Below are 72089 nucleotides of genomic sequence, written 5' to 3'. Positions count from 1 at the left end.
GAATCCATGCTTCTTATCTGCCATTTTTGTGAGATGGTCTGCCAACCATAAACTGCTGCCGTTTCCACACAGTGGTGCTGAAGCCTTGTCATCCACTGTCACAACATCTGCTGGAGAGGTACCTAGGATGGCAGCCTTACTCAGGGGACAAAAGGAGTTGTGGGCAGAATGGGTTTCCTGGCTGCCTGCTGGTTTTATAGGTTATCCTAAGAAAAAAACAAAAAAAAACCAAACAAAAAAAACCCCCAACCAAACAAAAAGAAACCACAACCCACCCCACCCCCCAAAAAAAACCCCAGAGATAGACATGCAAGTCATCTTTTATTGTAGAAGGAATGATCACTATGTAAATGGATTTTTTTTTCTAACCTGTTTTTGTGCAGTTCGCTTGGATGTGCAGTGTCTGTAAATGTCCATGAAGAAATCCAGGTAAAACCTCTTTGATTAACCAAGCTGCTTTCTGAAGCATTATTTTTTGTCACTTTAAGGGGAAAATTAGTAATATTTCTGATGATAAACACTGACATCAGCTGAACTCCTAGAAGTGCAGAGTCCTTCAACATTTCTGTCATGGGAGGATTTTGATTATTGCCTAACATTTTGCTGAACTCTGAACTGAAGCACAGCTAAATCTATATTTTCTATAAATGTTTCTTCAGCAAGATGAAAAGAAATATTGAGTGACCAAATATGACAAGGCTTGATTGAGAAAGACCCCTTAATGGGCATGTGGAAGTCCAAGGAATAAAAGTAGCCTGCAATTAGCATGTTTTTATGTGGTTCACTGTAACATGTGCGTGCCAGTCCTCTCTTTATTTAAAAGCTCTTGGAGCTGAAAATTTTGAAGCTGTCTCTTCAGCTTTATGTTTGCTTGTATGTATTCTAGTTTTCATCTGAGAGTTGTTTCCAAGGCAAGGTGCCCTTCGGTTTAAAATACAGAAGCATGATGAACATATTAAACAGAGAAATGAGTAAGACAGCGACTGTAACTATTACAGCTAATGCTACATCACCCAGCCTCACATAAAAAGAGTTGAATCTACACAATTATTTGCAATGAATGTGTTCTAGAAGACCAATCAGCATTTTGAGTGAAAGAGAACCTGGGGGAAAAATTGCTCATCTCAGATAAAATAATGAAGGCAGTAATCAGTGGGATAAGGCAAAATGGATGGCAAGACCCGCTTGTTAAATATTAGCTCTTCAGACTCATACAACAATAGAAAAGAACTGCATCTTAAATGAGATACTGTTATGTCACCTGTCATGGTTGTTTAATCATGTCTGGACAACATTATTTCTTCCCACTTATCTCCTAGTGCCAATATTTTATCCCCAGTACTGTATGTAAGCGTTCAGGCAGCTGTCTACATATAGCAGTTTTGGAGAAGGCTGGGTTAGGAATGAGAAAGTCTGAAACCTGGGTTCCTTGTACTTAATAACCCATGTGACATTTCTACATCCAGCTCTCGCACCACAGAATGGCCAATGAAAAATTTCACCATAATTAGATCCTGTTGATGAAATGCCTCAGACAAAAGGTCTTTATGCATGGGGATTAAATGGGCTTGCCTCAGATATTTGTATGCCACTTATTTAATGAGACATTGATTGATAACTTACCAATCTCTGCATTGCTTTCTGTAGTGCAAATACACCAGTATGTTCAGTTATATAAATAGATAAAAGACAAATAGAAGAGGCAGTGATCAATCCAAGCAGACGTGTGTTTTAATGAAGAATTACAAATAGGTGAGTGATTCCAGACAATACACGGAAGGCAAAGGTTTAGATCAAACTATCTGAATAAATGGTAACTTGAAAGAGTTCAAAGCAAAGCACAGGGATGTCCCAGGAGGGCTTATATGTTTTACCTGCCGATTCATACAATTGCCTGTTAGGATCAAATCAAATATTTCACTTGTAGAGTCCATGCAGTGATAGAGCACAGACAGACAGTTTTTGATGTGTCAGCATGTCGGTGGTGAGACACTAGACACACGATGTTGCACTCGTGATGAGCTTTGCTTCGTGTGCTTTGCTTCTTGCGCAGCAGTGAAATAGTAGCAGAACTGCTTGGCTCTATTACCTGGCTATACAATTACAGCTTCGAACCAACCCAATCCATGAGCAAGATGAGAGCAAAAGCCAAGATACTAATTGCAATGATACCTCAACTGCATGTAACACTTTTCTTCCCCAAAGCACTTAATAAAGCAAGAGCAGGGACTGTTTCATGCACCGCTTAAAGGAACATGACTGCTTAACAGCACATGGCAACTCTGCCCGAGAGCTTTGGATCAGAAAAGAAGACGACTCGCTCACCTAATTGAAAGTGTAAGGCAGTCAAATAGGCAGTAATCTTTCAATATGCAATGCAAAGAGGATTTCTATCCTTACTCTTTCATGAAAAGTGCAGTTTAATGCTTTGTGAACTCCAGTTACTGTGACTTGAGTTTTACATCTTTGCTGATGGCAATCCCAGGAAGTCAAACCTGTTAACTCCATGATGGAGAGAATGCCTAATTATATTTTGGAGGAAAAAAGTCCAATGGTTACTGAATTAGCTATGTCACTTCTTCTAGCAATTCAGAAGTCTTACAGACCCCTGAGTTTTTAGTTATGAGAAGTGACATAACAGCTTCAACTGAGGCGGCTGCTCCTTATAATCAGATGGAATCTAATTGCTAATCTAAAATGTCCAGCTATGTTTACTGCTTCTTTTAATAAAAATATGAATTTCATATATATTACATCTAGATATGCTCACAAGCTGCCGGAATACACAAACCCAGACATTTTTCATTTGCACCAAATGCTATGTTATGTTGTGTCACTTTAACTCTACAGTTAAGCTCTTCCAGTTTCCTAGAATGAAAATTCATCATAAGCTGCATGCCATCATTCCAATGCTTTGCTTCCTGTCCTTTAACATAACTCTTACTCTAGTAATCTGCATTTTGAAAAGGTGTGCTTTGGTCACATGCAGACTGCAAATTCAGAATTTGTTCAGAGAACTTAAATACTTGGGAGGGTGGATGTGACTTTTGGGTTGAGCCTTTTACAGAAGCTGGAAAAAAACTTAGGCACAAGCCAGATTGTTAGGAGATAAATGAAAGCATGAGTTTGTGTAACTGAGGCGTTTGAGTATTTTCCTGGACTTTGTCCTGTACAATTAAACAAGGTATTTAAGTACATGCCTAAATTAAAATCTCTCTAGCTTAGCCTTATTTCCTCCCACAGAGTTTATTTCTACAATCTTGCCTGTGCACACTTCCCTTCGTTCTCTTCCTCACCATTTCTTTTCCTTTTAGGAGCCCTGTTTCAAAAAGGAGTTGCAGTGTGTTCACCTAACCTGTAGTTCAGTTCCTGAAGCACACCAGAAGATTTTACATTCCTTTCAGAAAGTAAAGTCTGATTAAGTGCTGTGACATCACTCTAGCATTAATGTTCAGTCCCAAACCATATCTTTGGTGGTTTAGGTCTTGTGTGTGCATGTTTTCTTTCAGCAGCTAATGACAAGACTTGGAATATCTGAAACATCTTCCTTTCTCCACCCCAGCCACATCCCAAATAAATACCTCACCTATAAGTGCTTACTCTGCATCTGACCCAGTTCTGCTACATCCATACCCAAAACTGATACCTCTTATATGCTGCTTTTGATATGGTTATCCAGGTACTGCTAGACTTAACAAGATTTGACTCACTCCAAATTCTCCCATACTCCGTTTTTTCGTGAAGTTCAACTGTTTCTTGGGCAGCTTCCCCTTAATCACCTGTGCAATACAGTCATCCTCCATGGAGCCGTCTGTAACTTTTGTCAGCTTCTCACATTGCTGTTTGTGATATCCAGAAACTTCTCATGTCATGTCCAGCAGTTTTCCACATCCTATTCAGCTAGCTAAATCTGAGCTCGGTCAGCACCTGATCATCTGCTGCCTGCCCTAACACTTTCCTTGCAGGAACTACAGCAGTCAAAGGTCTGCTTCTGAATTCCTCTGTCACTGTGCACAGGGCTGGGCAAAACTGTCTTTGCATACAGCTGTCTAATTCTTTCTACATGAAGCTTTGTCACAGTGATGTTTCTTTTAAAAAAATAACTTGTCTTGGTACATAAACCATTCTGATCTGTTAACAAAAAACCAAGCTCACTTGCAATACTTTCCCTACTCTATGGACAACATGATTTAAAATCTGACAAACCAGAATGCCTTTCAGTTCGTGTTCCCTGTTCCACAGTGGTTTTCAGTTATTTTCACTTCAGGATGCTGTATGGCTTTTGTCTTCAAGTCTCATGTTGGTAGGGTGAGGAAAAGCAGAGGGATTCAAATTGGTTTCATCATCATTTCAGTTTTCTCTAATTCATGTGCCAGGTTTACTCACAATGGAGATGCACAGAAGCAACAGCTTTTTAGCCACCAAAATCCTGCTTGTACATAATATCACATACAACATTTAAGGTTTTGCTGTTAAATTACCAGGTTGTTGCAGAAAAATGCAGACTATGCTGTCAGTACTGGGTATGTTCTGCCTTACGCTGACTCACCGCTTGCTCCAAGCTAGACCAAGCACTGCCACCAGATGCCTTCACCGCAGCCTTGTGTGAAATGGCACTTCAATCAAAAAAAGCTTTCTTTTCACACCATTCTTGGTCTTTTCCCATCTTTCCACCTACAAAACCTCCTCCCCAAATCCGGGCATAGCACAACCAGCTGAAGGCAAGTGGCATGGCACAGTTCAGTGGAGGACTCAACTCTCTCCCAGAAAGGATGACAACATCCAAAAGCCAGTACTGTCTCTGGTCCATGCCCTAACCATGCCCAGGACTGGTAGGTACAGACCAAATCCATGACAGGCAGATCACTAATGACTAACTAAGGATAAGAATTGGGTGCTCTGGTGTAGCTATAGAAATTAGGGACCAAGAAATCATTCTTCACTTTTTCAACTCTTTTCTTTGATAATATATCAGATCTGAATATGTCATATTCTTATCGTTCAGTGCAGAGATTAGTTGGTTCTTTTCTCTATGAAGCAGGTCCGTGGTAGTATGGGGTGGCAATATTAACAGAAGACCTAGAGAGAAGCAAGTAGATTGCACCATGTCAATAGTGAAGATATGGAAAACACTGTCAAAGGAAAATGATTCAGCTTAGTAAATACATTGTTTGTAAGTGGTCATCACAGCTAGACAATCACTTAGTAAACGGGGAAAAATAGGGACAAAGGCTGGGGGGGGGGGTGTTTGGGAGGAACGACAGGGAAAATGAGATGGGAATAAGTGACAGTTTGTCAATTCTGCATACAAATGCTCAGGTAGTGAGCTGCTTCCATCACCTACCACAAGCTATCACAGAGCATTTGATATTCTGCTCCACATATTTTTTTGTCAGCAGCTGGCCAGTCACCATGAAAATTTCTCAATTTTATACCAAGCATTTTTATCAGTTCAATATTACAGTACATTCCTTCTGAGCTTAACAGCATCAGCAAAATAAAGAATGCAAATATGTTCGTGATCTAGCAACAGCAACAGTCAGATAGGTCCCTGTCTCTTTCCATTTAAACTGAATATTTATGTGTTGAATTTTAAATATCATTTTCCTATCTCTTTTCAATAAATTAAATTCTTTTTCTCACCCAACATGTCTTGAGCTATGACCACACAATGTTGGTGATGTAGGGACTGTCTTATTGCCAGCCACAGATATTTTATTTAAGAATGGCCTAATCATGTCACACAAATTTCAGCTGGTCGAAGGAGTCACCGTTTTGTCAAGACATAATAATGTTGACACTAATCTGCTTGCCAGGTGACCTCTGTTTATCGTTGTGTACCAGTTAAGACCTAAGCTGAAAGTATGTCTGGGTAAAAGCTTAAAAAATACAACCCAGAACCTGCAGTACACTAGAATAGGCAATAAGATTTAGGTGAAAATGTAATTATTTTAACATTGCCTTGGTGTAATCGCAGAAAGCAAGGTCTACAAATAATATGATCCAGATTCTTGCTGATATCCCATCCATTCTACCAATCTTACATCCACAAGGATTTCCTGGAGATTTGAATCCAGACCTTCAGGAAACATGAGCACTGAAGTGGTGTGTAAGCCCCCAGCAAGTACAGGTCCAGTTCATATGCATGATGGCTGGAGGATCTACTTGAAACACTTTCCCTCTTTTCTATTTGTGTGTTCCTGCTCTGTCATTTGTATGTTGCTCATTATAGTACTGGTATTAAGATCAGAATGACCATAGCTTCTCCTGTCACTGTTTTCTTCTCATTTAATTTCAAGTAATTAAAATAAAGCAGGAAGGCTCAGGGGAAAAAAAACCACCACTATTCAAAAACTGTACCTACCCTAGAAGACTCTTGCTCTTCTGTACCTAGGAAACTGGAAGAAGGCAGCAAAGTTATCCAGGAGGGCATTGTCAATAAAGCCGTCTATTGATGTAGTCGTGGGAGCTGGAAGGAGAAGACAAGGCAATGTGTCTTAGCAGATGGTGCAGGCACGTCTTCAACGTCTGGCAGAAGAAATAGAGTCCACTGAACAATAACGGAACATGGCTGAAATGTAAAGGTTACAATGGTGACTCTTAGCACACGGAGGGCATGTTTCCCTTGCAATCAAAGGTGTGATTAAGGCATTAATAACAGTAATAACCATTGTCCTATTTCTGAGGGTTCCACAAAGGGTGATGCAGGAAAATTCACTCATCTTTTCTTCCTCTGCCAAAAAATTTTCAGGGCTCGGGGCATCAAAAGGGATGGGAAGTTATTGAGTGAAGTCATCTCTGGCAAGGGTGAAAGCATGCTGGCAGACTTGTAGGAGGAGACTGAGCTTCCTTAGGTAACAAGTCAATGGTCAAGCCACTGATGCCTGGTTTTTACTCCTGTGATACCTGAGGTACCTGCAAGATGGAGCCAATGCCAAAATGCTTATTGATGCAACCACTTGTCTCCACCGGCAAGCGTAACCTTGTCGTCCCAAGAAAACAGATGGTCATGGTCTCAGCTGATGTAAATTGACATAAATACACTCTATTACAGAAATGTATATCAGCCATGATGTTGCTTAAGGGTTCCCATACGTTTGACTGTACAATTGTAGTCTGTTACGATGCAGGTTGCAAATGAATCTGTGGCTCCTTCAGATTAATCCATAAGAAGGGTTATTTGGTAGGCATTTGTGGAGTGGTACTTAGGTGTGATCCTGGAAACTGAGGCAAAGCTGAGCACTGGCTTTGGTGGACATTCCTGCCAGAATGGAGGGCAAAGCAACTGTCTTTTTAAGTTGATTTTAAACCAACATTTTGAAATGTTCAGGTTTTTGAATCGCAGGCACAATAATAAATGTGTGGTTTGAAGAACTTTAAAGAGATTATTTCCATGGAACCTAGTAAAATCCTACATAGTTTACAAAACAAAACCCAGGTTAGTTGGAGGCAGGAAAATGCATTCTGGTTACATTTCCAAGAGATTAAGTTTAGCAGGATTAAAATTACTACACTGGAATCATTCAAATGGATTTTTTTGGCTTTGCAGCAAAGTTGCCTTATCTTTATTTAACTCTACTGTTTTATCAGCTGTGTCCTGTTTTCTGCTTCATTGACAACTCTGTTCACACCTAACCAGATAACATTAAATTCTGGATTGGAGGTTCATCCAACAAAAGCTTACATGTGGGAGACTCTGTTTGCTTTGCATCATTAAGATTTTTTTCAGCATTCACATGCCATTTTACAGTTAGAAGAGATTTTATAGTTTTACTTTTCTTTTTTAAAAATCTCCCTCAGTACTGTCAGCTATGCACAGCATCTGGCAAAGTGTTTTTTGAAATTGTGACATTCAGGCCACTGGCTTTATTACATGTTCCACCAAAAAGATGCATGTCTACAATGAGTAGAAGAGGTTTCAAAAGGGCAGTAAGTCACTTTTAGAAATCAAAGATTTTATAGATGCCACAAAAGTAGAATTTAGCCTAACCTTGCATGTTTATAGACTTCTAAATGGGAAATAAATTTTTCCAGATACTTGTCCCATAAAATGCCTCTCCATGGAATGTCACCGAATCGCACACACTGAATAATTTCTCTAATTAGTCAAATGAGAAGAAGTTTATTCCTAAAAATAAGTGTTTTCTTTTCCAGCTATACAAAGGAAACCACAAATGTTTGCATGTGGAAATTAGAAATCCACTTTTTCGCTGAGGGTATTCTTTAAATTTCACCACAGCCTTTCATATGGTAAAAATCTAAAACTGCTTGATTCCCTCATGCTTTGCAGCTTTTCCAAGCCCAGTATTACCATGAGTGCAGGACCGTAAAATATGGTTACAAAGTGCATGTTCCATATCTAGCACACATGGTTTGAGGAAATTTGGAGCAAGAGAAACACATAGTGGCTTGATCTAAAACCTATGAAATCGATGGGAAAAAATTCATTAGCTAGGGAGCTCTTGGGCAGATGATAGGATCTCACTCTGTTTTCCCTGAGACAGCCCTGATTAGAAAGTCTCTCTCCCTCTCTCTTCCACCCTCATATCTCATTGCCAGTAGTCTGCCAAGATTGTTCTCCATTAACTTTGACTGTCTCAACATAAACCATCCACCCCAACTTGGCCACCTAGCAGTTTCTTCTCTATAGAAAAGGAGGAGTCTATTCTGAAAGAGATAGCTGAGATAATCATGAAAAGAACCTTTCTGGATGTATATCCCTCTTCTGGTAAGTTCTTTAGACTAGACACTGAACTTTCCAACAGCTATTTAGGTAAGAGGAGTTCACCCAGGCCAGACTATTGCCTATGGGAATGAAAATTGATTATTTTATCCATTCAGAGGAAAGCAAAAAAATAGAATCAAAATGTAACAAAACTTGGATGGAAAAAGATGTGGCTACCCCCCTGAGAAAGGCGAATCTCCCGCAGTAAGACACCCTTGCATCTCCCAAGATTCCTTAAAGACAGGTTCAAAGAGTTGTGTAGTCAGCAGGAGCTGTCAGGTGAGCTCTGCTGCTCAGCTCTGGATGGAGGACCCTGGTGATGGATGCCTGCCTTCTCTTAAGTGCAGAGCTGTGGGTTACCTTAAGTAAATATATTTGAAATAGGACTCAAACAGTACGTTTGGAAATTGTTTTCCTTCCCCTAGACTACTTCTAAAAGCCCAAGGATTGAGGTTTGATATAATAAAACATAAACCTATGTAATTAACTCAAAATTGCTACATAATTAACTCAAAATTTAATGAGCAATAAAAGTACAATTATGCTCTTGTAATGCATTAAGCTTATACTCCTGCTTAATCCATTTAAAGAGGCTCTCTAGGTGTTCGCTGGGCAAATAACAAAATAAAGCAAGTCAGAAATTACGCTTATTAAGTGTAAACGTGTACCTTTAGCAACTGATACCTAACTTCACAGGACAAACTTGCCAAACTTAATTAAACTAATAAATGCAATCATGCCCTTAATATCTCCTTAATTACAAGGCTAAATTATCTTTTACATAGCCTGCTGTCAGCTGGGTGGCTGCCTGTTGCCTCACCAAAACAGCAGCAGTAAGCACCAAGCTTGCAGCTGTGCTGGGCTCCTGGTGCAGCTGGAATTCTCTGCACTGTGACACATGGTCCAGTGTCACAAACCGAAACTTCACACACAATTCCTACTTTCTTAATCAGCTACCAGTCTTATAACAGTAGCATGCAGGGTTTTTGTTCAAATGTGACTATGTAATGGAAGAGAAAATAAATAATAGTTTCATCTCAATACTATAGGCTAAATATAAAACACACTTGATGGGAATTTACTAGTGGTGTTCACTTTCCAACTAACCAGATCAGAGTCCTTTATTTTAATGATTACTGTGCTTCCCCATTCCAGCTATTTCAGTCTTTTTTATCCAAATCAAATGTTGAAGTCTAAATGAAGAGGTTCAACCTTCTCTAAAATATCTCAATAAAGCATTTTAATATTTCCAAAATGAAGTTTTTAAGATATTTTTTTTTTTTTTGTCCAGAATTTTGCACTTTCCATTCCTTAATTTAGGACAAATGTCAAAATATCGCAGCTTTGCCTGTAAAAGCAATTCCAAATTATGACTAGTCATATAAATTAGACCAGCCCTCAACACCATTTTGAATGAACAATAGGTAAGTGGCACTAAGAATTTGAAGTGCACTTTTAAGAAAAACTCTGCAATATTTTGCTCTTGTTATCACTGTGACTCATAGTATTATGAGGACAGCTCTGAACTTTTAAAACGCACGCAGAAAAAAATTTGTGCTTAAAAAAAAAAAAAACAACACATTTTTTCAGTATATTTTACAAGTGCTTGGGAACAACCAAAAGCCCTTCATGCTCATATTTTAATACGACTACTGAAAATGGTATGTTGTAATTTTCACTGTTTTTCCAGGAATCTTTAGAAATTCCTTTCCTACTAAGAAGGCTGTTTTATCTTACATTAAAGGCAAAAGAATCAAAACACAAAACAGAGAAGGTCACCTATTTATTGAACTAGAGTACGTCAGAGATTTGCAGAATAATTAACAGAGGCCAAAAGGATTAGTAACAAATGCAAGCTTCTTTCAGGAGACTCTTTTAGAAATGCTTTATTCATTAAAGAAAACAGGAAAGTTTCCAAAGTGTCTTGTGAGTGATATTATGCAGCAGCGTTTAGGGATTTTTTTTTTAAAACCCAGAAATTCATACAGTGTGCTTTCATGCAGCTTAATGTTGCATTTGGATTCTTAAAGATTTCCTGTTAAAACAGAATCCTTGAAAAAACCTGCCACATAAAATCATTAAATTTATCAAGTCTGATCACAAGTTACACTGTGGGAATTTTATATTGCTGCAACAGTATATAAGGGACCTACCAGCAGAGGTAAATTATGTTTGTACTTGTTCCAAGTGTTATAAATGAGAACATTGTGTGTAGATTTTTAGAAATTCTGAAGTCAGGTTGAGTGTTAATACTAGTGGTGTTGTATTCAAAACACGCTGCAGTGCCACTGTGTTAGGTCAATGCATCTTCACTGCTACTCAGCTACTACACCATTGAAACACGCAAGATTTAGACAGGTTGTAATTCTGACCAGAATTTGTCCCCCAGAAGGAGAAAAATCACCAATCGAAATGAAATCCTGACCATTTAAATGATGTTCACCCCTGAAAACTCTGCTTGAGATGGGGAGAGCTTTGGCTTGGGGATCCCATTATGCTTGAAGGAAAATACATGGTGCTTAGCTTCTCTGCTACCTTTGCTCAGATATTAAATCCTCCCCGTATTTAAATCCCTTCTCTGTTATTCTGCGCAGTGCCCTTCAGCTGAGGTCCTTGTCATACATTTTTGTTCTACCTTTGGGTGTTGGCATGCTGTGGTCTGCAAGCAAACATACACGTACGCCGACAGACACAGCCCTATTTCACCTACACCTCAGCTGGACTCGGCGAGATTTCACTAGGAGGCAAAGCTGGCCAAGGATCAAGATCAGGCACAGCCTTTTGCGTCTCTTCCAGGTTCCTCCTGAACCCTGTGCTATGGATGAGGGCGCCCAGCAGGGAAGGCTGAGGATAGCATCATGAGTGGTGCTGGGACGCTTCCCCAAACCCCCTCCACAGCACCAGTCAGACCCCAGGGAAACACAGTCATTGCTTTCTGTTCCCAGAGCTCGTACTGTCCTGGCCCAGCCACTTCTTCACTCGAGCTTTCTCAGCCTAGGGGTATTTGTTTTAGAGATTTTGATATAAACTTTGATATAAAAGTTTCAAAGTGAGGTTTGGAGTGAAGAGGATTCCTAGGTCCTTGTAAAACTGCCCCAGAGTGTACCCTCAGACATCCCTTGTCCCAAGCGCTTAAGGTCCCTCTGCTCCTCCTTGGCTTTCTCAGACACCTTGGAGTTATTACGGTCACACAGAAATATGTGCTCCTGAACCAGTGTATGAAAAAGAAATAAAATTTCACATTGGCAAGCATAGCATTTGCAAAGTGACCTGACTTGTGAATTACAGAGAGGCTGTAGAGGTATCTCTGTCCTATTCCCTACTTTCCTTCACAATTTATTCATTATGCTTTCTCTCTATGTAAAGCTGCACAAAAGCTTTGTGAACCCCAGAAACTGGCTTGTGCTGCGTTAGCTTTCCATAGCAGGGCCACAAGATCTCAGGATCCACCAAGTGCTTTTGAGAGATTTATGGAAGGTAGCTAAGTAGAGCAGACTTAAATTTACTTTGCAGAAATCTGTGTATCCATTGAACAATTATTAAGACTTCCACAAACTGAAGCAAAGCTGATGTTCTCTAGTGTGCTAGCTATGGATATTACTTGTGATTTGGGAGTAGAAGGATGTTCAGGAGATGACTGGGGTCACAGAATGCATGAGTTTAATTCTAACCTCATCTGCAAGTAAGGCAAAATAGTGCCTCAGTTTACCATTCAAAAAAATTAAAATTGTACATCTCATACCCAAAATGACATTTAGGAGATGATTTCACCAACGTTGTGAAATGATCATATGGTAGTTTAATGAAAATCCCAGAATATTAACATATCCCCAAGCTATGATCAAAACTAATATATATATATTTATAATTAAGAGAATTTACCCTACTTGGAAATGATTGGTGATTTCATTTTTTACACGTGACCCATATATTCAAGACAGAGGAATCCTCTATTGAAACAGAAATACATCAGGTGAAATTTTAATCAAGCTGTCAGGCTTCCTTCTAATTTTCAGGCAGTCTACACAGAGGAGAGAAAGGGAGAGGAAACATTAAAACTGATTCTCATAAAGAGATGGAGAGACAGAGAGCAACAAGCTGTGCTGATATATTAATTATCTATTTATAACATGTAATCTTTTCAACTTCTGTCATGTTAAAATCAACAAAGAATTTAGCTGAAGACAGCCATAAAATGAACTGATTACAGCTTGCATACAAGAGCGATGAAAGACCAAATACACACAGCTATGCAAATGTGAAATATAACATGACAGAAAGCACAGCCACGGTGATAACAGCAGGTAATTGCTGGGCTCCATAGCGCTCCCGCCACACCAGCTTGTGATATTTCCTTTGTTCTGTAACTGGCACATTTTTGGCACATGGGAGGGAGGGGGAGGAAGCAAGCTGAGGCTGAGCTCCTCATGAAAGCTGCTGCAAACGCGCAGAGTGGCAGAGTGATGGGAGGGCAGGGTTACACAGAACGGACCCTTCAAGATACCACCGCGTCCAGCAGCTGGGAGGAATCCTGTCCAATAACCGTATGGAGGCAAAGGTTAACGGCTGACATTTGCCCTTTTAATTCCATCACAAACTCTCCATGAACGAAACATGTTGAAAGCCCGATCCAGCCCACTGGAGTTAATGGCAAGTTCCCTTACCCCCATGAAATGGCTCGGGGTCAGGACCGAGTCTGAAAGCTCACTGGGTAGCAAATAAAACAGAGAATTTAATGCATATATTTGCATGCATAGCAATTTAATGGTGCTTCTCACAGAACTGGAAACAAGTTTGAGCTGTGAAGTGAAAAGTCAGGTTTTGTGGAGTCGGCATGCTATACCTGCGAGCAATACTGTTAATCACGGCTGTGTCATGATAAGCACAGCGTGAAGCACATCTCTAGCTGTCCTCCTTCTCTTTTTAAAACCACTTTTTCTTAAAAGTAGCCATTGCATTGAGGTAAGACACTTAACAGTTTTCTAGAGCTCATGCCTACTATTTTGGGATGCATTTCTGTAAGCATTTTGGGTAGTTTTGTGCAGGCTTGTCTTTGGGGATCCAGGCAGACATAAGCCCAGATGGCATCAGATATACTCTACTAGCATGGACTCAGAACCAACCTGATGCAAGCGATAAATTATTTGTACCAGAGCTGGATGAGGAAGACTGGGTGGACTGAGCTTATCTACTTCAATATCCACTTGTGCAAAACTCCACATGAATGCTATTCCCATTTTCAGAAGTGACTTTGACAGCTGCATGTCTGCAGTTTCACAAAAGTCTGTAGTACACCTAGGCCAGCAGTGCAAGTCACTTTGGAAAACAAAGTGCCTGAATCCACAAGACAAGCTTCAAAATATTACCTCTTTTACACACCCCCACACCCACCCTGTTTTATGCTTTTTCTCAAGCACTACAACTAGACCTGCAAAGCACTTTTCTATTATTTCATTCAACAGGAGCCAGAAACTGGATGTCCTGTTCAAGACTGGGGTCTTGTCAGTGATGTGTCGCCTTCCCTCACCATCCCCTTACCTGCTTCATGCCATAGGATCTGGTTCCAGACCCACACTTCCCATTTTCATGCAGTTCCTTTCCCAAGAGGTTTCCTTTTCCTTCGGGGTGACTTTGCTGCAGGCATGAGTGACTCCCAAACAGGACAATATGGGCTGGAGCCCAGGGCAGAGCCCAGAAGAGTCCATCTTTGTCATTTCTAAAGGGAAAACATTTAATGTTCTGCTGTGTAAACAGTATGAGGAGTTGCAACTCATTCCTGTTTGCACGAGACATAACTTCTTTGATTAGTTACCAGATCCTCTCACCCTTCTGTTCTCAGTATTAAGCAACTACACAACATGAGAAATCACAGGAGTATAATGAAACTGTTTTGATACCACAACACAGTTGATCCCAAACTTAGCCCTGTTTAAATAAAATTTGCTACTGCAACAGTAACCTCATTGTGTAGAGCTAGACTAGGCATACATGATCACTGATTTGCCACTTTGATAAATAAATATTAAAAGTTTGTCAGGGCCTCTTAGAAACATAGAATCGTTTAGGTTGGAAAAGACCTTTAAGATTATCGAGTCCAACCGTTAACCCAGCACTGCCAACGCCACCACTAAACCATGTCCTTAAGAGCCACATCTATGCATCTTATAAACACCTCCAGGGATGGTGACTCAGCCACTTCCCTGGGCAGCCTGTTCCAGTGCTTGACAGCTCCTTCAGTGAAGACATTTCTCCTAATCCCCAAACTAATCCCCCCCTGGTGCAACTTGAGGCTGTTTCCTCTTGTCCTGTTGCCTGTTACTTGGGAGAAGAGACCAACACCTAAATGATTCTATGATTCTACAACACCCACCTGCCATAGATCTGACATTGAAAAAGAACACTTTAATTTTACAAAACAATACTGCACGTAATAGAGTATCAGGTTGCAAATCATAGGCTCATGACTGTGTTTCCAGCTCCTCAAAGTTCACGGTTCTTCAGTGTCTGAGTCTTGATTTGTTTATTCTGAGATGTCTATTATACAGTGCAGACATGAGACTGTTTCGTACTTTGTTCTGTATTCACATTTTGGTGCATAATTTTAAGATTTCAGGTTTAGCTCAAGGATTTCTTGTCTTTTGCCTCCTCCATTTGCCAGTGGCTCCAGTGTAGCCAGGCACTCCTGTATACGCCAAGCTTTTAGAACATCAGCAAACCCACTGCAGTAAATAAGCTTAGCCTCATGCCTAAACCTCAGTTCACCCAAAGCAATTAGTCCTGGATTTAACTCTGTGTAGCTGAAAAAAACTGATTAACTTCAGTAGAACTCAGTCCTCCTCCAGCCCAAAGTTGAGCATGTACCCCATGCTTTGGCAGATGGGAAGTTTTAGAGGTTTGCTCACTATGGGGAGGTTGTTCATTTGAGGGGTGCATGGCACTCTTGCAGATCTGGGGAACAAAATTTCCAAAATAAAAATGTAAATTATCCATGTTTTGATATGCAGAAAGCTCTGGGATTTCTTTGAAAAGTAGCTTTGAGACAGAAAGTTCTGTAAGACAAGGTTAGAGGTTCTGTTTCTTTGGGACCAACCTGAATAAAAGCAGGAGTGGTGTGTTTCTGCTGCTACACCTTGCACACCACCTTGCACATCACCTGTCCATGCCTGATCTTTCACTTGATCAGACGCTGTCACACTGACATCAAGAGTTTCCAAAAAAGCCAAACCCCAACTGTCTTTGATTTCAATAGGAGATATATTCTTAAGGTTTCATCATAAGGGATGAAAATAGCCTTTGCATGGAAATCAGATCTGTCACTTAAATAGCTGGCATTTTTCAGAAACAGAAGGCACATAACTTCAAGTCTGTTAGAGAAGGGATTTATGCTGAAGTCTTTGCATATCCCAGGTAAATGCAGTAACCTCTGTACTACAGACAGGTGATGGATAATGCAAGGACTGGTTCTAGGTGATCCTTCTTCATGCCAAACTACATTTCCGGATCTTAAAATTCTCTTTGTGTACATTTTACTTAGGGTGATATATTTTTGAAATTTTTGTTGGTGGAAAAACAGTTTGTTTGTTTGTTTGTTTGTTTTAAAAAAAAGTCACAATGTTCCCAGCAAATTTTAGTGAGATCTGAGGGTTCTGGATCTTAAGAATTCATGTACTTATCTTTTTGCAAATGTTGAAAGCATTCCAATGTACTGTCTGGATTTAGTAATATGTAAATATGTATGTAGCACCTTGTTTGTTTCTTTGGTTTCTTTTTTCTAAATAAATGCCAGCATCCATACTCCTGACAGTGGAAAGGCAGCCCAGGGAATTTTGTGTTCCTTTGCCATAACCAGAACAAAGAAAACAGCTCCTAGTTTCCTCTATTTCAGGAAAAAAAGATCTCTTCCCTGTAAAGATTATTTCTTTTCCACCCAAAACCTATGTTTTCCCAGCATTTCTACTCCAGACAGATTGAAACAGGTCTCTTGTTGCCGACAGAGGCATCTGCTAGAGGATTACACTTGGGGTCCAAACTCAGCTGTTCTGAAACGAAAGATTATTACATCAACCCAGTGGACAACCTGTAATTGCCTTGCTTTATTTCAGCTGGAAATTTTTATGTCACAATGCTATTTTCCTATTTGTCTACTACAAATAAACCTTCGTTACACAAACATCAAATTAAGCTAATGTGAAAGAAACTAATCAATAGCTTTCTGCTTAGCTTGCTTTGGTTCAAACTCTATTCTCCTAAACCTTTTCAGACAGCACAAGTCACAGTGTCTGTTGAGAGCAGCCTTTTAGCAAACTTGGCTGATCTGACCATTTAATTTCAAAGCAGACACCTGCAAGCTAGCTCCCACCATGCAGACAGGGGCCAGTATGACGTGACAGTTAATCTTGCATTAACAGATGTCCACTGATGGCACTACCCCGAGGAAGGAGCCTGGAATAGTGCACATCACCACTATCAGTATGGCTCTAAATGTCTGGGGCCACAGTTCCTAAAGGGCTGTTACCTTCTGCCTACTTCAAAATGCACATGCCTTCCTGCATGCTTCACAAGCTGTTCTTTAACTTTCTTCCTTAAGAGAGGATTTTTCCAGTGCATAGTTTGCAGATGCTTTTCCCTTTCCAAACTTCTTCAGCATGTAGGTTTTTGGTTTTTTCTCGATATTGACATTTCCATGCTTTCAGGGCTGGTAATAGAAGATCTGCAATGTCGGAATCAGATGAATTGCCAGTCTTATCAGCACCCTGTCTCCTGAAGGAATGAGGTGCACTAGGCAGAAACTCAATAATCTCAGGGAAGAAGGGCTAGGTGTTCTTTAAGGGGGAAAGGAGGAGAGCAGTAAATCCTAATCGCCTCCTGATAGTGACTGACAAACTTGTTTCACATGGATTATATTGATTTTTGTCTAATGTAACTTTTTTATTTTTTATAAACATTTATCTTTTCCGTTTTTTTTTTTTTTTTAATTTGACTTTTAACATAAATGCAACACAGAGAAGGGGCACAAACAGCTGTGTCCTTGCAGAGCTGAAAGCTATTTAAACTGAGCTGGCTGATTTTGCACTGTTAACAAGGCTCAGCTGTGAAGGCAGTATAAAGTAAACAGCAAGCAATAACATCTTGTATCACTAGCCAGCATGGAGGTGTTTCCACTATGGTGAACCAAGCATCTACCATGTGAACCTTTTACATTCTTCCACTTCATCCTGAAGTGAGTATTCTAATCCCAAATGCTTTTCCCAGCCTTTAGTGCACCTCAATTTTCAGGTTTCTTTAAAAGCTGTTTCTCTAAAGACTTTCTGCTTCTTATTTTGCTATAAAAAAATGAAAATAAGTATAGACTTCTGAGGAGTGAGTAAACTGTTATTACACAGAAGTGGAAAACAGGTAGGTTGTTGTTATAACTGCTTCTAGACAGCAGATTGACTAAGTATGCAATGAGAAATTATATGAAAGATAACAAGACTGATTGCAAGTGACTTCAAAGGTGACATGTGAAGAAGAGACACAGTTCATCAACCTAGAAGATAACCGAATCATACCTTCATTTTCAAGTGCCTATCAGTCTATTAAATCACCACAGGAAGGACAGAGATTGCAAAGTTACCATGAAGCTTCCAGTATTTTTGACCTTTTTTCCTTTTTAATTTAATTGCATATTAAGAAATTAGCATTTCATGGGATTTTAGTATATATGACTTCTTCTGTGTGAACACATAGGGTCGTAGGTTGAAAACTAGAAAAGTGCCTGAAATAATGCCTAGGAAAGTTAGACACATCTAGAAAAACCAAAACATACAGAAAAGTGCCTGAAACATAGAATTTGGGTTCTGACACCAAACTCGAGTTCTAGGGGAAAAAAATACCTGCTCCAAGTAGTCAGAGACCCCACAGGGTTACGTGAATAGTATAGCCTTCAGAAAGCAGATGGGGCCCACCTTCTGCCTCATTTGCCTTCATATAGGTGTGCTGAGAGGGAGTATATAATCTCTTTTGATTACTAGACTAATGGGTAAGGCACTCATCCAGGAAATGAGAGATGAGCGTGTTTAAACCCTCCCAGCAATTCTTCCCAGAAAGATGCTACTAGCACCAGACTAGTCATGGGCAAGGGTATGATTTTGAGACAAACGAGAAATAGCCTGATTTTGTACTTCAGTGTTTAGGAAAAGAGAAAAGAAATGGGTTTCTGCCTCACGTTTTGGTATCCCTTTCCCAGCTGAGCAATTTAACCATGAGCAGATTCCTCCTCCTTTGTTCCGAAAGCCAGGAAAGGCTTTCCCAGATAAAAGCAAGCAGTCAATGGGATCGGTGCCATGCTCCCAAGTCATGAACACAGGAGGATGATCTGGAGCATACTGAAGTCAGCCTGTACCCTGGGGGATCCGCTCAGGTAGTTCTGCCCCAGCTCCCCAGGCTCACGGAGTAACTGTCACACATTGCCCTGGCTTCAGCTGAGAAACCGAGATAACCCAGATGTGAAGGTACCCTGCAGGCACTGTTCCTCTTCATTTTGTTATTCCTTATATTTTTAAGTGTATATCATTAAACAGTGAGTCTCCAGAGAGCTGTAGTGAGTCTTTTTCTTTTTTTTTTTTTTCTTTAAATCATATTATCTCTTAACTGCTGTATCATGAGGTTATGCAGCACCACAAAATAGAGAGCTAGTTTGTGGGGTAGACGTTTTTTAAGAAAGAAAAATGATTAAGAAGGAAGTAGAGCTGTAATCATTTGCAGTCTACCTAACTAATGATGGTGTTGTCCTTTCCCAAGGGCCCTTGTCACCTGTTCTAATTCACCAACTCCAACACTTTGTGTGCAGCCGTGAGCAACCAAAATCAATGGGAAATGGAAATGTTCTGCCAAGGGCAAATTGAACCCACCTAGGCTGTCAGTGACTCCTTTGCCCTTATTAATGCTCTGGGGATCTTCTTGGGTGCACAATGGCAAATCAAACAAAACCAGGGCAATACAGAGTGGTGCGATGCCTGGCTCCGATGTACCTAGTCTCTGGAGCAGAGCCCTGGAGACAGACACTCTGCAACCCATCAGGGGAGCTATGGGCCTGGGCGTAGGATCTAAAACAACCAACATGTGGACTGCAGAGCTGTCTTGCCAGTCAACAGGCAAACATTGAAGGCGAGGGTGTACCTTATACCCTACTTGGAAATAACCAGCTAACCTCCCTCTTTACACCCTATTACAAATTTTCATTTGAAGCTGCTTTGACTTTTCATTGCAGTCCTTTGATGTGATGACATGCATGGAGGGTTTTTATGAGGATCCACAACAGGAACAGGCATCCATCACCTTTTACTTTATTCAGGTAAGACTCAAAGTAATATATGGTTATTTAGGAAGGTAGACCTTGGGTCTTCTCTTTATTGTGCCACATGGTATCTCCATATTCATATTTTGGAAAATTTAAAGCTTACTAATTTGCCTTTCAGATTTTTCCTTATTAAAAATTAATATGTTTTAAAAATCAGCTCTTTTACACTTCTCTAATTAAATTTCCACAGGATATTTTTTGGTGGGAGAATTCAATTAGGTTTTAATTTTAGTAATCAAAAAAGCACTGGTGCTTTGAGTATTTGATTTTTAATTTAAAAATTTGACATGGCATTCCAATTAAAATGTTCAACAGTTGCATTGTAGCATAAAAAGTCTATTACATCTGGTAATCAGGAGAATCCAATGACCATAAAAAATGCAAACAGTATTTCAAGAACCCTCAGGTAATAACCATATTTAGCAAACACTAAACGCTTCAATTACAGCTGCCTCTAGCAGCCTTGATCACTCAGAGCCCACGGCAGCAAGTGGAAGCAACTCTTTACCTATCACACCTGTAGATAAGGTTGTGCCTTGAAAATGTCATCTAAACTCAGGTTCCAGAAATATAACCAAGCCTGCCAGAGGCAGCATTGAAAAGGAAGTGTTGACTCTGCTTCCCTGCTCATGCACACTTGTTTCTCTTGCCTTTTAAGTTAACTCGCATAGAAGCTTCTTCATGAACAATAGATGCTGCAGGTTGAAAAGAAAATTTCATGTATTACTGTGGTCTCTTACTGTCTTTTGCTGCTCACCTACAGATTTGAGTGAGCAAGGAAGTATCTCAGAAAGGCCCTGAGCATCCCTTTTGGGAGGAGAAGATACCCTGCTTCCATTTTGCAGAATTGAGCATCTGACCCCATTCCCCACCAAAAAACCCCACCCTTCTCATTCTAATAACAAGACACTTTTTGAGAATTAAATCCCCTACATATAAAAATTTTAATGCCATTTATGATCCTACATCAAGAGATACACAATCTTTCACACAACTGAAAAGCAGGAGCTTGGATGCATCGAATCCATGGAACGAAGAAGAAAAGTTAATCATGTGTAGTCAAAGAAAATTAGGGATACAAAAATGTTGTTTCAGTTCTCAGCAGGTAGATCATATATATAAAACACAGACCAGGACCTTACCAGTGTCCAGCACAAGCTGGGCTTGTACTAATTGGATATAAAGCAACCCAAGGACTATTTTAATCCCTAAGTGCTTAGTCATTGTCATAATGGATCACAACTGGCTCCAACAAGTCTACTGACCTGCCTCTGACAATGACAAATGTCACTGAAAGATTCCAGTATTGTCATTGCTCCCAACAAATTGTATGACATTTCAGAAGAATTGTACCTGTCTCAGCTTTCATATGTCCTCCATTGCTAAATAACTTAATATACTTGTGTTAAATTTTTCCATTTTCCTTTAAATGTTAACTTCACCATGTACTGCTCATCAATCACATGATTATTACATCTCATTTTTGGAGCTCCTTTGCTTGACATGACATTGCATGGTACAGACAGCAAGGCACAAGGTCAGGTGCACCTGCGTACTTAAAAGTATGTTATGTTGCAGTGGGGAAAAAACAGGTGAAAAAAATTGTCAAGATAGTCTCTTTTTTTGTGTGTGTATAAAGAATAGTATCATGCACTGAGAGAGTAAGTGCTTCAAACCATTACGACAAGTGACTTCAGAATCCAACCTTGTACCAGACCAACTAAGAAAGGGAGTTAGATTGGCCTATTGTTGGTTAATAGAGAAAATTCAAAAGATAAAAAAACAAAATGGAGAGGAATTAAGATGAAGACAAGAGGAAAAATGAACACAAACCCCAGTGGCACATTTTGGCAGTTCTCTGCCAAAGGGTGAATACCACAGGGGCAATCTTGGAGAAACGTAGAGAGAAGCGATGCTAGCAAGAAGGCAAATTTTACTTTTGTCAGATCTAAAAGCTATTTTAAATGAAGAGGGGAAAAAAGCTTTGTGAAAGCCAATAAGCACAAGGACAGCTAAAATATGAGACAAGTAAGACAGCAAAACAGAACAAATGAAATTTTAATTAAAATAAATATGACATGAAACTAAACAGGTTCTGATGAAGTAGTTGGCCAAGGACGAGCAGGCTCAATGCCTGCCCAAGAGTGATCAAAGATCAGGAGAGTTTCTCTGAAGTCAGCACAGTTACACCACACCGTGCTGCTGCTCCGGAGGGATGGGAAGACAAGACAAACATGCTGCAAAGCCAAGGTGTGAGGAGAGCACAGGAGCCCTTAGCTCAGGTACCTGCAGCCCAGGTGACACAGAGCATCATTTCAGCACACATACTAGCAACTAACTACAGGTCACCAGCAAACACACCCAGGTGTAGATTCACTAGAGATGCCAGTGTGAAGGGAATGAGAGCTGAAAAGAAATGTCTGGGCTTAAAACCTGCCTTGAGATGGCTCCCGTAGGGCTGCTGGGGCGCTGCACACCTTGGTGTCTCCCCACCACTTGAACAGTGGCTTTGTTACGCTAGCGCCTGGTTCTGCTCATTACGATGACTTGCCTAATGGCAGCTGTTGCAGGGATGAAAGGCTGAGGTCCATCTAGCCCCTGCTCTTGGCACCTGAGAAAACTAGACCAAAATTAGCCATCTGCAGCACGCTGGAGGAGCAGCTCCACTGCTCCACGCTCACACAGTCGCTGTAGAAGGCAGAGAAAAAGAGCAGCTGGCATTTTAAGGAATGAATATTAAAAGGGATAAGCTTAAAAGTCTAACTCAAAATTTAATAACAAACAAGAAAAAAGCCACCAAGCAGATTAAACAAAAGTTGAAAACAGGCTTAAAAATAAAGGAGCAAGTAAAGGAATCATTTACAAACCAAATGAAGAGGGGAATAGATAAGATAAACTGTGAATATTAATGAGCAATCAGAAGATGGGGGAAAAAAAGAAGATAAAATAGGTCTATTTCACCACAGGCAAAATAATGTACAATGTTTCAATCTCCCCAGTTAAATTACAGAATAAAAAGGAACCTTAATAAAATATCAGCGTGTAAATCTCTCTCAAACCACCCACATGCTGACTGCAGCTGGTAACAAATAGGTACAATAACAGGTAGAAGGCAAAATGCCACTGCCACAAATGCAGTCAGGTTGATTTTTCTTCTGTGGACAGTAAAGAAGGTATTTTAATAAGCATAAAACAGGAAAATTAGAGCAGCTGACCTGTCCAGCAGAACAATTTTAAAGAAAGTGAGAATATGTTGTCAGCTGAACCCTGTCTGAGGAGCTGAACACGTAGGAAAGCTGCTAAATAGTCTTGCTGAAGTGTTTTGATATTTCCAGTCAGGAAGATCTGATTTCTCAGATGTTGGTGCATTTAGGGTCCAGCCTAAAAAGTCAGTTTTCTTTATAAATATATGGCAGGGAGTCTATAAGACAGAAGGTGACTTTAGGAGATTAAAAAATCCCCCACAGTTTTGCCCCTTGGATTATTTTGTTCAGGTTGGGTTGCAGTATTTAAGTGTGTCTTGGGGACTGTGGGGCTCCAGAGAGTTGCTCCTTTTTGAAACAATGGTCGCTTTCATTTGTTGTGGGTCTGGAGCAAACCTTCAGCTTCACACCCGAGCTCCTCATGAGGCATTCTGAGTTATGCTTGCTATATCCTCAGGGCACCATATACACTAATAAGACTGAGCAAGGGAAGAACCTATGTGGAAATCCTTTGATGTCTTGTGCTGAGGCTCCATGTACAATCTGATATGCTAATCATGGCATTAGTCATTATAAAGCGAGGGAAAAAAGATTTGTTTCTACTATAACAAACGTTTAGTTTCCTAGAAGTGATTGCACAATCCAGGCTCTTTTCATGACTCGCTCAGTCCTATCAGTGCCACACTGCTGTAATTTGTCTCACTGAGCAATCTACTTATCCCTCACTGTGGGAAAGCAGGTCTCTCCTTCCTCTGCTGGCAGAACAGCACTCTGGAAATAGTGTTGTCAGGGGCTGCTGGCCATCTTCTGTTCAAAGATCCTCCCAGTGCAAAAAAAGAGGTTTCTCACTGCCAGCATATCCTTGTCTATTGCCCTGCAAACCAGCAGAGACCGGAGCAAGGCTCTGAAGTCCAGCCTTCCTCTCCTGAACGCAAGTTCTGCAGCCTGAACTGAATGAGAGATGACACTGGCTCTGTTTCTTGTTTTTTTCTTTTTTGCTTTTCCAAGATAACTCTCGTGAAAGGTCACAGGTGAACATCTAGGAAAAAATATTGGCTAGATCTGCAGTGGAATTTCCCCGGCTTCTGGGAGGGAAGGCAAGGTCTGGCCTTGGTGAGCTCTGGTGTCCCCCCAGTTCTGCACAGCCATGAGACTTAGCAGTGGTGCAAGGGTATCCCTGGATGCCCCCGAAAGGTTTAGTCATTTTTATCTAGCCTTTTAGCGTCTATCCTTTTGGCTAGCATCACAGACAGGGTAATAAGAACTCACGCAGACATTGTCTAGGGCCTGGAAGTTCACACTCAGATGAGTTCCCTCTAAATATTGGAGAGCATCCTATATTAATTGCTTTGAGACTGAGCAATACCAGATAAGTTATACAGAAAATAATCCTGCAGAGGATAAGGGAGCAATCACCATATATTGCCTAGTGAAAAAAGAAATATTTTCATCCATTTTATCACCCTGAAATTATCTTGTGAGGACTCCAGCTCCAATGACAGACTGCCTTGCTGCTCAAGGGAATTTCAAATTAGCAGTCCGTTAAACTCTAAGAGCTGTTTCTCCTGGGAATAAACATTTGTTTTGTTTATCTCCAGCCAACAGCTAATAGCACAATAATGATCCGATCCCCAGATCCCTTTGGCTGGAAACTGATACCTTAATCTCTGCAGTGCAAGTCTTATCAGTCTTTGCTCCTATGCAGTTTGAACATTTCCTTTATATCCTAGATGTGCCCTGCAATGAAAGACTCTCACAGATTCTGGTTATCTTTACCGTGAATTACCTTTCCCTGACCCCATTCGCTTCTTTCTCAAATATCTCCTTTGAACTATTTCCTTCTGGTCCCTGTATGATTGTTAGTGAAGCCCAGTTTAATTGTCTTAACGTTGCTTAACTTTCTCCATTGTTCACCATCCTGACGGAACAGCTTTATGTTTGACTTAGTGATCAAGACAATCAAGTCCTGCTGTTACCCTGCCTTCACCCAATGACAATCAACAGAGATGTGTAAAGCAAGCACAAAGTGGACACTTTCTTTCAATCTCAAACTGCATTGAACTTCTCTGTGCTACCAATTAGATCCAGTAATACCTCAATGAAAGAGAAAATTAATATTCCCGGGGTGGTCTTGTGGCATCCCTAGGCCATAACGTTTCTTTAAATTAATAGTCCAGGCATCATGGGTAGGGACCTGGTTCTAGTCACGTTTAGGGAATCTTTAGCAGAATGGAGTCAAAACTTAGCTTTCTGTCAAGGTTCCTCATCACATATGTCAAAGCATAGAAATCATGTTGTGAAACAGTGAAAGCTCAGGCATAGCACAAGGAAAGCCACAATTAAAATTGAATGCACCTACCAGCAAATATCCCCCATTCTTCCCTCTGTGCAGACCTAACTGCTTACTTACCCTGCACATCTTACATGGCTTGAACACTACTCTTCTCTTACAGAGACCACCCATCCCTCATCCATCCTCCTGCACCCTCAGATGTTGCAGCTGTTTGATTTGGCAACTTGATGCATAAGGGAGAAATAACATAGGATAGCATAACATAAATTTGTCTTCCTCAGGATACTTCACCAGTTTAATTGTCTTACAGGCAGCCCGCTAATTTGACCCTCTAATTAGAATTGGCTTGTTAAATAAGCAAAGGTTAAATGATTTTTACTTTACCTCCTCCAAGTTACTGCTTGTTTTGAGCACAACATATATTTCTGTATCCATGGTCATTCAGAGGACCTCTAGCTGTAGTGCGTAGCAAAAATCACTGCTTGTAATGAATAACAAGGATTTTCTTCTCTGTGTAAGCTTCATTTGTTTCTTAGTATGTTTAGATTTTCCCAGTCTCCATACCTCAGTCATAAAATTACAGACAGATGTGGCCACATTTGCCTCACAGTATGCCATTCTCCCATTTATGTCATATGTTTCCCTCTGAAAACTAAAATTCATCGGAGCCTAATTTTGTCTAAAATAAGACAGAATGAGAAGAGGCCTCTAAATGGAAGCACAAAGCTTCACAGACCATGGATGAGTCACACACCAGACAGTGACATTGTCCAAGAATGCAGATAACTGCATGGTAAAAGGTTGCAGTGCATTCCTCCTTGTCTTGCCTCAAAAAGAAACGTACTCAGAAAGAAGAGGCAAGAGCACAGAGGCTGCCAACCTGATGTGAGCTAATGCCAGATTTCCTTAACATGCAGAACAAGCCTCAGCATACCTGACCAGGCAAATGCCATTTCTAATTACACTTACCATTTTTATGGTAGACAAAAGACGTTAAAGCTAGGACTTTTGGACCAAATATTTTCTCTCGCTGGAGGAGAAAGAAAATGCAAGGGAAGAACAGGACAAGGTGTTTTGGTTTTTGGGGTTTTTTTGTAGTGTGGAAAAGTAAATCCACCAGGTTCCCTCTAGTATAATTGGTTGCACATCATTTCGCCTGAGGAGGGGCAGCCCTGTCAGAGCGTTTGGAGTTTAGCAGTGCTGTTTGGCATTTTTTAAATTATTTTCTTCTGCCTCGTGGAGAAAAATAATCATCAAAGTGTGCTGCTAGAAGCCATTTTGGCCCAAAAGCTATCTCTGAACTACCCTTCGTAAAGTATAGGAAAAGCAGGAATAGTTTGGGAATTTTAACAATCACCCTCTCCCTTTCTTCCGCTTCTTCTTTTTCTCTCCTTATTTACAGCTCAGTTATTGCTGGTTTGAGCCCAAGAGCCTAGCAAAGCACCCTGACTAGAAACCAGCGCCGAATAAAAGTGAACCTGACTGTTTATTTCTAAAGCCCAGCCTGAGAGAATTGCAAAGAATATAGAGCAACCCAGCTAATGGAAAATAAATCAGTTGTTTAAAGCCCTTTCTGTTTTAGTAACTGTGAGCGTTACTCATCAGTGACATGGATGAGGGCTTTCTTTTTAATTGAACTATATCCTCGCAGCAATTTGGCAAACACAGAGGTGATCCTGGCCTGGCTCCGATGCCATACTCCATGGCTTTCTGCCATTCACACCTGTTGCAACTAGTGTAAACTGGTGTAAAATGCCATCGGGTTCAATTTCAAGTAGGGAGCAACCCAAAGTCGCTCACACGCTGGCGACGAGGGTGTAATGAAGGCTTGCCTTACATTTGTGTTTTAGCCTACTCAGGATGCTTGGCCTCGGTGGGCTTGCTCAGGCCTGTAATGGGATTAAGCTCCTATTTACACTGCAGCAGCCCGTGGATATCTGAGCTAGCGCTGAACGAGCTGCCCAAGGAAGTGGGATCAGGCTGAGAGGAAGGGGGAGCAGCCTCTGGGGGATGGCCACCAGCTCAGCCCCGCCGCTCTGCCCCGCGGCCCGAGTACAGATGGGGACCCCGCTCCCCGCAGCGCCCTGGCTTGTCATCCGCACGGGTCTGTCTGGGAGAGAATGGTTTAAATAGGGCTGGCCTTGTGTCAGGCAGCGGGTCAGGGCAAAAGCCAAACAGCAGATTTCCTACCCAGTGCCTTATCCACATGCCCTTCCTCTTGCAGACCCCATAGAGCTCCGCTGTTGAAGACATTTTTGCTGAAACACTTTGCGCCATCCAAATAAGCACAGCTTGACACGTGTGTGGTGGTGGGGGTGGGCAGGGAGAGGCTTGGAAGGGAAACAGTGGGTGGTGGAGGAAATGGAAAAACGAGGCAACGCCAGGAGGATTTGAGGGTATAAAGGTGACACCAGACCCAGGCTCTGCTGGGCAGGGTGTGAGGGGTGGTGGATCCCTGAGGGGTCACAAAAGTCACGCTGAGTTGCCTGACATGCTTGTCCCGTGGCTCAGCAGCACTTCCCGGGACAATGCCACTTTGATCAAGAGGATGGTGCCCTGGCAGAGGAGGAAGGAGACATGGGTCAAATCCTGCACTGCTGCTCTCCATGGAGTCTTGTACTGCTCTGACAGTGGCATGTTACTTCTCACTCCTTGGTGACTGAGAAATTAAAATGAGGTCTACCACGTGCATTGCAAAATGCTCCCATAGGAAAATGGAGAGTCACAGGGGAGCGGGAGTTCTCCGTTCCCCTTCAGTGACCACTGGGCAAGGCCTGAATGGAGCTTTGTGTCAGTGAAAGCTGGTGTAGGAGTATGGAAGCAGAGGGATTAAAACGCCTTACTCCAGTTAAAGTATTGAATTTGAGCCTTGCCTCAGACTAGTGCAGAGTTCCTTAGTGAAGCCAGGTGTACACATACCCCAGTCATGCATCCAGGGGAAGCAGAGGTCTCCAAAAGTCCACTGTGACTTAATTATAGAAACTGATGTGCCTGAGCCATGATAGTTCGATGGGCTACCTCGCCTGTGTGCTCCAAAAGGGCTCCACACAGCGGCACAGGGAGTGGGGAAGCAGCCAAGAGGCCGGTTTCTTTGCTGATAGACCTGAGCAAGGTCCCAGCAGACAGCGAGGAGGTGAGGTGCAGGGGAATACCTTTGTTTTAAGGAGAATAAATTAGGAGTTCTCTTTCCTAAAGCAGGGGGGGGCTTTTCCCCTGAGCCCACTGGAGGTTGCAGCAGCATGGCAGGGAGGACAGCAGAAGGGTCTCGTGCTCTGCAGGCAGGAGCTGCCCTGTTTCTGCAGGGCATCTGTCTATAGAATAAAGCCTGTCTGAGAGATGATTTATCAGTGAGGTTTTTGTCTTCGTTGCTTGGACATAAAGGAAACCATGCCTCTGACTCCTTGAACAAGGGGAACACAGGGGGTCAGGTGGCAGCTGGAGTGCACGGGCCACATTCCTCCCCTGCTTCTGAGACAATGCAGCTGCTCTTGCTGTCCTGCCTTGACATTCGCTATATCCTGCAGTTCTACCCCAGCTGCGTGTTCCTATTCCTGGCAAATGTCATAGCTTTTTTCTGTCAGAACTTAAAACCAAAAGTTATCTCTCCATCACTCCGCAGAATCAAACTTAAGGCATGAGTTTCTGGAGCATCTTCCCCGAATGTGTAATCCTCCCTCACTGGCCCAGCCTCTACTAACTCAGTCAAGCAATTTAGTTGTAAATTAAAGATTTCTGCAAGCTTCCAACACTGCATCTGCTGGATCAATGTCCTGTGGGAGGAGAATGTCAATAACCAGCATTAAGGTTAGATTTGTAAACACGGTTTTAAAGCTGGTTGAAAAATGGGCTTTTGGTGGAATCGCTAAATCTTTCCACCATAACTTGTCCCCCAACCTCGGACTTTAATACAAGTGCTGACCCTTTTCGGGAAAGCCTGTTCCTCTCTGGAAATGTGGCCCTGTTGCCTTTTGCTCCTGCCTTCCCATTTAAGCATGGCTTTCCCTGTATTTCATATGTCACAATAGAATCCCTCCCTCTAGGAGAAAGGAGGCAATAAAGTTGGACAGAAGCAGGTGTCGTTTGGATGGGAACTCCAGCCTGAGGTGTGTATTTGATTTGGATATTTTCCTCCTGCTTTCCTGTTGGATAACATGGCTTGTGATACACCCGCATCTTTTCTCGTGGGGAAGAAGAGTGATGCATTATGGGGTGCATACTCTAATTAAGAAACATAGCTCAGAGACACAACTGGATCACCAAATAACTGATAAATTTAATGGAATAAGACAGTAATAATTTCCAAGTAGCCAAATTATTTGGGGCTTTGGATACTTAGCTTTTAAAGAACACCTCAAAAATTTTCATGGCAAATAGAAAACTTTCCATATTATTACATTGAAATGTAAGCCTAATTTCTGTCAGAGAAGAGGTTTAACTAAAGAAAAAGAAAAGAAAAAAATTCCAGCAAGCTTAATCGTTTCCTTAGATGGCAAATCAAGATATATCTAACTTCACTGCCGGTAAATTGGAACCATTTTGTGCAGAGACTTTATTGAAATGTTAATGTTACTGATACAATGAAACTGTTGCCAACTTCGAAACAGAATCTGGCATGAGCAGTGGATAAAAGGAATTATACTCTATAGTTATAAATACAGCCTGTATCACAGATATTTGCCCATAGTAGAGGAATGAATTGATACATTGAAATATAGTAATACAGGTCTGGAATGAAATCAGCTTATCCCTTCTGATGGAGTAAGCAAAAACGTATGCTTTCTTTATAGAAGGGAAAATGAACCAGAATTAGTCCCAGAGCATCTTCCATTTCTGCTCTGGGAATGGTGCCAGATCAGATTGGGGCCCTCTCGTGTATTCGCTTGTCCCTGTACACCCCAGCCCTGGGAGCCTGCCCAGCAGCAGGGTGCTGATGCTGTGACAGACACACACTGCACGGAGCAAAGTGCAGCTCCTAGAGATTCTATAAGCAGCGAGTGAATTGGAGGCAGGGTGAAAGTGAATAGATTTAAAGCACAGAATAGCAAATCTTTCTAAAAGTTAGAATAGGATTTTTTTTCTAATCAATTAAAAGTCAGGCGCGACTGACTTTTTTTTATATAGCAATGAAGATTTTAGATTAAAATAAGCAGTCTAGCAATTTCTTTAACTCTTAATGGCAATTATCTTTGTTAATGTCTCTTTGTGGTAACTATAGCTGGAGATTTCAAGTACTGGGCTGACAGACAAGAACCTCTGAGTGAAATGTATTAGGATCAGGCTGTAAACAGGAGCGAGGCAGACTAATCTATTTTCATTTCCCAAACAGAGGAACACCAAACTGTGGTCATCTGGCAGAGTGGATGGAAAGTAATGGAAATGGAAAGCACATTGGAATTGTAATTGAATAGCTCATTATCCATACAACTGGAAAAGAAAGTCAGTGTTTGGGGGCTGTTTTGCTTTTCTAATATATGCTTAAAACTGACAACACCCCCTGAAAGATCAAAACTACCTTTGTACCCAATCCCAGGTACAGTTCAGCAGCAGGGGCTCTGTAAAACACAGATGTGTTTCATGGAAGCAAAGTCAATGTGACTGAAGTGCTTTGCTGAACCAGAGCTGTAACTGGACCCGAGTCAGAGACCCATCAGCCTCACAGCCTGGAGCGTTTCCACAGTTCATAGAAAACCCCTTTCCCAGCTGTAACTGTTACCTGTCCTGGCAGAGAAGGCGTGTGAGTCCTGCAGGGACCATGTACAAAGGTGTTTCCAGAGAGGGTCTCTTTCCTCATTTGTGTTGCTTGTGCATGAAGCTATTACACTGCTCGCATGGTCTTGCTTCTTTGTAATCTTTATAACTTGTGAATAAATTACTTTTTAATGTTTTATGTAGCTGTAGCATACAAACACAACAACAGAATCACTCTGTTATGAGTAACTCCCAGATGATGAAAATTAAAACCTAATTTGTTGAACTTCTTTATCGCTATGAATGTGGGAGCACTCTCTGACACCAGGTCCTAGGTCTTGTGTGAGTGTGCACTTCACCTTCAAAGACAACAGTGGGGGAAAGAGATGTCAGACCTGGCATAAAATATGAGGCAAAAGACTGGTTGAGAGCGATCACCCGAGAGGTCATTTCTGTTGTTCTTCTTCCTTGTAGCAAGAAGGACCACATCTTATCAGTCATAAAAATGGAAATGAAATAAATCATATAAGCAACCGAGGATCCATCTCCAGATTATTTTATCCTATTGAGTTACAGATTGAAGACGCCAACTACAAAGTTCACATCCAATTGTGGACAGTAGTTTGTAAGATGATTTCAGTTTAGCTCGCTATAGAAGGATGGTCAAACTAGGACACAAAGTCTGAAAACTGAGGCAGGTTGAAATCCCCTTTAATTTGATTTGACCTAATCTTTTATTAGATCTGAACAAGTGAAGGTTTTTGTCTTTCAAATATATTCACCAAGGTTCCGTTTCACATATAAACCAATCTTATATTTAACCATTAAGTAATGGAACAAAATCAATTAGCTGGACCATATCAGTGTTTTGGTGTCAGGTTGCTCTTAAGCTGCTGATGCAGGTGCTGGGTGGGTAACAGTTACAAAAGATAGTGAAAAGTGTTCCTGAGGCGATATTACTTGTAATTGACTATTTTTTTAAAAGTTATCGATGTGCATGAGCATTTGATTATGGTCTAACAGAGAGACACAGGGGAGACACCATACACTAGAAAACCCAAAAGAAGCCTTATATTATCTAGGTTTGGGTTTTTTTGGTTTAAAATCCCTTCTGAGTCTTGTAATGCTGTCCTGTCATAAAAGACAGACCATGGTGACTGTCTTTATAATGCCAAATGCCTCATAAATTGCTGTCACATGATAGAAAAATTCTGCATGGGGATTTTTTTTCCCATCAGCATTACTACTTTAATACACAGGACATGAATGTGAAAACAGGAACTTCTACTTCAGAGCAGCTTGTTGCCCTGCCTGAACCTCTGATCACTGATGTATGACTTGGTAATACTTTTCCCAGAATCAACTGTGATGTCACAGGAGAAGGGTTATGACCTCAAGTGAGAATCAGTAGCAAGAAAATAAAAAAATCTTATATTGAAAACCTAAACTGCTTCTTTATGCAAATAACATCCAGTAAAAAAAATGAAGAGAAAATATGTTTCCGTTGGTAATCTGCACCTTTGATCTTACTGTATTCCCATGGTCTCTTAATATTTGTTTACGTCTTTGCCTCATTAACAGGATCTAAGTAATTGTCCTTTTTGAAATGGGATCATAAAGGCAGGGATCTTGAGAATTCACTTTCATAAATCTAAGTGTCAGTATGCAAATATTTAAAAGCCAATATTTACTTCATCGGCACTGTAAAGACTCCCCTTCATATAAGTTATCTATAATGTTTGCTCAACAGGGGCACTGCAGAATCCACACCTAACAGGAGGTTAGGTTAATTCCTGTGAGTTACCTGTGAGTTAAACTCACAGGAGGTGAGTTTATGAAACGGAGGAAGCGCGGTGTTCGGCTGGGCGCACCCCAGGAACCCAGGATGTAAGGCACCCGTCCGGCAAGACCCAAACCTGCCGCTGGAGATCTGGGCTTCAGCCTCTGCCCAGCCCCTTTGCCTTTAAATTTGCCTCTGAATTGCAGCTCAGCCTCACTTGTTTTTCTGTAGGAAGGTTGATTTCCCCATTTCTGAATGCTATAAGGAGTTCTATTCCCTGACCCCCTGTGCGAGGTGGAAAAGGCCCTGATGCATTGGCACCATCAGCCGCAGAGCTGCATGCCAGCCAAGCTAAGCTGGATCTGAGGGGAGGTGTTCCCTCCTTTAATGCGCCTTTTCTTGGAACAATAAAGGTTTAGAACTTCTGCTGAGAAGGGTGGGAGCATAAAAAGGGGAAAATGCATGCTTTGCCAATAGCTATAGCTGTGAGAGTCCATTCTGCTTCAGGAGGATACTTATTACTTAGAGGACAGTATGAATAGGGGACTACAGACCAGCCTTCCAGCTGGGAAAGACTTTACCTGGTCAGGGCTTCGGTTCCTCAGAAGAAATTTCTTCAGAATTTGAAGCACCACTTTGAGAGCTGCCTCAGTTTTGCACGCCAGCATAGCTCCCATGTTCACCACCTCTTGGCAGGTTGGTATTGACCAGGAATTTCTCCAGTGCTCAGATCAAAAGCATGAGCTGAGTTTTCTTTCAGACTTTCTAAACCTAACTTCCATTCTAACACTAAGCTGAAGCTTAGTTTGAAATCAGATGCAAAAATAACAGGGTTTGGTTAAGAAATTTTCCTAGAACTTTGCACAAAATCCAGGTTTATATAGGGAGGGTCATTTTTTGTGAAGCTTTTCTTGGTGCTTTGTAATTTAAATTGACATACCCCTCAGGGGGTCTGAGCATGGAAAAATAATTAACTGACAGAATTGCAATGGTAAAAGTGTCGTAACCATGATGATCCAAGCATATACAGTTCTCAACCTGTGTTTCATTCTCTTCAGACATAAAATAAGGTTCATGTGCCTGAAAAAGCATTTGTTGTTTTTTTCCAGCAAGCTCACACCTGTGCTTGCAAACCTTGCCCTGGCTATTTGACATTCTCACCGCAGCGTGCAGGGACAGCAAGGGCTGGCTGCCTCCAGTATTAAAGCAGCCAGATTTAATGGCCTCAAATGTTGGACCTGTGCTCCCGTGATCAGCTTCAATACAGTTCCTGTATTTCAATATTTCCCAGTTCCCTCTGCTTTCTTTCCCTTTGCCTTAGCCATATAAACCTCTGACCCTGCAGATCAGAAGCACATTGCAAAGGTTTCCAGTGCTCAGACCTAATCGCTGCTGTCACAAACATTTAGGACAAGCCTCGGGTTATTGCTATCCAATACACTGATCAGAAGAGAATAACTCAAAGATTTTAGTCAACCTACAAACTGACAGGTGATTTTTCCATAGCCTCAGTGCTACGCATTCCTGTCTAAAAATGAATTTTAAAATTGCATTTGTAGTAATCTGTGTTCCAGAAGTGACAGGACAAATCCATGGAAGAAAAAAAACCTGGTTTGTGTTATTAGCTACATTCCCTCTGCCTCAGGGAAGCCCTTGGCTGCAGACCACTGAGAGGATATTCTGGAGAAGTGTTGCTAGATACTTGCTTCAGTCTTACATTACTCATTAGGTACCTGCTTGCTTTTCGACTCTGTAAAAAGAAGAAAAAAAAAAAGATAAAAAACCCAACAAAAATTAAGAAAATTTAAAAAAGAAGAAAAAAAAGAATGGGATTATATCTTTTGAAGATATTAAAATACACAAAGGCTTTATGAATGCAGTTTAAACACAAACTCTTGAAGAAATACTAAAAAAAAAAAAGAATAATCAGCAAAAATAGAAAAGCACAGGCCTATGAAAGATTGCCATGATCATGCCTAGTGAAAACTATTAGAATATGGTTTGTACAGATACTGAATAACCCCATGCTGGCTGCTCTGAGATACCTGAAGATTGAATTCTGTCAGATCAATATAAGAAATGTGCTTTTCAATACAATGTCAACACTTACTGTAATAGGCAGCAAAATGCTACATTCACATCTAACTGTGTATTGCCATTTCGGATTTGAGTTCAAATCTGTAAGACATTTTATGACGGGCCACAGGAAAGGGATACCGTTTCTGCAGCAGAGAGCACTTTCTCTCTTAGGCATAATGTAGCCTGATATCCCTTATTTGCATTTTATGTGCATTTGAGTTTAAAAACCAAAGAAAACAGAAAATGTTAAGGCCTTATTCTCCCCGTTTGCCATGTAAGGGTTTTCAAAAACCAGAACCTGAATTCCCGCAACCCAGCAATGCCAGAAGCAGGCACAGCAAGCCTGGCAAAAAGGGATTCCCTGCCTGCATGGTGCATTTGCGCTGACAGAAATGGATGGCTCCTCTCCTCCAACTCAGAATGATGGAAATACTGTGAAAAGAAAGCAAAGGTGAACCAAATGAATTTTAAGCTCTGACACTTACAAAGCTATTTTCAAGACAACAAATGAATAGGCTTCATGTGTTGAAAGACTTGCTGTCACCTGTGTCAAGTTTAAAACTCTACATCACATCCCTCCCAAGTGCCTTTCTCCTTAAAGATGCCCGATGCTAAGACCTAGCTTGATCTTGCCAGTCCACAAACACAGAGAAGCCCTTATGAGACAGGCTTTTCTTACTCTGAAAAGTAAAACCAGAATGTCAGCAGTTTTTATTATTATAGCTCAAGGGAGCTAAATTGGAATTTTTTAAGGTAAAGGCATCAGACCATTAAAGCGTATCTGTTTATGGTTATAGAAAATGGAATAGAAGATCTTTAGCATATACTGTATTCATAGTGTCATCTAAATGTTCATTTCAGGTCTGGGAGGTTTATTAAGTTGCCTTTATGGGTTGAGGGTGCAGGCGCAGGTTTCAGAAACAAGGTCATTTCAGAAACCAAACTGCCCTGTAAGGGAATGGCCATACTCCAAAACCAGTTTTTAACATGATATTTAATCGCACTTAACGTTTCTCTTGTCACATATCAGTGACTCGGAGAGATGTCTTTTTTCATGGATATAAATTCACACTGTCCTCCCAAATACCGTTAGCACTTTTCACCAATTCTCTGTCTTATTCAATGGGAGCTCATTTATCTTCCTATTCAAAAGAACGAAGTAAGGGGATCTCATTTTCCCTCATTTTCTTTTGTTTGAGCATTCATATTCTGCTTTGGAGAGCAGGGAATTATTAGGTCAGGAAATGGAGCCAGAGCTACAGATTAATCAATCATGCCTCACGTCCTGATATTGCAACACGCAGACTGATGTCATTGGGAATTGATGAATGCCACATCTGCATGTGAAACTCACAGGCAATGTCGGGAACTCATCCCACAGCTATTTTGTGGTTAGCTTCAACTCTGATTGATACCATCCTCTCGGTGCTTCCTTCTGCAGTCCCCTGTGCTCTGTGAGTGAAGAGATCTTATTCCTGACACTGCACTCTCACTAAGAGATCGGGATTCCAGCTTTTCTCACAACCTCCTTCAAAGCTGGGCCTGAAGGAAAAAAGAGTTGGCATTTAAGATCTACAATTTGCCCAAATTCAGCAATGTTTGCTCAGACGGTTTTGCTCTTCCACATTTCTCCTTTGCTCAGGGTACCTAAGGAGCCTGTCAGGGCCCACATAGCACAGGAGGTGATTAATGCTCTGCTTGTGTTGTCTGAATATCGAATGCTTGCTCATCCAACATGAGCAAATCGAGAACGAGGGACCACACGCATTAAACCCACAGACAAACTACTAGAGAAGTGTTCACTACAAGAACGTACCACATTCAGACAAGGAACGGGAGTAAAAAACAAAAAGCAAAAACATTTTAGCTATAATAACATTCAATCTGAAGTTATGCTAGAAATGAAAACTAAATGAAAAAACTAAATGAAAAAAATAAAAACTTAAATGAAAAAAAATAATCTGACTAACAGTTTTAATTTTCCCTTAACACAATGAGTTTTTCTGTTGCTTGGGGTGAGAAAGGATCAAATGCTGATAAAAACTTTCACCATTTCATAAAAATACTATTCTTTTCTGTTGATGGGTGCTACAAGTAGTGACCTGAGCACAGAGATGCTGAGAACAGTTAAACCATGATCCCGGGTCTTGCCAGGCCATGCAGCCTTTCAGGAGAGAGCTTGCTACCTCTGCACTCCAGATAGAAGACCTTCATGTAGCCAGCTGGCTGAACATGTATGTTAAAATGTAAATTTATAAATCGTATCAAAAAAATTAAAATCAAGCCATCCTCGTCACATGGTGGATTCAGTTGTGTTCACATGGTGAGGCCCTGAGAGAAAGTCAGCTCATGTCATCAGAAGCTACTTATCCCTCCCATCACTGGGGTGATCCTCAGCACATGGCACTTTCCCTCGCGCTGTAAGGAAATGAGGGTACAAAAGGCATGTCATGAGCTCACAGGACAATTAATCCAGCAAGTGGTGCATTCATTACATGTATCCGATGGGCTCTTGGGGAACATGGCAATCAATCAGGAGCGTGTTCTGAAGTATTAATGAGGACGGCACTGAATCTCTAAAGTCCAAATATTTGTTACTCACCGGCATGATGTCTTGGAATCCAGAGTAATTTAAGATATGATACCCAAGTCTACCACAAAATTATTAAACATGCTTTGGAGGACAGGGAGAGGGGAATCAGTCCCGGCAACTGAGCACTGTGACATGTCTGTGGTTCTGATCTTACTGAACTTTATGAAAAAAACCTAATTTTAATTACTGCTTTTCCAAACTAATTTCAAATATTTCTCCAAAATACACAGGCTGCTACAGAGACTCATGTGCATAATGAACATCTGTAGTAAAACTGCTTTATTATGGGTTGTTTGATGCTGTTTATGGCATACCCATTGGTTTTCGGAATGGCATTAGTGAGCAGCATTTTGAAGAAGGATGCTAAATTTTGCTGTGGCAAATTAGTGTCAGCCAAGAACATATTAGCAAATAAAAGAGTGCATCTGCTCCGAACAATGGTTTTTCTTTGAATCATGATGATGATTCAAAGGCTGTAATAAAGAAATGATACATATACTGTATCCCCCAAACTACATTAAAAAGCTGTTGCAAGTAATCAGTAGTGCAGCAGGATAGACAACTGTGTTGCATGTAAGCAGCATAGGACCCCAAGCAGTTTTCCTTGTGTTTATTGGTAGAACATGATGCTCAGTACCCAAATGCAGTTCAGTAAGAAGGGTTTGCTGTCTCCCCTGCCAATACATTTTGTTTCAGCTACCTCCCATCTGTCCCTATTTCCTGGATATCTTTGTCTGAGTTTGTCCCCCTTCCCCACCCTCCAGATTAATATCAATTCCAGGCTAGGGTGTGTAAACTCCCCTGATGATCATTACAGTAAAACTTCAAGAAAAATCTTTCTGAGATATGGATAGCAACATATGGGGACAGTTTGCTTTATGTCTCATTTTTCATACTAATGTGGTTATTTTATAGGGCTGCATCTCATCTCCTGTCTGACTAATGCCTGAGTTCTGTCTCATTCAAATGAGAAGTTCCGCAGGTTCGCTAAAGCACAGGAGGTTTAAAGCTTTATCATGCATCCAATGTTGCAGTGAATATTTGCTGAACATTGCTCAGTAGTGAATAAGCTCCTCTTTTCATCCTCCTGGATTTTGCCAGCTTGTAGGCAGTTCAGTTAAAACTGAAATGCCGTGATACATACATGAATTTTTTTTTTTTTCTTAGACAGGAGGAAATCATGGTTCAAATCGCTCATGTGGTTTAGGTTTTCCTATGGTTGGAATGACACTCTAAACGCATGATGCTCACAGTCACTTGGCAGACTCCTTGTGGGTCTCAAAAATGTTCCTGGCTTGAACTAAATGTCTGAGCAAGTACACTTCCCTGAGGGCAGTGCTAGACACAGCAAAAATGTCATCTAGTGCAACTACTTAGGAGAGACAAAGTTTTTAAATGGGGGCTTTGAGATTAAATTTCTGTTTCTAATTACTGGAGCAGAGGGAAGCATGGGGGATGAGGATGGAGGGAGAGAAGATGTCCATTAGGAATCTGAAAAACAAAGGGTTCTTTTTTCTTTAAATTTCTCACATTAAATGGCTGCATTTCCAAATGCAAGTTCATTTTTAAGAAAAAAAAATCTGTCAAAAAAATTAGTTAGAAAATCAAGTGAACTATCTCAAAATCATTCATGTGAAATATGTCGGTGAGTCACACCTGTGTTTGGGGGCGCAATCTCAGGTTAAACGCATCTGCAAGATTTCCACTTTGTTTTGCCTTGAGTTTGGAATTCTTTTTTTTAATCTTAAATTTTGTTGGAAGGGGAAACTGGTTTTGCACCCAAATCTATGTCCGGGAAACAGGTCATATTACAGCTATTTTCATGCCCATAAAAAGTGCAACTTTGCCAGCAAAGTATATCCAGGAAAAGCAAATGCTGGAATGAACTCCCTGATGAATGTTAGGGGGATTAAAAGTGTAATTAATGAAGGTCACAGCTTCATCTATGAGTTAATGTGCTGTGAAGCCCTTCCTCTTACAAAGTTTGCAGCGCTACTCCAGCAGCTCACACACTAAGTGATTACAGGTAGGAATTTTTACCTCTTGACTGCCAGCTCCAATGACAAAGATGATGTCTTTGCAGAAAGCTGGTGTCTGGCTGGTTCAGCATGAACACTCAGTACCACAAAAGCTGCTCATCCATGGTTGTATCCTGCCACCTCTGAGTCACTGTGACATGACTGGCTGAGCCAGGGTTTCCCTGGCAGGTGAAAAACCCCAAGATTCAGGCTCTGGTTCCACATGAGACTTCAGTGCTCTTAGCAAAACTTGAGTGAGATTTAGCAGCCCAAAAGGCCAGTACTCAAAATTCCTGCCTAGCCCTCACCTCATGCAGAGAGTTATTCACCCTTAATTTCCCTGGCACCTGCTTGGAAGATCTTTTTTGGGGGAAATACACAGACATCACTGGACAGAGACAAGATGCATCCTTCCACCTGCATGCTCTGATCTCACTTTGTTCCCACTGGCTTCCTCACTTACTCCTTAACCTCATACTGTCCGGTAAGTCACTGTCAGCAGAATGGTGGACCAAGCTGCTGCTCCATCTCCTCCCCTTCACAGCTTCATTCGTAAGAGGAAAGGCCTGATCTTTGTCTCAGCTACTTAGAGTATGGTGATTTGGGCACTTCATCAGGACAGGAGAAGTGGATTTAGATCCGATATTCCACAAATGTCCAAAAAAAAGATCTCATTTGGCTGAAGGACACAAAAAATATGAGTGGCCCACTTTCTAGGAACTCCTGTAGCAGCAGGCTTTAACATAAGGAGTTAAATATTACCTCCTTTTTCTCTGACAGTGCTTTAAAAGAAGAGTCAGCCATTCACCCAAAACAACCAACTTGGCACCTAAATGAGAAAGGGAATGGGTTATACTTCCAAGCTTCACATAGACATTGAATTCATGCCTAGTTGTAGGCATCCAAATCCTGGAGAAATGTTGGATTCCAGGCATTTTCTACTGGTTAATAAGGACAGCTGGAACCTCTTGACAGGTAAGGAGAAGGTGAGTATGGAAAAGAAAAAAAATAACAAAATGAAATTACCACACGGACAGGCTCAGATGGATGTCCTGTTGCCCTGGAATAGACCATGACACTCATTGACACAGACTGACAAAAAGTAGCTGACAGAAGTTTATATGGATTTAAAACGGAGAAAGACAAGTTCATAGAATTAAATTAATTGGGACGTACTGAGCAAAGAGATACCACCTTCGATCTGAAGATAGTTGTGGACTAAAAGACTGTACCAGGAACATGCCACTGCATACTTGCCTCATTTTTATATACTCTTCTAAGCATCTGCTACAGTTCACTGTTAGATACAGGTGTTTAGACCAGGCAGGCCTTTGACTTAGCAATTTCCCTGTTTGCCTGCTTTTCTGGATCTTAGGATGCCTCTTACTTGACTTTAAAAAAGAAGACATCTTTTCCCACAGACTTGGGCTTCCCTGAGCACTGTTGGCTGTGCATAACAAGGACAACAACTCTTGGACTCAGGAATATGAAAATTTGGTGTATTATGATGCAGACGTCACTGTCTGAGTGAAACAAAAATGAGACCATTGCATTTTATTCTTTCTTTTGAATTCAAATTAACTCATAAAATGACTTGTTCAAGACCTGCTAGTGATTTTAATGATAAAAATCATTGTCGATCCTAAATGGCACTAGTCTTTAAACTCTGTGTTTTACATAGTCAGCTATAAATTGCAATAGAAATAATTCCTTTTCCCTTATGCTTCTTATTTCTTCTATTTCTTAGGGTCTTAGCTAGAATGTGGAAGCAGCCACCCAGCTGTCAATGATGCTTCATGGTGTGCTGAGCAGTCCTTGGCGTGGGATCAGTTGTGCAGCAGACAGCTATTTCTTTCCCGTGACAAAGACCTCATTTTCACATCTTCTCCTGTGAAATGTCCAGCTTGTAGTTTCTCATTCCTCTCTTTTTAACATAGGGAGAGTTTGGGAGCCAAGTTATCATATTTTCATTAGCTGAGTGAAACTGTCACATAGCTAGTGAAGGGTTAAAGAAAAACAAACACCCCCTCAAGATGTTCCTGGAAAACCTGTGCAGATAAGCACATGGGAAGCTCAGACAGCCGGCCTTCTGTTAAATATGTGACAGAAATTTCCCATCTCGAGGTAAGGAAGATAGAGGCACAGTTAAATTATGTTTCCCGTGAGTGTTGCTAAGGCATACTTACACATATTATATGAGGTAGAAAATTAGTACTTTGAATTGTTATGGTTACATTTGCAGTAAAGTGTAAGTGTTTGCAGTTTTTCAGAAGTTTGCCTATGGTTTGTCATGCAGTTCACCCACTGAGAAGAAAATTTACTTGCTGTAAAATAGCGAAACAGATTGACGGCTACAACAGAATGATTGCAAACTCTACCCAGAGTCCTGTTTCTGGAAGAGATGATTATTCTAGAGATGAAAAGACTTAAATGACAGCTCCAGGCTTCACAATTATCCGCTCTTCACCTTTAGAAATATTTAGGCCTGATCTTTATCACCCACTCAGCAACGATAACAGCGGACTTGCACACATTGGTGTCTCTGCCCCTCAAGAGTGTGCATCAAGGCTCACCATAACACACCTGAAATAAGATCAGGATTTCATTGAGAATGACAAGTGTCTCCAGCAATGGTAGAAAAGATGCAGTAACCAGATCTCAGATATTTTTAGATATATATGTATATAACTATATGTGTATATACTTAAGTATTTTAATTTATGCATGTGCACCTATATATATATATGTATATGTGCATGCATGTATAATGTATGTAGGATATATACTTAAATTAGGTAGCCTCACTAGTAAGAAGTGTGAAGAAGGATGAACTCTGGCAGCCCTCGGCAGTGGTGATTTGAATTTCTTCCCTTTCCCTTTCTTTGATATTGGTAACTAAGGCACCTATTGTAGGCAGGCTGAGCACAGCCCAACAGCAATTGCAAGGGGTTTTGAATTGGATAATCAACTCTCACGCATGCAATAAATTACATGCTTTTTCTGTATCTACACAGCACATATGTCAGGAAGAGGGGGAAAAAAAGGAAATTAATCAAAATCTCTGACTGAGAGAAAGTGTTTCCTAAATCTTAGTCGATGTGCCAGAGCCTAGTATCCCCATCCTCACCCTGACACTCAAGTGATCAGAGGAATAATTCAGGGGGACTAAATTTCTCCTAAAGTCTTGACAATTCTTTAGCACTGAAGAAGCCACAGCACCACAAACTCCTTTAAATCTCTTTTTTTTTTTTTTAATAGATCCCTGCTTTCCTGCCAAGGAAGGAAACAAGCATAGCAGCTGTTTGGTACCTTTACACCAGTGGTACCACTCAGTCCCTTACCCAAGTGCTGACCAGTCATGAATGCTGCTACCACCATCACACCGTAAACTAGGGCAAAGCCCAAGAATGGTAAATTAATGTGTCTAAAGCCACAGTGAAGTCTGGGTCACAGCAGAGAACCGAATGTATGTGACACTAAAGACCACTGACCCATTTTTCCCCTACTTGCAGTCCCAAGCAAAAGCACTTAAATGTCATGGGGGGGGGGTGTGTCAGCTAATGTGCACTTGGTGTGCACATGTGTGTGAGAATAAAATGCCATCAAAATCCCACATAATTTTCAGTGCCATCGCTGTGTGAATAAAGTTTGGCAGCACCATACAGCAGTACAGCAAAACTATTCAATAGCATAAAAGGCAAAGCAAGAGCTTTTCACTTCAAATTCTGAAGTCAGTCAGACTGAAAGCAGAGATCCCAACCCTCAGCTCAATCAGTGTAATTTTGTTGGCTTTACCTGTTGTTATCCCTGATGAAGATGATGACCATCCATTTCAACCAAGCATTTAGTAAATGATTCTTCCTTTCCTGTTGCAATATCCTCTGTGAAGGTGGTGCAATTGCTTCAAAGGGAAATTTCTTTTCAAAGCCTTTGTCACAGGAACTGGTTTCTTAAAAGTTGTAAGTGCTCTTTTTGTGGAACAACCCCATCTAGATCTAGATCTTCACTTTGAAGATGCACATCCAGGGGTGGGACAAGCTGAGTAACATGGACTAAACATATAAAGAAAATTCACAAAAAGCAACATTTAATTTCTCTCAGTGATTCATTTCTTAAGGGTTTTTGACCTTTATTTTGTAGGTGTAGGGCAAAGATGGAAGTGCTGCATTTATCTGCTCTCTGTTAAACACCAAGCATGCTTTACGGAGGATCATAAGAATCCATGTATCCCCCATTCAGTTAATGGAAACACTAAGAACAGGATGCTCTATAGGGTAAAGTCATTTACAGGAAGACCAAGGTGAGAAGTCAGTATCTTATTGTTGTGTTTAAAAAAAAAAAAAAAAAGCTTTAAATGTGCTGGGGAAATGTGTTAAGGCGATAACAATGCTTGGGAGGGGAGAGGTGGTTTGAGGATAAGAGAAGAGGTATTGAGTTACACTGTTCCTAATTATTCAGCAGAAAATGGCCAAAGATTGAAAGTGGCCTTTGATGGCAGTTGTGGCAGTTGTAAGAAAGCAAATCCATCCCAGGGAAAAGGAGCAGAGATGAGGGGAACTGACTTAGTGTGAAGCAGTTTTGTCTCCCTGGGTTGCTTCTTTCTGAGCAAATTACTTATTCACCTCTAAACCCCATCACCTATCACCCCAAACTGTCCCCTTGTTTGGGCTTGTGCAATAAACACTGATGCTTAAATTCAATCAGAACCTGTAAAAATTACGAGGGCAGTTGGCTGGGTTGCCATGTACAGCACGCTGAGGCTGTGCCATTAGTTAAAAACAAAGGTCACCATTTTCTCTTTGTTGTCTGCTAATATGATTTTGAATATTACTGCTTTCCAGCTATTACTATTTACACTGGGTGATTGGCTAGACTCATTAAAGTGAATGAATGCCAGGAGATGACATCATTTACGCTTAATTGTCTTGTTTATCAGCAAAGTCTATACAGTTGTTTTAATAAAGGGCAGGGGAACATAAAGGCTACATTTGCATTCTCCAAGGAGCCTTTGACAAGGGTCTAGGATGCTGTTGACATTTGTTGTTTGCAAATGAGATAATCAAGTTATGTTTTGTTTTACAGTTGTTGCTCCTCCCCCCCACCCCCCAAGTAAAATATAGTTTTTCATTACTGTTATTATTCCTGGATGTTAATGAACAGATACTCAGTTTCAACTTTCTTGCAGACTCTTTCCAGGATTCAGAACAACTGGCATGTTCAGCTTGCTCAGATTCCTCTTGCTTGCAACATAAGATGACACACCAATGCACCAACATTACTGTATCTAGAACAAGAGTTTAAACACAGGCATAAGGCTTTTGTAAATCAGGGTGTTCCAGCTTCAGAAATCAGATGGTCAATATTTTCCAGGAGGTTTGGACATTTTTCTATCTAAGCTTTCCAGACAATCAAAATTAAGCCTACAACACATTGCTAATTTTACACCTTTTATTTTTGTTTTTTTAATCTCATATGTGATTAAAGCACAAATGGTTTGATAGCTAATATGTGCAGACATCATAACCCTTCCCCATGTGATCTCACAGTAGAACTATGTCAGCTCTTAGCTGCCAAATCTCCTGCTCTGAAGCTGCCCCATTATGTCTCAGTCACAGTTCATCTTTTTTCCTTATTTTCTACCTTCATATTCCCTTGAGGGTACAGCTGTGCTAACTGCTTTTTGCATTTACATGTTCGACCCGAAGTGTTAATTTTATCCAAGATAAGGCCAAGCATGCTGTTGGCATCCATGGAGCCTACTCCTCATTTGACTTTTAATTCTGTCTTCAAGGAGTTGTCCTGTGGTCAGATACGTTAACTTATTTCCCTTTCTGTACTGAGGAGGGAAGTGCCTGGCCTTCTCCAGAGCACGTCTGTGGAGTGATTTGCTTTTTGGTCCACTGTGTGTCCCAGCCACCTGTCGTGTATCCACTCGGCTGCTGCTGTTCAGTGAGGGAAGCTGGTATTAAATACACTCAAGAGAAAGAAAAAAATGAGGTATAAAAGTTTCTCAATTCTTCAGGCACTGGCCCCTAAGGCGGATTCTGGGTTTATGTGATGTCTAGGCTGGACTGATAAAGGATGGAGACTGCCTATTTAACCCTAAACTTTCAGGAGTGGGGAGATGGGTGTTGGACCTTAGTTCAAGAGATGTCCCTATGAGGTGATGGCAACTTGTTCTCACCATCAAATGTGTAATGAGCTGGAGTACAGAAGCCAGTCTGAACTGCCTATGGCTGTCTTGGACTTAGACATGCTCTGAGTCCATCTTAGGCTTCCAATAGTGGGTGTTTTGGAAAAAAAAACAGTAAATCCTTTGCACCCTTTCCATACTTCTCAAGGATTTTCTTTTAACTTCTGATACAAAGGAAGAACAGTTTTCCTTCATCTTAAAAAAAAAAAAAAAAAAAAAAAAGAAGTGAAAAGGATCGGTGTGGTTGGGAGTGAAAATTAAAGTCTGATCAAGTCTCTGAAAGGGACCACTCCATGATCATTTTGTGTAATTCAGTCTACAGGCTTCACCTGTATTGCTGAGAAGCCCAAGACAGCAACAGAAGTATAACTGGATAGGTCCATGTCTGTATTTACTGTAGGTAGGAACATACTAGTTAGAAGCGCTGCTCATGCCAAGAGCATAGATGACACTTCCTATTCAATTGCCAACACTTTACAGACTCAGTTCTCTGCTCCAATTCTACACCGGTGCAACTTCAGTGGAATTCTGCTGACTTAAAGTCCATGTGTCAAAGCAAAACTCAATTCTTTTATTTGCAACAGGACCTACATTCAATTACAGGTATGTATTCGTATAATTTTTCTTTTGTGTTAAAGAACCAAAAAACCACCCCTAACAAAAAGCATTGTGTTGTTAATAACTGGTGAGTAAAACCAGCTGCCTGAGTACCAAAAAGTTACTCCTAGTGGGCCCTTATATTTGGGGTGATCTTAAAATAACCCATCACTTCTTAGCTGGTATTATGAAACAGTAGCAAGAAAAATGAGAGTACTGCTTCACTTTTGTCTAATTACTCTGGCAGACAAAGGTGTGAAATGATTAGCCAGTAACATATGGCCTTCAGATTGGAGAAGTTCCCAGTGAGAATTCTTCTTATTCCAGGCATATTTTATAATTTAATTTAAGGGCTTCAATCTATGGGTGAGCCTCTGCCTACCACTCTATCACTTGCTTTCTCACGCTTATCAAACATATTCCTAATCTTAATTATGCTTTCCTCTGCTTACTTGCAAACAGTGTAAATAACCCCCTGGCCTGATGCTGGTGACACTGGTGGGTGGGGACTCATATTGCGATGTGGAGCCTGATCTTCACACGACAGCCGTAAAACTGAGAAAGTACTGTTTGGGTTCAATAAGGGGGCTTAACAATGCTGATCAAATCTATCACTCCCATAATGAACAGAAGAAGTCCTTTGCTTACTCTGAGAAACACATTTTTCAGTGCTGTGATGGGGCTGTATCACTACTTTTTTCTCTTGAACACTGAAACAGCATTTCAACTTGCTAAATATAGGCAACATAGGAAGGCACACCCACACAAACACCGTTTTTTGACTTCTACATTAATTGCAATGTTCCCCACTTAGCTATATTTAGCTTATATTTGAGGTGCCTAAAATACTTGCATTAAAACAAGCAAGTGTGTATTCTCTTCATCCAGCTACTCAAAGCCACAAACAAGAATTACATCGTTTGGTGTAATAATGCAACGCTTTGCACGTGTTCATTCATTTAGTCCCCTGCTACTCTGCTTGTGCTTACTGAAGCTCTGTAGCCAGCGGATAACAATGTGTAAAGAGACAGGGTATCAGTTTTCAAACACATGTAACTTAATCCCTAATCTGGATGCTCCAAATTGCCACTTAGACATGTAAATGTCCATTTTATGCACCTAAGTGCCAATTTCAGTGTCCAAATGCATGACTTGGACATCACATTAAGGCATCCATTGGGTTATATTGCTTGTTTTATCTATCCGAGTGCACATTATGCGCAGTAAGCAATTATGCTCTGTTCCATACAAGTAAATCAATTCATTCAAGTAGCTTTCCAGAAGAAAGTGATTTCAGCATGGTAGAAAATATTAAAAACAAGTAGCTGGTCCTGTCTTAGTGTCACACTCACCTAGGCGTTCTCTTCATTCCCCATCAGCACCACATAAATTGCCAGTGCCTGAGAGCTTCCATTTACCGTAATTTCTAAAAAGCATCTTAATCTGAGCACAGCTGTTTGGGAGCCCTGTTCCTGCTGCTGCATTGTGATCTGCCTGCTGTGATCCCTGGGCTCAGTGGATTATTTGGGGCACTGACGAGCAGGCGAGGTGGGAGCTGAGCCCTGCCTCGGACAGTCAGGAACCCCAGGCTGCCAGGGAATCCAGGCGTTGCTCAATCCACACATTCCAGGGCACTAATGGACAACTTAAAATAGCATTCTGGGTGTTGTTGTGTCCATCCACCCCTTCAAAATAGTGTTTAAGTGGCCTTGAGAAAATGAGACTAAATAATAACCACCGTGCTTTTACCCAAGATGCCTTAAAATGCTGTAGGCCGAGAGGCACGGGCAGAGGCTACTTTAATCCCAGCCTTTTCTGAGCAGCAGTGTCTAATATCTCACATCACAGCAAAGACTGTAAAATTAGGTGTAATTTGTAGCTTTAGAAGGATGAGGAAAAAAGCAGCCCCAAAATTGGCAGTGGATTCTCTTCCTGAGCAAGAACTGTACAGTGTGTTACCTGTTTATTTTCTTCACTCTTTGCCTGACCAAAATGACCGTTTCAAAATTTCCAAGTAAAGAAAAGAAGCACCTGGAAATTACCCCTGAAACAAGCCCATACTGTTTGCTGGGGATTTATTTGAGTTTTAATAGGCATTTTCTTTGTCTCGGTTGCTTTCTGTAGATGTGCTGTTGTTAAAGCTCTGTTCATGCAGGCGCCCACACAAAGGGAGTCTATATGGAAAATGGGAAATATTATCTGGTAGGTGCAAGGCTGCTTTCTTTCAGTGCTGCAAACCCTCACAGCTCAGCACCTATGGAGCATGAATGTCTTTAGCACAGGTAATACCTTACACCTCTACCTGGGCAGGTAGGGTTTGGGAAGGCTTGAAAGTGGGAGATCCCAGCCCATTGTTAATGTTGCCTGAGCTCCCATAGATGCTTTAACCCCAAACCACATGTGGACTGAAAGTGCTGGGTGCTTGGAGTTCACCACGCTTATGCTCAGCTTGTTCCAGCCCTTATAAAGTAGCCCTAGCCAAAATTCACCCTAATTTCCTATTGCATTGTGTCTGTGGTCCTAGTCCTGGAAAAGCACTACACATAGTCCTAAGTAAAGTTACTCCTTGCCCTCAGCAGAGTGAGGTGATGAGCCAAATAAGAGGCTGACTGGACTGCCTCGCAGAGAAGCCAGCACAGAGGCAAGCGATCTGTGTCCACAGCGATGAAAGAAAACTGTAGCCCACCGAAAGCAGTAATGATCTCTAGTATACTTCTGGTGAGGGGAACCGTGACAATCAGCATCTCTTCAGAGTATAGTTCCCAGGATACTTCAGCAAAGTACAGGCAAAGACAAGTCCATACATAGCAAAATTATAGCTGCACATGCATGTGTTTTTACCTACTGTATGCAAGGGATAGAAGGGATTACTTTTTATATATATATATGGGAACCAAATTTCATGTACATGCTAGTCAGTCAATACAACTTTGCATCATCTAATTTTCATTATCTCTTATATAAACCAAAAAGTAAAAGGTAATAAGCCAGCTACCATTCCCCAGCCCTGCTTTACTTCCTAACCTCCCTCAAAGATTCAGGGCCTTTGCTCATTACAATTATTTTCCTTGCATGTGTTCCTCCAATTCACATATGGAATCAATACAATACGAACTATGTGACTTATCAGAACAAACAGTTCAAACTCTCATTATCAGACATTTGTGTCAACCAATTTTTAGGTCAATACTCTGTGAAAGAATACTTGCAAAACACTATACTGACAAGTTACAGACATTATAATTTTCTTACGGAAACTTCTCCTAAATACAGAGAGAATATGTTTGTCTAGGACCCTATTCTCTACCCAGCACTCATATTAACTCCTAATACAAAACTATAGACAATTTTTTAGTGCAAGTAAAAATGAGCTGATTCATATGCACTAAAATTACAACAGCAAAACACGCTGTGCCTTCACTTCCACTGTTCTATTCATAGGGAGCACTAAAGAAGTAAAGCCCATTTTCTAGAACAACCCTACCGAGGTATTCTGCATAACACGAAGAAAAATCAGAAGTCTGCCACTTGCAGGCATTGGGAAAAGGGTTGTCCTCCTTTTCCTGAAGCTGTTTTATATTCAGATGCAGATAACCAGATGGGTCAGGTTGGCAAAGGAAATTGGGAAAAGAACATGCATCTTTTGTCAGCCAAAGTGTCTGCTTTCAATAAAGAGTAGATCATCTTTTTCTAGAAATTTCTTTCATTTTGGAGGGATAGTGCAGTAAGAAAGCATGCTTCTTCCTACACAGCAGTTCAAAGGTTTAGTGCAATCCATGGAAGTTGTCTACTACGGTCTGTCAAAACAAGGTTTAGATTAGAGACTAGTCTCAGGAGTCTTCAACCCTAAAGCAAATGGCCATAATCCCTCAGAAAGACTTTTCCACAGGGTTTTATTACTCTCAGATTAACCCTGAACACTTACAAAGAGAGGTCTGAATATCTACAAATTTAACTTAGTGGTTCAGGTTTAACTAACAAGGTCTGTATCTGCACTTTGTAAAGCCATTTAAGAATGTGATATTGTCTGACAGATTTACTTAAGCATTGTGGAGAGTTTGGTAGTTCCTGTTATTTCTGCAAGGCTTGGGGGGGAAACGATGAACACCAGTAGAAAGCTATAACACAAAACTGATATTATAATGTTTTCCAGTAACCTTTGGCTAAAAAAGCAGCCAGAGTTTTTAGAAGTAAATGTGTAGAAAAGTATGAAATTCTACATGGAATATATGTGCAGAGAGTTTCACACATACACATGAATGTCATCTGTGTCTCAGGGGCTAGAGTCACTTTTCCCTTTGGAAAAAACGGACTACTCATTAACTTGTTCAAGGCCAAAAATTAGTCATTGGGTAAATTTAATCAAACTCATTTGAAATGGAATTAAAATGATGGAAAACTGCTGAATATAGTTTTTGTAACAATTAGACTTGCTTTACAAAAATTAATGAAAAGCTTCATCTTAATCAAGTCATAGTCCTGTCAGCATCCCTCTTTGTCGTTCTCTATTGTCATTTAAATAGCTAATCTTCCTCCTTTCCTTGCCACAGTTTCTACCCTTCATATCAGCTAGTGTTGGTTTGCCTCCAAGTTCCATGACAGTTAATTAAACAGTTAAGAATAACAGTTGATTTAGGTTCCTGTGGCTGAAGGAAAGTGGATAGACTCGTCAGGAACAGAAATACAAAAGAGATGACATGCTATTTTTATAAAACTGTGGAAGACAGAGATCAAAACAGCCTCTTAGGTCAAGTAGTTCATCTCTCCACTAGGGCAGAATTGTTTCCAACAGGAATAGTTTTTATGGTTTTAACTAATCTAGTTTTAAGAATCCCAAGTAATGAGGCTTTCATAATGTTGCCAATTTATTCTGATTACTCCTTCCATAAACTGTATCTGTAAACTCTTCTCCTTTTTGCTATTTTTTTCTTTTTGCTCTTGTTGCAAACCGTATAAATAATAATTATTATTTTATATACCAGGAAACAAGCTGTGTGAAATATAAATATTGTGTTGGGTGAAAACATGCTTTCAAATGTGAGCATAGGCGATTTCTGAGACATCCATCAATATGTCACACCTCATAGATTCTTTAGTTTTGCCCTCAATGAATGCCATTAACATATTCAGAGGCAGCTTTATCAAGAGAGAAGAACCAATTGCATGAATGACCCAATTAACTTGAATCTCTCTAGGCTTCTGTAGGAAACTAATCTGTACTGACCTGCTACAGAGATGCATGGATAAAAGTAAAGCTACACCCATGCTGACAACATACTTTTGAAGTTACATTTATTCCCAAGCTAGTAAGCTGGTATTTTCTTTGCAGATACTAGAGCAAGGGAAGGATGCTGGAAAGAGGGACTGAGTCTTCCCAATGATAGGAATAAACGCTTTACAATCTTTTTCCCCCAAATTCCAAGAAGAAAAATGTTTTAACAATTAGCTGAAATTTAATCAGAAATCAAAAAATAGAAAAATGCACTTGCAGAAATATATACATAAAATAGCACCTTTAGTTTTGGTGCTTTGCTGGCAGGGGAGCAAAGCAAAGGATGGGACAGGACTCTGAGCAAGGGGCCAGTCTCTCAGCTGGAACAGTGAGGACTTGAAAAGGGCTCCTTAATCCCACCAGAAAGTGAGCCAGATGGGCAGTCTTTGCTCTTCCTATACTAAATATACCAGGAAGTCAAAAGAGACAGAGGGGTTGGAGGTGAGATAACTGTTTGTTCCCAGACACATAACTACCCAGGCTGCTCCTTCAACCATGGCAATAGCTGCTGGAGGGTTCAATAACCACTTAGAGAAACACTGCCTTTTTTTCTGTAAGCAAACGCCAGTTTTGCTCTTAAACTGTATGAACACTTTGCTGCCATAAATCAGGAGGACTTGCAGGAATGAATAGACAGCTAGGCAGTTCTTTTGCACAGAAATACCATAAGAACTATACCATGAAAACTATACCTTGAGAAATATACCCAGATATCGTTACAGTGGGAATCACAACGCAGTAACGCAGTAAAACCTACCAAATGACACCTGCCTACATCAGCATCATTAGGCAGTATCACTGTGACACCCTTTATCATTAGGCAGTATCGCTGTGACACCCTTTTTCTCACTCATCACCTGCCCTATTTATTTAAACTTGGAGCAGAGCGTTCTTTGCTTAAATTTACTGTTTGTGTACTGGCCTAGGCAGGGCTCCCTAGACATTGTCCTCACACAGCTAAAGGATAATTGCAAAACCAAGTGAATATTGCAGCCGTCATACACACCAAATAAAAATCCATCCCTTTCACTGTCCTTATGGTTTCTTAGAATGGCGATGTAAGCAAGAAGTCTAGAAGGCCTTTCTTTACTACAAAAGAGTATTTTTATTCAGCAGCAAAGTTGATAAAAACCTGGCTTCGAGAAGTCACAAATTCTCTCTCCAGTCAAGATAACGGCTGCTCAGTACTCAAAATTAGAAGGAACCAAGTAGTTCATTCATACTACTTTACTCACTCCACCCCAAAGGACATGTACTGAGAGCAACTCAGGTATTCCCAGAGACACAGAGATCATTCAACAGAAAGTCTTGAGAAGTTAATGTTCTAAATGAGGACTATGTGCCTTTAAACAGATGACCCAGGCCTTTGAAAGTCACAGCACAGGGCTAAAATGGACATTATACTTCTTAAACGTTATACTTTTCTTAACCAGAGGATGCCACAGATGTATTAGAGCACTCATTATTCCCATGTCAGAAAGGCTCAAATTTTCAGCTGGGCACAATGTTGCTTTTTGCAGCCATGACTCTTCGTCTTTGGACACTGTGCTTGCAGTTTGTTGCCAACAGAAAGAGCAAATTAATGCCTGTTTGCTTTGCAGGTACAAATGATCAATTAGAACAGCTGGAGACCAACCCTATAGAATTGCTTTGCTTATTTTCTGTATGGATTCCAAGAAATGCTTCTCAAAAGTGATCAAGGAGTTTGGGTCAGGCCCATTCTCAGTTACTTCCTTCTTTCCCAGCACTGTGATACTGCTGCTGGTTTTCCCTATTGTCTTCCAATTTTTCTTTCAAGATCTTGCTTCTGCTTTTTATTTGCTTTCTGCCCAAGAATCTTTTTTACCTTTGCAGAGGCTATCTCATTGAGCATTTGGTCAGAAAAAGTTAAAACACAGCTAGTTTTTTATCACAGAGGCATGATGGTCCCAAGAACAGATATGTTGCATTATTGTCTCTCTTAAATGTAACTCTGAATCTGAAAAATTTTACATGGCCTTATGTATTTTGTTCCAATGTATCCTTGTGATTGCTCCCCTATAAGTCTTTTATGTATCAAATTGATTTGTTATGCTTCAAAGATATGATTACAAATCCCTGAAAACTAACCAGTGAATATCAGTAATTTGAATCTATGAAGCACATCAGTCAATACATTCACTCTGAAACCCCTGTGACATGCTCATAACAATGCTTCATTTTTATCAGCTTCCTTCCAGATCAATATTTATAGTATCATTCAAGCATTTATTATCATAGAACACTAATGCTCAGGATCCAAAAAAAAAAAAAAAGGAAACAGAAAGCATTAAACGCAGACCACAGTTTGAACTGCCTGCAGACCTCAGTGAGTTTTCACTTGTTTGCTTTGCTTAGAGCTCAAACTGGAAGGCTGTGGTCCTTTCAACACAAGCCACCACAGTAGCTTCCTGCATCAAGGTAAGCAAGCTCTTCCCTGGTTATTTCAGTCATCACGTTCAGGGTGGGCTCCTCCACGATGCTGACAGGAAAGGAGAGGCTGCACAGCCACCCAGCTCTTGCACACCATGTCTGTATTTTTTTTAATTTATATTTATTTATATTACACGTGATTCTGCCGTGGCCCACTCTTTGCCTTGATAAGCGCTAAAGCCAGGCACCTTTTCCCCTCCAGCCCCACTCATTCCCTCCTTCCCGACATTCTCCTACATCTCAGCAGCTCAGAGCTATTTTTAACCATTGTACGACATGGATCCTAATGACAGTCCTTCTGCATAGCACAAAGATGAGGGGAGAGCAGTAGGGAGCACAGCATGCCATGGGACATGCTTCGGTCCTTCCCCATCCCTCCTTACAGCCACGGCTGCGCTGCTACACCGCCACAAGCCCATCGTCCTGCTGCTGCCTGCCGCGGAGCTCCGGCTTTGCTGCCGGGGGGCAGCTGCACCTGGGCTGAGTGCTGCTCTAAAGTCACCTCCAGAGACGCCTGTTATTCCCACACCGTCTGTATGTGCAACTCCCGGCCTGGGAAATTTCAGTAGGAAGGATTAAACACCGGCAAAGTTGTGAGTATCTGAAAATGGGATCTAACAAGAGGAAGTGCCAGGCAACCTTCATAGGCTGAGCTACCAGCCTCGCCTATAACATATCTCTCTGTTTACTGAGTAAGTTATATATAATTATGATGAGTGATTCAGTCTGCTAACTAGCCAGAGCTGTCAGAACTTGGCTGTCTGCACAGTTGACGGAAAGAGGATCATAATAATTTTTAAATGTGACTGATAACGTGGTTTACATTTTTCACATTGTTAGGTCATGCACATTGGGATTTCTGGCTGGTAAGGAATAGATAACGTTTCTATTACTTTTTCCTGGGTTTATCTCAGTTCTTAACAGTTGGTTTGCTTTGGACAAGTAGCGTTAGCAGCATCCTGGCATTCTTTATGTGTCTGGCACTTTTCTGTTTTTACTCCTGGACATTACACCAAGGAAATATGTTCTGGCATGAGGTCTTTACCTTTTCCTGAGCCAAGTTAACCCATCAACGTATGTCTAAATAGAGACACTTGCAATATTCATAGCTAAGACTGCTAAAGAAGCAAAGTAGATGCCAATGTTCAGACAGTTTACAGTTACAGAGTCAATGGAAGGAATCTCTTTTATTTGACTTCTGATATGCACGCAACTGCAAACAAACATTTTCAAACTCTGTAATTGTTCGTGAAGTCCATAGACCCAATTTTAATAGCCTGCAACAGAATTCTTATTTTAAGGCAGCTTTCTGGTCTTCAGAGGAGTTAGAAGAGTTAGAAAAGTTTCAAAGCTGCTTTAGCTTATGGCATGATCTTCCCTATTAACAGAGAAGAGGAACTAGATTTAGCTTAGAAAGCCTGTGTTTGTTGCTTCTTTTAGCAATCTGAAGATGTCAGGAGGTTAGAGAAGAGGCACCATGCAGCTGGCAAACGTGTTCTTCCCTCTCTCTGTCCAAGATATATTTTCAAGAGGCTGGTGTTTCAAGACCCTTTTTCTGATGAAAAACTTGGGAGCAGACACAGTTCTTTGCTTAAAAATTTTCCCAAGGCAAGCATTTTCTTGGTTTGTGGCATTAAATATGGTATCCTCCCCGGTAACAATGGATAGGATCAGAGGAAATAGCCTCAAGTTGTGCTGGGGAGGTTTAGATCGGATGTTATGAAAAAATTCTTCGCCAAAAGGATTGTCAAGCACCCCTGGAGGTACTTAAAAGGTGTGTAGATGTGGCATGTAGGGACAGGGTTTAGTGGTGGGCTTGGCAGTGCTGGGTTAATGGTTGGACTTGATGATGTTAAAGGTCTTTTCCAACCTAAATGACGCCATGATTCTATGATTATTTTTATACACAGACTTGGCAGAGCACAGAGCGTACCAGGCTGTAAGGGTCCTCAGGAACCCAGCCCCCATCCATGCCACATCACATGCTCCCTTTCAAAACTATGCCAAGCTTAACCTTAGGTTTTCTCACTTCTTTGTCTGTAATCAGAAAATTGTTTCATAATCAGGTTGCTGAGTTGATCAGATGCTTTTTTCTGATCCCCAAATAAGTGTGTTCCCATATGGCTTACACCAAGAAGGTCCTTCACCTTGAAAAGATATTTTGCCTCCTCATGCTGAGTCCACAAAGGCACCTACACGGCAGTCATCACCATTCTTTGTGCCACTGAGCTAAACTGTCGGTGTTTTGGTCTCCTCTTATAAAGTAGGTCCTGCTTTTCCCACCCAGCCCTGCTGTTTGCCCTTCTCTGTGCCCACTGCAGTCAGAAATCACCTCTCCCTATGGTGACCATACAATGTATGGGAGGTAAGCAAGCTTTGCACAGCTCTGCTTGTGCTTCCCTCCCACTGATAGAAACACTCCTGCCCTGGCATCTTGAGAGCGCATTTGACCACCCTACTGCCATGGTGTAGTAATGCTCTGCAGTCTTCTTTTTCTCCCCACAGTAATTTCCAAATTATGAGCTCCTAACATGCAGCAGAATTATTATTCCCTCATGCACAACTTTCTTTTGAAGGTAATCCTCAGGTCAGACCAGTTTCTGCATGCCAGTCCACTGCTCTCCATTAACAGTGCCTCCCAGCACCTTGCCATCAGTAAGTTGCATATGATAATTTCCTAATAGTCCTGCCAAGCTCATTAATGAAAACAGTGAATAGAACTAGTTCCAGACCTCATCCTTGAGGAACTCTATTAATGACCTTTCTTCAGCCTTATATTTCCCCTTTAACCCTCTCTGTTGCCACCTCCCTGAAAGCTGGGTCCTTACTTACCTATGTGTTATCTATGAAACCCCATCATGTCCATTTATTTGTAGTTTCCACATGATTGTGCAACCAATGCCTTCCCTGGTTCCAAGATCTAAAATATAATTTAACAGAGAAAGCCATTGGCTTGTCTCCTATGAGCTACCTTTTGATAAAATTGAGGTGCATTGTAATCCCGTTTCTCTTTAACATCTTCCTTTTAGATTCGTTCAAAATCTGTTTCAAAATTATGACCCAGTACTCAGATTAGATGAACCCAGGTCATTTTCCATTCTCTCTCTCTCTGAATATCAACATTACAGGTGCTTCTGGCACTCACCTGGTGCCATCCTGCATCTGCCAGGTTTATTTGCGTTACTTGCACCCAGACAGTAATGCAATGTATGAGCAATACCGGTTCACTGGGGTGGAATGGAGAGTATCTGTTCCCTCTGCCTCTCCCTTCCCAAGGACCAGCCTTTGGCAAGTGTATGGCTTCATTTAGAAACACAATTTTGATTTTGCTGTATTAGTTTGGCGAGGTTTATTATTTATTTCTACTTTTCTGCTGTCCAGCCAAACTTTCTTTGTATGCAACACTAGCTGCTCTGACCTTACGTGTGCTTGCATCTTCCCAAGGCCAGAAGTACAATCAGTTTACGTTTCACTGTTAAGAACCTCCTCTGCCTACAGTTCTTATCCTAAAAGGCCTGATGGTATCACTCAGAATATTTCTGTTATAGTTAATATAATATATCTATATTTTATATAATATAATATAGTTAAGTTCGGGATTGACAGATGTGAAAAGAAGAATGTGTATAATGGTAGATTGTTTTAAAAGCTGGGTCTGTATGAAATTGTCTAAGTAGTTAGAAATTCCAGAAGCAGTTGATACAGACGAAAGACTAGCAGGTTTCCTGCACCTGGACTAGTTGTAGGAAGAGGCTAAGTGAGCTGGGGGTACCTCAGTGCTGGAGGTGGCAAAGCAGCTGTGGGCCAGGCTGTCCCCAAGTGTGTGGCAGCTCCAAGAGCCAAGAGGCAATAGTCATCAGCTCCTCTCCTCTCTCAACACACACAAAAGCAGCGATACCCTTAGATAAATGTCATTAGAGGTTCTACACAGCCCTCCACAGCTTCACCTCTTTATCTTCCCAATTTCTCCCTCGGCAGAAGAGGCAATATCCTCTGCTCCAGCCTAAAGTTGCAAATCCAGTTTTTCCTATGCTGCTGGGAAGCAAGCCTTCAGCTACGCAGTCATTCTGCTTCCAATTTGTCATATAAATGCAGTATATCAAGTAAGGAGCACCCTGCTAATTGATATGCATATACATATGGGTAAAGAAATACAACGTTCATTTTTTTGTCTATAATTACACACACAGGGATACATATACAGATATATCTCTGTGGTATTTCAGCTAGTAAAATGATTGCTGCAAATCTACTTTAATACACCTTATTTAAGCCCTCTTAAGCCTTGTATCCTAATTCTGCTTCAAACCATTCCAGAACTTTTTTGTTGGTTGTTTTTTAAGAAGGAAAAATATCCCAGGAAACGCTAATTGGTGGCATCTGTCTTACTAGGAATAAAATAGTCCTATTGGGGAATAATTCTTCTCCAAGAAGTTTTTTTATTGTCAGGCTAGTAAAAATGAGTTAAATGTAATTTTTACTCATCCATAACAATCTGCTTATAGCTATGATGGTTATTTCTGTTTTCTACAGAAGCAATCACTTGCTAGATAGTATGGTACTGTAATCTTAATTTATCACATACATTTTTTTGCTAGCAGCCAGCTGACTGCAGTAAATATTCTAGTCGGAACAAAGGTACAAATAATCAATGCATCTGTTCCATTTACACCAATAATGGCAGATAATAAGATTTATAAGCCTCAGTATAAAGGAGGTGCACTACTCAGTTGATTGCTCTTCAATAGCTGACATGCATTTGAGTTTTACTTGTCTGTAAATATGACAAAAGACGAACTATTCATGGAAAATGATTCAATGTACCACCAACACCCTCTCATACATAGTTTTTCCCTCCTGGTTTTTAGTTTTCTGTTTTCTTAAAGAAAATTGTCTTGGGAAAAAAATACCTTGTTTACCTTCCATGGGAAGAGATTTCAATTAGCTGGCTGCCTACGTTCTCACCCCACAACAAAGACAGGCCTCATTTTAATTCAAACCCAGATGTATGGTTTGCTACAGGAAGGGATCATAGCTCATGATAGCAAAATTTGCCTCAGCTGTCTAAAATTGCTCAGAACATTAAGGGCTTTATTATCTAAATGCTGACTTGATTATCAATACTTTAATTGGAGAAAAAGAAATACTGTCACTGCTTGGAAGCTGAGTAGGCTGGATGGAGAAAATTTATGATGAAGAGAGCCTCAAGAGCAGGGACCTGCTGAAAGGGAAGGGAATTAAGTGTTTATTAATGAAGAAACTTCTTATATACTCTCTTTTGACATCAGTTGCTACATTAAAAACTTATCACAGTCTCTAAAAATTGGATCAGTAAGTGTCCAAGGCACGATTTTGTAGGAATGGAGAACCTGTTCTCTGTCTTTGCCTGTACTGTTTGTTGAAGGTGTCAGGTCCTGGAACATTTCCCTTTTGCTGCAGAAAGGCAAAGTGCAGTAAGATGAACAGCCGTTCTAGGCTGACAGGCTGACAAGAAGCCACTGAGCATTACATGTTTACATATGCTTTTATTTTGGTAGCAGCTGACAAACTGCAGTAAATAACTGCTGGGACAAGGGTGAGAATAATCAATAGATCCATTCTGTTTAAATCAATAAAATCATTTCTCATACATCAGGAATGACATGATGCGCATTGATGAGGTACTCACGGTGCTCCTTGCTACTTCTAAGGCTTCTACTGCCTCTACTCAGCATTTTCTGGGGCAAGACCTTCTTTATAGTTTCCCCACACTTTTAAAGCCCAAATTAAGAGACACTATCATTAGTTAGCTTTAGAAATCTTGGCCCAAGGCTCTCCACTGATCCGTGGTGCAGAAAGATAAAACTACGTTATGGTCTGTAGTGGTAGTAGTGACAGAGAGTGGGAGAACAAGAGACAGTGCTTTGGGCAGAGCTGAGCGGCACGAGGTCTGGCTGCCAGCCTTTCACAGGCTGAGGGAAAAACAGAGGAAAGAAACGGAGAATTTTGTAATATTTTCCCATGTGTTTAATTATCTCAGGTCTGCAAATAAGAGTTCCAGGCCTCTTCTCACTGCTCCCTACCCAGCTCACAGTGTGGGTAGGAAGGAAATAAATGAACAGCACAGCCTGCAGGCAGGTGGTTAAGCAGGTAGATATATGCCAGCAACAAGTGCAGTCAATTCGCATCTGTGCTCTAATCAGCTAAACTCCACCAGATGACATGACATGGCTTGGTTATGGCTTGGGTTACAGCCTCACTGCAACTCATGAACCTGCAGTGAACAGATTGTGTCATCTAACAGCCTTTTAGTAGGAAGCAGGTGCCCAAATTTTGACCTCACCTGAGCTGTGATACATCTGGGTGTGCACAGCATCAGAACTACAAAATTGTCTCACCATAGCCCTGAGATGAATGGAGCCAAAGCCCAGGAAAAAGGGAAACTGATGGTCCAGTCTTCCTGTGGTTCCTTTGTACTCCAAAGAGAAAAAGAAACTTACTCAGCTCATTTTTCATCCAAGCTCATCAGCTCATTATATCCACATTGTTACCAGTGATAGTCTCCTATTGCTTAAAAAAGCTGGAGTAACTATTTACAGTGGCATACACCCAGAACTGTGCTCAAAGAAAACTAATTTGGATGGCACACAAACATTAAGAAATGTCAGATTTCTGCTCACCCACAGATTTTCCTCCTGAATAAAGAAGTCCTATTGAAAGCAGGTATCACCTGAAACTGAGCATGAGGTTAAGGCTGCATGGACAACTGGATAATACGTCTTCTTTTATACGTCAAAGCCTTTCATTTTGCACCTTTAAAGCTGTTCTTTTAAAATGGGTGGTTTTGTTTGATTTTTGTGATGGTTCCTTTATACATTTCTTGTCATGTACTGTCGGTGCGGGTCTGAGCCTTTGCCTCCAGCCCAGGCTGCTCATATTTGCATTAAGGGAGCTAATTAACTGCTAGGGGGAAAGTGCTGCTTTTCCAAAAGTGGGATAGGCAGGTCCAGGTGCCCTGTCCAGGTGCGAGGCCAAGCCATAGGTTGAAGCAAGAAGTCCCCACCTCAGCCAACCTCCTTCTCTCCTCCCTTGTTACAAGAGGGTAACAGAAACAGGCAAGAGGATTGGAACATGGGGGTCTGGTGAGATGACAGAAGCATCTTATATGCTTTTCTCTTCCAGAAACAAATGGTTACAGTCTGTGAGGACAGAGAGTTTCAAAACTGTGTTGGAGGTTTGAGGTGAATCCTTTATCCCCAATGAATCTGAGCCCTGCCCTGGGGTCCGTTCTGCACATGCATGCACACACCTCACAGCATGAGACTTCACAGAAAACTCATATTTTAAAAGCCCCAATCTAGAACTCCCTCAGATTTTTTTTTAAATCCACATGGAAGCAACTACTGGATGGCTGGAAACATACCCTGTGCCCCATGGCACTGCCCAGAACACCATCCTGGGCCTTGAGAGACAGGTCTTGTGGTGACATGGCACCCCAGAAAGAATTGAATCAGACAATGGAACTCATTTCCGAAACAGTGTCACAGACACTTGTGCCAGAGAGCATGGCATTGAGTGGGTATATCACATCCCCTACATGCACCAGCCTCTGGGAAAACGGAACGATGTAACAGATTGTTAAAGACTAGACTGAAAGCAATGGGTGGTGGAACTTCGGAGCATTGGGATAAACGTCTAGCAAAGGCTACCTGCTTGGTTAATACCAGAGGATTTTTAAGTTTTCAAGTCTAAGAAGATCCTGCTTGTGTAAATGCCGCTACGCTGCATACCAAAACCACATAAGAATATTTACATGAAATGTTTAAAAAACATTTCACCTATAGGTACAAAATGAAATAGAGTTGCTTCATTGCTCTACAAATTTTTTTCAGTGGCAAGCAACACTGGCCATCAGAGCATTATAGTGGAAGAAAGCCACCCTGTGACATCAGAAGCCAGAGGCAGAGGCTTAGCTCAGTCCTCAGTCTCTGTTTGCCATGCTTTTGCCAGAGAGATCAGCCTGCCTCTGACTGCAGCTTTGGAAAGCTTGGCATGCCTTTTGGGTTAACCAACTCCTACTAATAACAGACACTAATCAGGCAACAACAAATTATTTTCTGTGAAGTTATGCTGCAGCTCAGCTATGGGTCCAGCCTGGACTGCCGGAGCACTTGGACCTTCTTGGAGAAGACCCGGGCCTGAGCGTAATGTCATCTGTGGTGCCCGTGGGGTTGTAAACTGCACTTCTCCAGGAAGACACATCTGATGATAGCAGACTCATGTGCTGGTGAGCCTGATTAATATGAATGTGGCAGGATAGAGGAAAAGCTTCCCAAACTGTGAATGTATTTATTCCTGAGTGAAGCAGCATGTCTGACAAGAGCTTTCAGAAAGGTAAAGGTTTATTGCCTCATAATGGAACAAAAGGATTAATTTAGAATAGGTCTGTAGCCACTTGTAAAATATTTCATTTTAATAATTTATACTAATGGAATATATGATCTAGGGAGGGTGACATGGGTTGCTCCTGGGCAGTTGTTGGCAGAGCAAATGTGGCTGGGGAGGCCTGGGCTGGACTCTTACTTACTTGTCCCTGGTGGTCTTGTAAGATGTTAAAAAGAGAATAAGAACAAGCATCAGACAAAACCTTTAATTCAACTGCTCCTCATGTTGCTGCAGAGTGCTCATCAGGTGGCGAGGCTGATCAGCTCAGCAGGTTCCTAAGCCACACACAGGGAGAAAAAAACTTTAGCTTTTATTGTCATAATAAGTAATTAATCCTATTTTCCCTTTCTAACATTAAAAAAAAAATAATAATGTAGTCTTCTTGTGTGAGCACAGAAGTGCTTGGTAACAGCAATGATCTGAGCTCTAAGAGGCATGCAGAGATGTAGGGGTCACCAACACTGCTGTGGGTCTGAGCCTTAGAGATGTGACTCAAGCAAGAGCTGGATGCGATAGGCACGAATTATGCAGTCCGTACAGACAGAGGGTTGTATCTCTCTCCACACATGTGCTGTAAGTCTGTTATCTCCCTTTATCCATCTGAACTGTGTTTGTGATAGATATTTCTGGTGGTCATCCCTATCCAAAATCTGGGAAAGGAAGTTGGGAGCTCAGCATTGCTCAGGGGTTCTTAACCAAGAGAACTGCAGAAATTCTTCAGCTCTGTTTCATCTGTGCCTTGTTTTATAAACCCATCTGCACCCTGACAGTATCACACAGAGACCAATGTCTCAGCAAGACATTTCCTTCAGCCCTTCTATATGACTGCTAAGTCCGTGTAAGGAAAGGAATCACATAAATATTTTTCAGCTCTTTCTGTCAGCATCAATAAATCAGAATCAACAGAACTTGTCCTCACTTCTGTCCTCATTGAAAAAAAAAATTACACAGAAATCCCCGATTGTTCAGTTCTGTTTCATCTGACAGTGTAGAAAACCACAGGATTTTGTCCTACCTCTGCCTGATTTGTAAAAATTTAAACTTGACCTCTGCTTGCTGCCTACTTCCCCAGCTTTGCTTTTGTTAAGCTGCAAACATTTTTCTTTCATAACAATTTACATATGTAATTACTACAAGTACTTCAGGAATTGTTTGCTAAAGGCTCTATGTAAATACTAATTATCAGTAATTAAAAATCCACAGCTATTAGGAAGATACTGATAGGGAGAAAATACTGCTTAGGAAGCAACTAACATTTGTCTAGGCAAAATTAAACATCAAATAACTATCTATGTAATTATATAATGTGACTCATCATCTGCTGCATAAATGAAAGTGCAAATGGGGGAAAGGTGTGTTCCCCACACACACACACGTACACCCCAGCCTGCTCACAGACTGTCCATCTTCAGTATTGCAAACTCATTTCACGTTGGGAGCAAAGAGCATTTAGAGGTCTCATGTTACTGTTGCAGAAACATAACAGCTGCGCTGCACGTTTGCTGTGGCATGCTAAAATCGGGTGCTTCCAGGCTGATGATATGCAAACTTAACTCTCCAGGTCATAAAATGCACTGGGATTCTTTCTTGTGCCAAGTAAGCAAGAAGTTACCCTGTGTAAAGAGTAGAAATAAAATGCAGAAACAAATGACATCTGCTTCGTATTTTTACAAAAACTCTTTCCACCTTCCTCAATGAATTTTTTAACTGCTAATGAATTTGTTTCCTTATTAAATGTGGTTCAGCATCCATGTACTTGAAGTGGAATTTTGGCCCATCTACAAATGTCAAAGGGCATTTTGCCACTGTTGTAAGTGGAATTATATTTTTATCTTAGTGATTTATTACAGACTTCTGCGGGCTTTGAATCAGCCTTAGTCCATCTAAAATTAATCAACTTTCTGAGCCTGGTGGGAAAAGTAAACAGGTAATCTATGTGCATTATACAGCAATCCCAAAGTTTGCTCTCTGCTGTACCTGCTCCTGATGGTAGGGGAGAAAACCCATTAAGCCAGCAGACTGGCAGAGGGGGCAGCAATTTTACAAGGGGCGCAAAAATAGATTTCTGCTCTCAGAGCAAAGGCTCCATCTCACTCAAACCTGTCACTGTAACGGGGCGCCGTGAACGCGCCTGGAGCACAAAGCCACTGCTGATGCTCACCTCTGACAAGAAAATGATGCAGCTTTGAGAAAGTCTCTCTTCCCATAATAATGCTCAGCCTCGGCGTGCTCGGCGCCTGCAGCCGTATTGTCAACAGGAGTGAAAAGCTGCTGGTCACATGAAGGCAGCCGGGCTGAGCTGCCTCCAGAATTCATTTTCAAGTATGTTTTTATTCACTTCTGTGGAGTTTATTTTTCCCTTTCTGGCTCTGCCATTTTAGGCTCAGATTCAATACAGGGAAACACTTCAATTGTCTCTGGATCAGGCCCTCAGATTGTATTGTGGCTGAGGCTTTGAAAATTGCTGTTATCAAAACTATTAGCCGACTTGCCTGGGCTATTTTGGGCTGGACTGAAAAGGGCTTGATGGGACATTGAGTCACTCACAAACCACGAGTCAGGCAAGAATAGCAGCAGTTTTACTGTCAGGTTTTGACTTTCAGCTTTCAGAAGGATTTCTCAGCAAGCAGCCACCCTGCTCCCTCTTGGTGAGCTGCCAGACCCAAGCTCCCCCGAGCTTAAGGCCAAGGTGTGGCAGAGGAGGGCAGTTGTTTGTGCCAACTCTGACCTTGCCCTGGCTGGGTTTGCCCCTGGCAGCAGGACACCACCAGCCTGGTGCTGAAGGCTTTTCCCTCCTGGGCTGTCAGGCTCACACTGCACCAGCTCATAGGGCAGCTCTAGTAAAACCCGTCGCTGGTCTATCTGCCACCAACAGGTGACGAGAGCCAAAAAAGAACCCTCACAGAGTCCAACCCCTGTGGCTCTTCATTCACTTCTGCACACCCTCGCCTTGGCCCAGCCTGCCATTGGTACACACCATGCATGGGAACTCCCTGGCATCTGGAAAAGCTTAGCTGGCATGCAGCTCCCTAAACCACACTTTTCTAGCCTATACATAGTACTGGCTTCCTCAAGTCTGCCAGTAACTAATGCTTTGGATCAATATTTTCTTAATTCACAGCATTTCCTCAGTCTTAACTCAGCATTTGCATTCTTCCCCCTCCTGCTTTCACTTTTTTTTCCCCTCTGTTGCTTCAGCAAAGCATGAAATCATTGTTGTCAAAAGATAATCTGCTCACTGCTGTATCTGGTTCTAACTAATGATATTTTCTTCAGTCTTCCTAGATTGCTGGGGAAACATGTAATGTACTCTAAATAATTTGAGATCAGTCAACCACACTGCTGTGTTTGCAGGTTACAATTAGGTATTTGTCAATGAGGCTCTCTTGGTCTTATTTTGTTTGGCTTTGTTTACTGAAAAGGTGTCCCAGAGAAAGAGAGAGACCCCCCCTACTGCCCACCAGTCCCTCTCTTCCCCCAGCCCAGTCTGGTGTTCTAGGGATGAGGAGATGGACGAAACATGGTGTCAAACAAGCTACAGTTCAAGCATTTAGTCACCTACCCACTTCACGTTCATCATCTAGACCTCCTTACTAAATAGACATGGAGATTTAGACACCAGAGAAGAGGACTACAAAAGGCAGCATGCTTTTGTGACAGGCTTTCATCTGTGAAGACCAGAAATAAATGTTTGGAGCAGGAATGGAAAGGAAAGTCCCTTTGGAGGGATCTTTGCTTGGGTCTGGATGGAAGGCTTGCATCCATGCACAGCGCTCAGCCTCAGCTCTCCCTGCAGGAAAGTCCCTCTCTTCCCAAACATGACCAGGTCTCTCTCTTAGTTGAGAAGAAGTCCTGTCCTCCTCTTGCTCTCCGATTCACAGGCTAAACCCCCAGTTAAAACACAACATAAGAGGAGATGAGTTCAAAGCTCTCTCCTGTCTGAGGGTATCAGAACCTGTGGCTGCATCCAGTTACAGGTGGGCCACCAGGATGAGGGGAATTTGAAGAAGGGAGGAAGAACGTTTTTTCATTACCCCTACTGAAGCAATTTGACTTCATGGAACATAAAAACATTCATTACATGTGTAAACAATGTATAACTCTGTGTATGTGTTAACTGTTAGCAACAACATCAAGGATGAGAAGATCTGCACCACCTCCACCACCCCCTTCGGTGAATACACCACCATGGAGTGTTATGAATGACTTAAGGGAAATTAAAAAAACCAACAAGTTTCCAAGAACAAGAGAGAGATGAAAGTGCTTGTCATCCTTTGGTGAGTGGCGTGTCATTGTAATGGCTTCCAAAAAAAAAATCACTGCTGAGCTCTGCATGACAGTGCATCACTCAGGACTGCAGAAGGGTGGAGTACGCAGAAAGAAAGGGAAAAAAAAAGTAGCAAGATATCAAATTTTATAGTGGCATCCATCACACACGCTACAGGAACTGTAACTACGTTTGGTGAAATGTTGCCACCAAAGCATCCCTCAATAAGTGGTCAAGTCCAGAGGGGACTGTCTGCTTGTCAGCAGGCCAGATACCAGCATGCCCAGGGTGAGGGTCTCTCCTCCAGGACCAGATGTGGGGCCACCTGCTCTTGGTAGGGCAGGACATAGACCCAGACTCCAGGTGGTCTTCCCTCCAACCCACTTTCCTTTCCTTCACCTGATCCCTTCAGGTCAGTCAGGCATATTCACAACCTCCTTCAAATCACTTCCATTTTCTTTTTCTTTTTCTTTGCTCTAATGTGGAAAGAAAACAGGTTTCAAAACCTCAAGAATTGCTGATTGTCCTCTGATCAGCTTGAGCTGAGATGCCAAAGTGCATCACTTAAAGCAGTGGGAAGATCAAAAAACCACCCTGAAATGTGGGCTATCTATTACAGGCCTGTCATTCAGCTCTCTGAAGATTGCTAAGACTAAGTTGGAAGCACAACAAAACCAGGTTTTCGGATAAGATTGTCCTCATTTCCATGTCGTTGCTGGACTGTAAAAACATGAGCTCTGCCTTTCCTGTGGCTTCAGATCACCTGGGTCTGGGTCTGCCAGAGGCTGGGAAATCCCAGTAAGCAAGGGAACAGAATGAATGAAGCTAAATTTGTTTTGGGTCTGATGTTATATCCAACTCAGAGCCAGCTTCCTTTGTTTTGGCAAGAAATGGGGTGTGCATGTGTATGTGTGTTTGTGAACGCTTATGTGATTACCTTGTGGTGGTTTCACTGGTGGTGGGAATTGCAAATATGCTTGCTCATTCCTCACGGTTTCACCGCACAAGACAAGTACAACTGATTTAGAAGGAAAGAGCCTTGCCAAGGACAGGAGTAATGGCTTTGTGCTAAGTAAATGTAATGCAATATGTTTTGGCCAACAGCTGTAGCTTTGGAAAGAAGCTATTCACCTTCTCCCAAAAATAACCACGAGAAGCTAAGTAACTGGCTGAGAAGCTTGTTTATGCACACAAATATTCGGAGGCCTGCAGTGCTGGCTAATAGACTCAAACAGCTATCAAAAACCATGGCCAGCTGAGCTGGTGAGTCCCAGGAGGGTGAAGGAGAAAGGGGCAGGTGACAATTTCTATGGGTGGTTTTCTGTGTAGACTGAATATATAATCTATTCCGGGAAAGATAAAATGGATTAAAAATGTCAGAGACTGTGAGTTTTAGGTATTAAAATATTTAAAGAAATAGTCATTATGATATTAGTCCAGAAAGTATTATTTCATCTAGCAGAGGTTAATACATTTCATAGATTCTAGGGCCAGAAAAGGCTATTAGGATCACCTAGATTAGGTTTAATGTAATTCAGGTTGTGATAGATTCAGAGACCTGCTCTGCCAGGCAGACGGCAAAGTGTAAGGTCCTTCCTGAAGTCCTTAGGAGCAAGGGGAGAGAGCCAGACACAGATCTGCCGACAGTTCTCCAACAGAAGCAAGCAGTGCCTGTCTGGGGGCACGATGTGGTGTTATGATGGGTCCAGGGGCTCCCCTGAAGCAGTGAGGTCTGCTCTGCCGGACTGTCCCAGCCCCAGCGTGGTGAGGACCAGGGGGGTCACCTTACCTCACACGCAACAGCCGCCTCTCACTGAAGATGCACAACACCTCGTCACACCCCAGACCCCTCCTGCAGCATGCGGGGTCTCCTCTCCTCTCTCCCACCCAGCTGCAGGACCAGTTATGGCCCAGCAGTGCCCACTGCTGCCCTGGGCCAGCTGCTGTCATTGTCCCCTGCAGACCATGCCAATTCTTCTCCCCACTGACCTCCCCAGCAGGCCAGCTGCGGGGGATGAAGAGCCCTGGGCTGGCTCTTCTCACAGCTCTTGCAAGCACCCACATGATAACCAAGAACGATAGCACTGGTGGGTGGTGATAGCACCGGTGGGGGGTCTGGCAGCAACCTGCGGCTCCTTGCAGGGAGCATGGTGCAAGTTAAGTGGTTCAAAAGGCAGTTGTGTAGGAAACTGCCTCCGACAGTATCTGCTGCAAGATGGGTAGACAGGGCGCAAGCTCTTCCCTCCCCTGGGACTGCAGAGATGCACCAGGTATTTTTATTTCTACCAAACTTAACGCTGTTCACCTCAGGCTTAAACAGAGGAGCGTGAACATCCTTCAAATTTATTTTTGGGGTTGGTTGTTTGTTTTCTAAACCTGCCTCTGTTTTGGAAGAGAAGAAAAAGGCTTTTAAAAAAGTAGCGGCTGGGAAATTTGCCCTGGTTTATAAGTGGAAAAAAGTAAATATACAAACAAAATGAATCACTTTTATTTCCACCACAATAGATGTTTGTTTCACCATTTCCCCCACCACTACCATCAAATCATTGGATTTACAATAAAGCCCCTGCTTTTTCCAAGAGTGACCAAGGGTTTCTTTGAAAAGCTTTTGTTCAGTGCAAAACCTGGCCCTGGCCCAGAGCTGCAGGTGTACTGCCCCCTCTGCTATGCTTTTCCTCCTTTTGCCTTGGGGCAACACGGAAAGAGCAAAGGAGACAGTAAGGCCACTTCTGAGCTTCATGTGTTTGCATCTCACCCCTGCAAGAGAGCTCAGGTGACTTTGTTCTCCACCTCCATTTGTATGCTGGGAGCCAATCCTGCCAGGGATCTAAAAACCAATCATTCCTATTGATTTTGTTGTGAATTTGCCATGTGGAACAACAGTCAGAAGAAAAGGTTGCCTTGTAGCTAGAAGCAGAAAAAAACCCAAAACCCAACACCCCCTCCCCCAAAAAAAAAATTAAAAAAAACCCCAAAACAAAACCCACCCACAACAGTAAGAAAGGAAACCAGAACTCTCCTTTGCATCAGAAAGCATCTTAGCAAGTTAAAATCACCCTTGAGCACCTCCCACTGAAAATTAAAAGAAAGCCTCGGTTTTATCACCAAAGCTGAAAATGTTATTATTGGTTGTGGGCACTGTTGATGTTATAATATATCTCATTTCAAATCATAACAGATGAGCGATCTCTAAATTGTTGGTTCAAACGAGATAATACTCCATCGTGCTTTCCTTTGCAACGCAAATCCACATAACTAGCACAATATAAATACAATCACTGGCTGGTATAAAAGCTTCAAATACTATTTTAAATCCTGCAAGTATGGCTGGTGCTCAAATTGACAGCTCAATGCTCTGTCAGTTCCTACAGCCAATCTCATTATGGAAGTAAACGGCTCTATCTTATTCTATCCTGTTCTATACATGATGTACTTAAAAGGACTTAAAAAAATCTAGTAAATGAAAATATATGGTACAATGAACAGTTTAAAATGTCAGTTGAACTAGTGGTTGTGTGATATCTTTTCAGCATACAATGTGAACACAGATGTTGCCTTTTATAGAGGTTTATGCATACAAGGATCGTGAAGTGGAACAAATGAGATTTGAATTTTATTATACTTTTATAGCATTACATTGCAGATAGCTTTTTTTAATTAGCTTCTATCTTAACACCTTTGGCAACTCTAAGTAATTCAGAGAATCGTGTCCGTTGTTGTTGTTGTTGCAGTGGTTTTTTTGCAGAGAAGTAGCCCTTGCAAATGGCAGGAAGCTTATCTATCACTGAGTTTAAAAATGATCCTCCAATTAAACACACTCACAGGGAGTGCGCTATCGTCCACTCACAGCCTTAAACCCCTATCAGCTGCCAGATGCATGGTGGCAAATGTATTCCAAGCCCTAGGAGATGCCAGGATTGCTAAAAGTTCGCTTCCCTTTTCATGAGGTTTCTTAAACACTTCACCAAGTGGAAAAGTCTGTAGAAGTCAGTTTGATGGAATGGGGCTCAGGGAGCTGGTTCCCCACCCCCCCCACCCCCCCAGCTCACTCAAGGAGGGACAGGAGAGACCCAGTGCCCCTGCGCAGCTTCACCAACCTGTTAGTGCCTCCTGGCCTCACGCTACACCCTTAGCAATAAAGCACAAGCTGGATATAAAATAGGGATGAAACCCATCACTCCCAGGACTTCAAAGCAACAGGCGGTGTTTTATGTCAAAATAAACAAACAAATGCATGTAGACAGAAGCTGATGTTTACGCTACATTGCACGGTGCGGGGGGATAGTCCCACCAGCTCCGTTTCCAGACAGCACATCTTTGCACAACTTCTTTGTTGAAAAACTTCAGGGACATGGTGTCTTACAAGGATTCCCTCAGGCTCCCAGCCTCTCCCTCACTTCACAATGTGTGGGCAGGATACAGCTGTTCGGCTTCACTGCGTGGTCTTCTCATCCAGACTGTTCACATAATGCAAAAATTACGTCCCTCAAGGCACTATGGAAATTCACATCCTAACAGTTTCAAATGCCTATTTATTTCACAGCCTAGTGCAAATATTACATATGCTCCAGAGTCGGCTGTTTCAAACGATACCACAGTGCCTCAGACGAAGACTGTGGGATTTCTTTTGTACCTAAAAAGGACATGGAATTTCTTATTCTTTGCAGAACAACAGAAAATACTTCTTTATTTTTAAAAAAATCACAGTGATGTGCTCCCTGCGCCCACCCCCACTGGTTCTTTCAAGGCTAACGGCTAATCCAAATTTCAGGAAAATTGTGAATTGCATAAAAGGTCATTCTGGGGCTTAGCCCAGCTCAACAGAAAGGAGTATTTCAGGTCAGGTACTGCACTATAGCCTGTTCACTTACTCCAGCTGAGTACTCCCCATTTACAGGAGAAACAGAAAGGATTTCTGCTGCTGTATATCGTATAAATGCAACGTGATATGAAATGTTTATAGACATGAATTTGAGAAATATCTAATTCAAGCTTTCAGCAATGACATTAATTTGAAAAAGTACCCCTTATGTTTTCAGCATCTGTTTCAAGCCTGGGAAGCAAGCACAGAAGAATGAGCTCAACTCAGGGGGTCTGAGGAACCTCTGTCTGACACCAGCCCTGACCGTCATCCTTGTGTGGCCCTGGGAGAGTGATATAAGGCC

At 41.5% G+C, this 72089-nt stretch overlaps 1 long non-coding RNA gene across 1 annotated transcript; it reads left to right on the top strand.

Annotated features, from left to right (window-relative positions):
- The first annotated feature begins 17853 nt into the window (after window positions 1-17853).
- LOC129736536 (uncharacterized) lies at window positions 17854-43323 on the top strand. The gene is made up of 4 exons (XR_008733280.1): window positions 17854-17945; window positions 19977-20060; window positions 40501-40695; window positions 41468-43323. It is a non-coding gene; the product is annotated as an uncharacterized LOC129736536 (long non-coding RNA).
- Window positions 43324-72089: the final 28766 nt, after the last annotated feature.

This window comes from Falco cherrug, chromosome 7 (genome assembly GCF_023634085.1).
Source record: "Falco cherrug isolate bFalChe1 chromosome 7, bFalChe1.pri, whole genome shotgun sequence".
Lineage (NCBI taxonomy): Eukaryota > Metazoa > Chordata > Aves > Falconiformes > Falconidae > Falco > Falco cherrug.
Note: the sequence above shows the minus strand (reverse complement) of the source record. Positions and strands in the feature narration are given on the sequence as shown.